The sequence below is a fragment of the Mus musculus genome, chromosome 3 (assembly GCF_000001635.26).
Source record: "Mus musculus strain C57BL/6J chromosome 3, GRCm38.p6 C57BL/6J".
NCBI lineage: Eukaryota > Metazoa > Chordata > Mammalia > Rodentia > Muridae > Mus > Mus musculus.
In genome coordinates, this window is record NC_000069.6 from 145544806 (window position 1) to 145616693 (window position 71888).

General features: G+C 43.1%; 2 protein-coding genes across 11 annotated transcripts in view; both read left to right on the plus strand.

The window, feature by feature from the left end:
• The window catches only part of Col24a1 (collagen, type XXIV, alpha 1), a 259542-nt gene extending 252334 nt beyond the window's left edge, over nucleotides 1-7208 (plus strand). For 3 of the 5 annotated variants that reach the window (XM_011240232.3, XM_006502097.4, XM_006502098.4), the window contains exons 60-61: nucleotides 282-497; nucleotides 5755-7208. In XM_011240232.3, the coding sequence (XP_011238534.1) occupies nucleotides 282-497; nucleotides 5755-5901 (363 nt within the window). In that variant the 3' untranslated portion in view covers nucleotides 5902-7208. The remainder of the gene's footprint in view (nucleotides 1-281; nucleotides 498-5754) is intronic. The other 2 variants (NM_027770.3, NM_001317733.1) reach the window with 1 other exon arrangement.
• Nucleotides 7209-31395: 24187 nt separating this feature from the next.
• On the plus strand, nucleotides 31396-60440 carry Znhit6 (zinc finger, HIT type 6). Of its 6 annotated transcripts, none has more exons than XM_006501439.2 (11): nucleotides 31396-31479; nucleotides 32046-32191; nucleotides 33297-33362; nucleotides 33447-33553; nucleotides 33640-33725; nucleotides 37724-37827; nucleotides 48011-48079; nucleotides 49795-49875; nucleotides 51319-51396; nucleotides 55653-55774; nucleotides 59130-59309. In XM_006501439.2, exons 2-11 carry the CDS (start codon nucleotides 32067-32069, stop codon nucleotides 59168-59170), a joined length of 879 nt encoding a protein of 292 aa, XP_006501502.1. In that variant the 5' UTR covers nucleotides 31396-31479; nucleotides 32046-32066; the 3' UTR covers nucleotides 59171-59309. The 6 variants fall into 6 exon arrangements, 5 of the variants coding, with proteins under 5 accessions (XP_006501502.1, NP_001074563.1, XP_006501499.1 ...); NM_001346521.1 differs by having other exon boundaries at nucleotides 31411-31488; nucleotides 59130-59990; XM_006501437.4 differs by having other exon boundaries at nucleotides 31419-31613; nucleotides 59130-59307.
• The last annotated feature ends 11448 nt before the right edge of the window (nucleotides 60441-71888 follow it).

Below are 71888 nucleotides of genomic sequence, written 5' to 3' on the forward strand. Positions count from 1 at the left end.
GTCACAGAGACTCACAAAAACCTTTTGTCAACGTCCTTTCCTGGTCCCTGCCCACTGGCACCACCTTGGTAGCCTGATGGCAGTGTTTCTGCCCTGATAATCAAAATCACAGGTCTTCACTCCCCCACCAGGAACCAGCAATTAAACCTTTGCCGGCCAGTACACCATCTATTGGCATGCAGATTCCAAATTTCTCAAGCGGCCCTTCCATAAGTTTCCCCTTATCATATGTTTCTAAATCACCGTATGTTATGACGTGACTCTTGTTTCTATGATACTAGTTGGAGTTTGGAGTCAGCAAAGTACAGATGAACTTTCTTCACTTGCTGAGCTCAGAAGCCACCCACACCATCACCATTCACTGTCTAAACACCCCAAGGTGGAGCAGCACATGGGCGGATGGTCCAGAGTTGCCTATTAGTTTCAAAGGATGGAATGGTCAGATTTTTGAAGAAAATACTCTACTTGAACCACAAGTCCTCTCAGATGACTGCAAGGTAAGAAAACAGCACTTTTAGAAATGTGGCTTAAAATGAGGCACAAAGAGCTTTCCTTACAGACTGAGTGCTGTTGTAAAGTCCCTGGCATACCTATGTTTCCCATAAGCAATCATCATATATGTATACATATGTATATACATATGTATGTGTGTATATGTACATATATATGTGTGTATATGTTTATATATATTTATATATACATATACATGTGTATATGTGTATACATATATACATATGTATATGTATCTATACATGTAGATACATATATATATCATATTATATCTGTATCATATATGTATCATATTTGTACCTGTATATACATATACAGATAGATATCTTATTCAAATTTTATTGTGTTAATAGACAATATCGGATTTTTGTTTCATTTTCTGAAGCCGGGTCTCTCTATGAAGTCCTAGATATCCTTGAGCTCATTATGTAACCCAGGTTGACCTTGAACTCACAGAGATCCACCTGCTCTGCCTCTGTCTCCCAAGTGTTACTATGCACAGCTTACTCTTGGATTTTTAATGTCTTTTTAAAGAATTGTTTTGTTTTTAAGGACTTTTTTTTATATGTATGAATGTTTTGCCTGTATGTATGTGTATGCACTGTATAATGTATGTGCCTGTATATATGTATGTGCACTGTATATATTATGTGCCTGTATATACATACGTATGTGCACCTTATGTACATTTGGTGCCTTCTGAAGTCAAAGTGAACACTGGATCACCTGAAGCTGCTGTTACAGATGGTTGTGAGCTACCATGTAAACACTAAGGACCAAACCAGCATCCTCTGCAAAAGACACAAGCTTTCTTGACTCCTGGGCAGCCTCACCAGCCCCTCATTTAACTATGTGTATGTGTGTATCTCTGTGTTTGTGTATGCCATGTGTGGGTGAGCACCCATGCAAGCTAAAAGAGAGTTTTAGATCCCCTGGAGCTGTCGTTCTAGGCAATCGTGATCTGAGGTGGGTGCTGAGAGCCAAGCTCTGCCAGAGCAAGCTGTGCTCCTTTTTATTATCAGTAATCATTCCATTTGTTTGCATCTCAAACGATATCCCATTCCCCGTTACCCCTCATCCCATCTCCCCCGCTCCTCCCTCCCCTTTTCCTCTCTGAGGTGCTCCTCCACCCACTCATCCACTCCCGCCTCACCGCTCTAGCATCCCCTACTCTGGGGCATCAAACCTCCACAGGACCAAGGGCCTCCCCTCCCATTGATGTCAGACAAGGCCGTCCTCTGCTACAGTTTAAGTATCTGAAGCCATGGATCCCTCCCTGCACACTCTTTGGTTGGTGGTCTAAGCCCTGGAAGCACTGAGTGGTCTGGCCAGCCGATGTTCTTCCTATAGGGTTGCTATCCCCCTCCAGTATGTGCTCTTAGCTGATGAATGATCTCTTCAACCCCTACTTAAGGATTTTTATATGTAAAATGTTAATGCATTGATTTTACTCCTTGGGTAAAATAATTGCATCTGAATAGATGAACAGATGGATTGGAGATCACCTGGTCAAGTGACTGATATTGCATGCACATAAATATATGTATTTCATGTTTTTGAGCTCTAGATCTCACTGATGGGTGGGAGGGAAGTCATAGAACTGTCACTTTATTTGATTTTGCTAATTCTTATACAAAGATTAAAGCAATTGTGGACTGACTGCCCCTCTTAATATTTGACTTTAGCTCACATTTTTTTCTGTTGAAATGAAGCAATAGATACTATGGCAAATGTAATGGTATACATAATTAATTGTTTCATCAATTATTTTAAGTAGCTTCATTTCCTGCCCTGGTGTATAATTAAGCCCATGATTTTGCATCTCTTGCCGTTTCTTGGAGACCATCTTTTTTCCTTTCACAGGTAAATGGTCAAAAGTAGATTTCTCAGATTCTCTTTCTTTGAAAAAAAGCATTGTCTTAGGGTTTTACTGCTGTGAACAGACACCATGACCAAGGCAACTCTTATAAGGACAACATTTAATTGGGGCTGGCTTACAGGTTCCGTCCATTATCATCAAGGCAGGAAACATGGCAGCATCCAGGCAGGCATGGTACAGGAGGAGCTGAGAGTTGTACATCTTCGTCTGAAGTCTGCTAGCAGAATACTGGTTTCCAGGCAGCCAGGATGAGGATCTTAAAGCCTACACCAACAGTGCCATGCCTACTCCAACAGAGCCACACCTCCTAATAGTGCCACTCCCTGGGCCGAGCATATACAAACCATCACAGTCAGTATCCCCAACAAATTCATGCAACCTTTACTCCTTCCCAGAGATGTTCAGTGGCTCGTTAGCACCTCTGAGACATAATCTAAGCATCAATGAGCTCAACACCAGTTAGGCAGGCCCCAACCTACTTTCTGGGTTGGACTTTCATTGGCTGCTATTGTATCCTATGGCCAAACTGATCTACTTATTACTTTACCAACCACAACAACTCCTACTAATTATTGAGTTCTATGTTGTAATTGGCCATTTAGTGCATAAATTATTTTATTAATCTTTACATTTGTAAAGAAAAATTAGTCCAAGACAGGCTTGGTTGTACACACTATAAACTTAGCAGTTACAATGTGGGGACAAAAGGATTAGGCATTCAAGGCCAGCCTTGGCTACCTGAGACATCTCTCAGACAAACAAATAAGATGTGAGGAAAGTCTAATTGCCTAAATTTCCACTGCCATCTTTCCAGGTGGTGTTCCCAGCCCTGTGCTAGGCCAACGTCACAACTGAATACTTCACCATCTGTACTTGGTCCAGGACATTTGCTGTGGTCGCCTTGACTTTCCATTGTTGTCATGTTTTCTCTGCAGGACAATTCTCAACTTCTCTCACCATCTGGAAGTTTCTGGCATTCTTTAAGACCCAGCTAAATTCTGAAGCTCATAAAACATTTCCTGACTTCTCTAGCAATAAAGAATTTAGTATGCACGTCTGTCTGCACCATGTATCTTGGCCTCACTGTACACACTCTCTGATTGTGTGCGATATCTTGCTCTTACTATACAGAGTCTCTGTCTGCACATTGTATTTTGCCCTTAATGTAGGCAGGCTCTCTCTGTGTACTGTGTCTTCTTACCCTTACGATACATGATCTTTTTTGAATTACTTATTTATGTCTCTGCTTCCCAGTCAGATTGCTAAGCTATTTACTTCAGATGTCAGAACTAATTTAGTCACCTTTGTGTTTCCCACCCATGGTAATAAAATCAGAAATGACAGCTCATTCAGTTATGCTTAAAGGGCAGCTGCACGTTCAGTGTCTGCTTGACAAATTAGTGAAAGCATCTCACAGTCTCTCCCAAGTTCTAGGTCTGGTTATCATGGCAACCTTAGGACAGCAGACAAATAACATACTGGTGAACTTCAATGGTCTTGGCTTGAACATGAAGATATTAGCTTAAACAGTCACTAAAGATCCTTCAGATTTTAAAATTCAGTCCATGACAAGACTCTGAGCAAGTAACTTGGCTTCTGACTAAAAAGCTTCAGCAATCGTGTGTCTCTGCTCTCTCGTGCTGAATATTTAACACGGAACATTTCATGACAGCTTCGGACCATACCATTTATCACAAAGAGCAGACGCTTCAGTAATGCAAGAAGCAGAAGGCTTAGGAAGAACAAAGAAGAAAGTCGTACAAATAGAAAACCCCAGAATTGGAGAGGGGGCGGGAACTCAAAATGACTCGATATGATTGTCCTTTAACTGCTTCTAACTGAGACAATCCTAGTTATCTGCTACTAATAGATAGAGACTGTGATAATCAGTCCTCTTTCACTCAAGAAAAATGACCACCCTGAAGAAAAACAAGGAGAGGGAACTAGCAAGATGGCCAGCAATTAAAGTCCTGCTGCCAAGCTTAACAATGAATTCTAATCACTGGGACCCATGTGGTAGAACAGAACTAACTCTCATTGGATTTCTGCTGACTTAACACAGACAGACAGACAGACAGACAGACAGACAGACAGACAGACAGACGGATGGACAGACAGACAGACAGATGCATGAAAAAGGAACAGAGCCTTATTGGGAATCCTGCAGACTTTTAACTCCTGTCTGCTACAGTGACCCACAGACATCACAGGCAGAGGTTGGCATTAGCCTCTGGCAGGAAAATTGGAAGACAGTGCTATTGCAGAGAAAGGAAGCCTGGTATCTTCACTTCTTTTCCTGATGCTGTAATAAAACGCTCTGGCACAAGCAACTTAAGAAAAGGTTTGTTACGGGTCAGAGCTGCTCACATGTATTCACAGTTCCAGGGAACGCACACATGCTGGTGCTCAGCTGGCTTTCTGTCTGTCATATGTAGTCCAGGATCCTCTGTCTAGGAAACACTGCCAACCCACCGTGGGCAGGTCTTCCCGAATCACTCAATATAAAACAGATAATGTCCTACTAATGTGATGGGAGGCCAGTCTCCCAGATGATTCCTGATTCTGTTGACAGTTAACATTACCACAATGGGTCTGGTGGTGCAGGTCTGCAGCATTAGCCACTCAGGAGACTGAGGCACAAGAACCACATGCTCAAAGCCAGCCTGGGCAGTTTGTTACCTTACCTTTAAGTATTATGTATGTATATATATATAAAAGGTGCTGTGTTAGCATGGAAGGTAGCTTATTAATCTAATCAGTATATAAAGGGTCTCAAGGTGTAGCCCAATGATTGAATACTTGCTAGCGAGTGGAAGAACTTAGGTTTAATCTCCAGTATGGTGTGGGGGTGGTGAGAAAAGAAAAGGGAAGAAGATACTGGAAAGGGAGAAAATAAGAAAAAGAAATATCCTAGACTTCCAGTTTTTGATTGGTAGTAATTACTATTTTATTTACCATTGTTCTAAATATTTTTTACTCTCTTTAAATCCCTTTCCCTCTCTCTCTCTCCCTCCCTTTCCCCCTCTTTCTCCTTCTCTCTCCCTCTCCCCCTCTCTCCCTTTCCCTCTCCCTCTCCTCCCCCTCATTCTCCCCCTCCCACTTCTCCCTTTCCCCCTCCCTCTCTTGAAATGGGTCTTTATACCCAAACTGGCCTCAGATTCATTAGTTAGTTCAAGCAGGTCTCAAATTTGTGGTTCCTTCCGCAGCTGCTGAGATTCCCATCATGCACTCCGAGAGCTGGCAACACTGTGTCCTATATCTGAAAGGATTCCCCATTATCTATGAAGGGTGTTGTTTGTGGAGCTCTGCCTTGGACTCCTTGGGAAGGCAGTTACATATGAAAGCATTTTGGTCTTGTTTTACAGATTCAGGATGGTAGCTGGCACAAGGCGAAATTCCTTTTTCACACCCAGAATCCTAATCAGCTTCCTGTGACTGAAGTCCAAAACCTTCCTCACCTTGGAACTGAGCAAAAGCGCTACATTGAAAGCAATTCCGTGTGCTTTCTCTAAGGCCCCCTCTAAGGTCAGCGGGGAAGCCATGCTGTTGGTCAGGTAATTGCAGAGGAAAATGTAAACAGAAAGGTATGTCGTTATGAAATGTAGGGGAAAGAAAAGGACAGGGGCTAAATCTTAAGAAATCTCAGGAAGAAACAATTTCCTCCCAAGGAGAAATGGCGGCATTTTTAAAGGACTATGATAATGTATTTAATTCTCTTAAATTTTTTTAATCGATCTGAGCTTTCATAAGGAACTCCCTAGAACTGAAATTGTATAGACTTGGAATTCTTGAGGGTTTCTTGTGCTTTCGTCCCATGAGACAGCTGGAGCTGCAGGGCCCCACGGAGCAGTACTGGATAGTGCTCCAAACGGTGGGATGTGTCTGTCTGAAACTTGCAAGCCACAGTCTGCAGCACCTTCATGTCCCAAACACTAAGCTGTGTTCAGGTCCCCCATGGGCATATAAAATCTTAGTGGTGCACACTACCTCTTTTGTGTTTCCTTTTGGTGTTGCTTGGTGCTGTCTCCCAAAACAGGGTGCTGTGGCTGTCATAAGACTATTTTATTTCTTCATCTTCGTTATCAAGAGTGTATGTACTGGTTACATCAAAAATATGTCTTAATTGTTAATACTTATTTCCATTTGTTTGGTCTCATGCTTAATAACAAGTAAAGTTATTTATGCAAGGTCCTTATTTTATTTTAAAATTATCTTTGTGCACACGGAATCAAAGCCAGCATGCTGTAACTCATGTGTATACACAAGAGACCGGGGGCTTTTCTTCTGTTGTTTTTCTTCTTTAAATTGCTGTAAAAAGTACTTCAGGCCACCTAAATCCAGTGGTAGGTTTGGATTAGAAACTGGTGTTTGTGATATACTGTTTTAAAACTCCAAGATCATCTGGAATGATATTCTGTATATATATATAAATATTGTGTAAAGTTTTAATCCAGCCAACCCTTTGGAAATTTTGCTGCTGTTTTAAATTATAAAGTGTTATATTTATGCTTTTAGAAAATATTTGCTTTGTAGTACTCAATGGTTTTTCTTTCACTGTTCTGAAATAAAATTTTATTGCTTAAAAGAATTTCATAGTCTTTGAAGCAACATCGTACATAAGGAACTCTTTTCCCACTAAAACTAAGCTCAGCCCATTCAGTCTTTCCTTGTTGTCAGAGAAAAATGTTAGTTCAATAGTAAAGAAGATGACTCTTGCTGTATGAACGAGCCTGTTGTTCATCTGTTACAAGCATACTGTTAACCTCAGCGAACCACATTTACCTGTCTATAATAAAGAGGTGCTTTAAATCATTTTGAATGATTCTTGTCTGTCTCCATTTATTACCATAATCATGTATTACACATAGCAATACAATACACATTGCCTCTGCAATTCCATACTACGTGTATTTTCAGCATTAGAAAATACATGATATGATTACTGAAGGGGCCTAGGGCTCTGTTTCCCATACATCTTGAAGACACAGTACAGAAACAGCAACAGTCTAAGAGATGTTCTCACCAAAGGGGCTGGGAAAACTGAATGGCCACCTGCCAGGACAGAGGGTACAGAGTTTCTTTCTTTGGTGGTACAAAACAGCTCACCTGGGATCAGAGCTAAAATGCGCTCTTGGGGGAAGTGAAGAAAACCTTCGCAGCATCTGATTTGATAATAATTTTGGAAATAATACCAAAAGCACAGTTAAGAGAAGATCTTAGATAAGTTGGACTACATTTAAAGGAAACTTGAATATAAATGACACTATCAAAAGTGCAAAGAAGCAGCCAGGCGTGGTGGCGCACACCTTTAATCCCAGCACTTGGGAGGCAGAGGCAGGTGGATTTCTGAGTTCGAGGCTAGCCTGGTCCAGGACAGCCAGGGCTACACAGAGAAACCCTGTCTCGAAAAACAAACAACAACAACAACAACAACAACAACAACAAAAAAGTTCAAAGAAGCAGCCCACAGGATGGTACAAAATGCTGGTATTCATATTTAATAGAGGGTTGGTATATAAAAAGTGGCTAATGCTATATATAACTCAACAACATTAATACAACCTAATCTTGAAAGAGAGGAAAGTGACTCAAAAATGACAATTTCCCAAAGAAGATGTGCCAAGGGCCGGCCGGTCAGTGAAAAGATGTTCATGGTTGGTCATCACTCGGGAAATATGACTCAAAACCACAATACAATTCTACTTTTATAGCTTTGACATTTGTCCCCAGTTTGTGTCGTGGGACTCTAAAACTCTCTAGATTATGGGGCATTACGTGAAAAAAGAAGGTCTTGTTATTTGCAGTGAGATACTTAAATTAACAGGTAATAAATTGAGTTTATGCCGATGAAATGATTTAGGTCAGGAATTTTAAAAATGTCTAGGGCAGGATCCTGCTCTATAGCCCAGGCTAGCCTAGAAAGCCTATAGTCCAAAGAGGTTGTAAACACACAGGAGCCCTAGAACTCTTATAGTCTATGGAGATTTTGAACACATAGAAGTCCTCTTGCCTCAGCCTCCCCTCCCAATTGCTGGGATTACGACTGCCTGTCACCAAGCCCAGGTGGTGGTGGTGGTGGTGGTGGTAGTAGTGGGGAACCTGAACTAGCCTCAGGATGTAGCTGATTAAAAACAAAGGGGTAGGGGGGCTGATAGTGTAGTGTAAAATGAATAAATAAAAGACAAAGACAAAGGGTTGGAGCTGGACCTTCCAGCACCACCTACATCACTCAGGAATAAAGGGCAGGCCTCAGCCATTAAGCCTCTATAAAAAATTAAATAATAAGCTTTCTCATTGGTAAATATATCCACGTTCTCAGAAGGTTGCATGCCCGGGGAGGGCACAGAAGCCCACATCATATTTTATCCCTGCCTGTGCATCTTTTTCGAATCCTTTAACAATAAACAGAGATGGAAGCCAAGAGTTACCTTAAGTTCTGGGAACCATTTACCAAACCTGAGAAAGGAGATGTGATGATTGCACAATTGTCATTGGTTGATTGAAAGTCCATGTGACCTAGAACTTACCGTTGGCATCTGGAGTGAAGGGGCAGAGTAAGGGTCTGAACCCACAAACCTGTGGAATGTGATGCTAAACCCAGGTAGTGTGAAACTTAATCATTAGACACCCAGATTGGTGTCTGGAGACTTTTTGTCAGTCCTAAAAAACACCCTAGAACTTACAAGAGTAGGTGTCGTTGAGAATATGAAATAAACAGAAATAAAAGCAGCAAGCATTCGTTAGAACTCAGAGGAACGGAAATGATCGTGCATAACTAGTGGAGATATAAAAATGCTGGGGCCACTGTGGAAAAATTTTTTGTGGTTCATCAAAAAGTCCTGAAATTGTCATGTCATCTGGTTTCTATCCAAAGCAAGAAGCAAGCAGATGTCTATACGTTAGCACTCAGAGAAGCATTATCCACAAGAGCCCAAAGCTGCCAACAACTAAATTGTTAACTAGTTGATGTGCAAAATATGGTACCTGCTGCCTTAAGATGCATGAAATGCTGATATATGCTACAACAGGGGTGAACCCTGAAGTGAGGTTAAGCCAGGTATAAAACAACAGTTATGGCAGGATTCCAGTTATACGGGGGATCAAGAGCTGACCAAGTCATCAGACGCATAGAAATCATAAGATATTAGCAATCGGATGGGAAATATCTTAAATATCTAAAGAGAGATACATTAAGAATTTGGTGGCACACGCCTTTAGTCCCAGCCCTTGGGAGGCAGTGGCAGGAGGATTTCTGAGTTTGAGGCCAGCCTGATCTACAAAGTTAGTTCCAGGACAGCCAGGGCTACACAGAGAAACCCTGTCTCGAAAACCCAAAAAAAAAAAAAAAAAAAAAAAAAAAAAAAAAAATTCTCTCTAGGGTGATGACAAAGTCCTGAAGAGACTAGTGCTGCTTTTACCATTTAAATATGCCAACACCCCTAAATTGTGTACTTACTGATTCAAATAACAGTTTGTTATGTGTGTTTCATATGTGACTTTAAAAGGGACCATAGCAAAGATGTCTGACTTGATGTTTGAAGAAAATAAAAAATGTTTTCAGAGGTTGGGTCTAATAAGAAAACCATATCCAGTAATTGAGTTTGACTCTGCAGGCTATGCCAGTTCTGGACATAACTACTTATTTCAGAACCACAAATGATAAGTGACATTTCTAGGAAGCATTTAGAAATACATAAGAACACACAGAGACTGATCAAGAAAGATGGGGAGAGGAGAGAGGGAGGAAGGGAAGGGAGGGAGGGAGGCAGGGAGGGAAACGGGTGAGAGAATGCCTGCAGAAGTAACATGCATTATGGTTCATATGGTCCATTTGATTTATTTGGTTTTGTTTTCTGTTTTGGGTTTCAAGCAGGAGCTCATGATAGTCCATACTAACCTCAAACTCATTATGTAGCCAAAGCTGGCCTTGGGCTATCCTCCTGCATTTTATGTACCAAATGCTAAGAACACAGATGTGCACCACCAAAGGTTTTAAGTTGTATTACTGAAACATTCAATTCAAGACAGATCACCCTAAGTACAATCGATATGTGTGGAAAAATAGTTAATCGCATGGTGAAGGCCAGCTGTGTGATTCAATATACTTCTGTGTTCATGTCTCCATTTTTCCATTGTTAAAGTGAAGATAATAAAAGTACTGCTCTCATGTAGTTGATGAATGGATTCAATAACTTGGCGTAACTGTTAGTGCAGAGCTTGATACAAAATAACATACGATATCCACTGCTGCTGCTGTCCACATCATCATTAAAAACCCAGCCAGTCTGCGGTTATAACTGTAGAGAGTACTGAATCCTTTCATGAAAATCTGTGTAAAAGGAAAGAAAGAGACGATCCCCTCTTGTGAGTACTTACTCATTTGCATGGTGGAAATACCTCTATCGTGGTACATTTCAGCTAGGAATCTGGTGTTGCTGAACATAAATGAAGTCAGGCTACCCATAAAATTTTCTTTGTAACTGTAAATATATTTTATGTGTGTTCAATCCTTTTAAAATGGGACATGCCTGTTTTTATCAATAATTAAGAAGTTGCTTTCTGACTCATTCTTAGCCTTTTAATTCTTTAAATATCTGATTTATGTGCACATGTATGTGCCTGGGCGTATGTCTGTACATCATGTATCTGCAGGAGCCTGGGGAGATCAGAGGCGGCTTTGGATTCCCTGAAATTGGAGATATAGATGGTTGTGAGCCACCCGGATGTGGGTGCTGGGAACTGAACCCAGGTCCTCTGCAAGAGCAGTAAGTGCATTTAGCTACTGAGCCATCTAAATTGTAAGATATCACAGATTTTTACTGTGATATAAAACTGGAGAAATGAAGCCTCATTCAGTCCAGACCTGTGCACTCCTTGTTCGGGGTATTTGGAAAGTCACTTTGTTTCCGCTACTGAAAGGCTGCCATCTGCCCCTCCAGTCAGTGTTGGGAGGGAGGGAGGGTACAAAAGTCTTCAGCTCTGCCTACACGTTTACCTCTGCCCGGTCTATGGCTTTCATTTTGGTGCTGTGTGTATAGTAGTTAGTCTCATTCACCGAATCTGGTTTCCTGTTGGTAATCGACATTGCCAACATTTGCTGTTTGTGTTACCCAAATATTGCTATCCTGGTTGAGTTCACGCTATGGATTAATATGACTACGCATGTGACATGTGACAGCCATGCCAAGCCAGTTCCAACACAGTGCCTGTGCCCTTCGGTTTCACAGTTTAACTGGGCACGCCCCTTTTATCGCTGCAGTCCCGCGGTACTTGCCCGGATAGAGTTTGTTTTGTTTGTTTTCTTTGTTGCTGGTGCTCCAGATTTCTGATCCTTGCCAGAGAAAAATCATGGGTACATGGATAGACTTCTGTCCTTTGTTTAATCTTAAGTGCTTTGCATCCTTTCATTTAGATGTCTTTTGTGGGCAACATATAGGTTTTTTCTCATTGTTTATTCTCCCTATTCCTTCCCCTTCCCCCTGCCTCTGTGAGGGTGCTCCCCCACCTACCCACCCACTCCTGCTTTATCGCCCTAGCCCCACCCTGGATCATCAAGCCTCTACAGGACAGAAGGATTCCCCTCCCAGTGATGCCTGATAGGGCCATCCTCTGCTACATATCCAGCTGGAGCCATGGGTCCCCCACACACACCTCGCCCCCCATGTGTACTCTTTGGTTGGTGGTTTAGTCCCTGGGACTGATCAGTTGATATTGTTGTTCTTCCTATGGAGTTGCAAACCCCTTCAGCTCCTTCAGTCCTCTTCCTTTGGGGTCCCCGAGCTCAGTTTGATGGTTGGCTGTGTGCATCCACATCTGTATTGGTAAGGCTCTGGCAGAGCCTCTCAGGGGACAGCTATCCCAGGCTCTTGTCAGCAAGTGCTTCTTGGCATCAGCAATAGTGTCTGGGTTTGGTGTCTGCAGATGGGATGGATCCCTAGGTGGGGCAGTCTCTGGATGGCCTTTCCTTCAGTCTCTGTTCCACGCTTTGTCCCTGCATTTCCTTTTGACAAAAGGAATTCTGGATTAATATTTTTGAGGTGGGTATACACTGGATATAGTCTCTACAGGTTCTATATTGCCTTTGTTGGGTATTTCAGCTAATGCCCTTCCTGTTGGGTCCTGGAACCCCTTGGGTCCCTGGCATCTGGAACTTTTTAGTGGCTACCCCCTGTTCCCCCTACCCCCTGCTACACACCTCCGTTCAATTTCCTGACCCTCTGTACTTCTCCCCCTCCTCTTCCCATATCTGAACTGCTCCCCCTATCTCTCCCCCTCCTCTCTCCCTCCCAGATCCCTCTCTCCCTCTACTTCACAAGATTATTTTCCTCCCCCTACTGTGTAGGACTATAGCATCCACACTTTGTGCTACAATCTGATAATTTTAGGCTCTAGTCAGTAATTTAATACACTGTTATATTCATATTTGCACCCGCTCTCTCCACATTGTTTTATTGCTTCTTACCTTTAACTTGTTTTTTTTCCTTCCCTTTCTTGCTTTCCTTTTTATTGGTAAAACATTTTTATCACTCCAGTTAATCTTTTGCAGACAATGGTGAGCCACCATGTGGGTTCTGGGAATTGAACCTAGCTCCTCTTGAAGAACAGCCAGTTCTCTTCAACATTGAGCCAGTTCTCCAGCTCAACTTTTTCTTAAATCTACTTACATCATCTTCTTAGATTTCAAGACCTTGGGGAAATCCTCTGTTTCTATCACTGGGCTTATTCATCAAAACTGTTTGAAAGTCCGTAACTGGCTATCGCAGATGATACCTGCATATCTTAATGATCTCTCTCTCTCTCCCTCTCTCTCTCTCTCTCTCTCTCTCTCTCTCTCTCTCTCTCTCCATATACATCCCCCCCTTTGGTCTCCTGGCATGGCTAACAATCCCTTGATAAATAATCAGATTCTACATGTAAACCACAGCAGAATCCGTAAATGATAATCCATCACCCCTCAAAGAGAAAGTCAGATTACTTCTGACAATTGGTCATCGTCAGTGACAGGTCCTTCTGAGAGCTGATTCTTTCTCCAGTTTTTGTTGCTTGTAGTTTTTAATTCCCTGTTTTTGATTCCCTTCACACCTCAATGGAAAGCTAAAGGTGGTTCCCGGGACTCTACATCAACCTTGAACTCCAGCTTCCATCCCTTGGCTTCCTGCTCCCTCCTCTCCAGCTGCCAGCAGCTCCGGGATGCCTTCTGCTCGGCAGTTTCCCCCAGGGAAGAAGGGATGGAGTCCAGCTCCCTTCGGTTATTCCCTCCTCTACTAGTCCTTTACCCTGGCGACTTGGAACCATCACTCAATCTGCCAAACACCTCATTTTTTTTTATATCTGTACAAGTTTTATAGTTGTTCTCAACAGTAGGTTTGGTCTCATATAGGCAATTTCATAATAATTAGAAGCAGATGTTTCTTTATCTGTAATATAAATAAATAAATAAATAAATAAATAAATAAATAAATAAATAGTGGCCTCAGGTCCATGTTCTAGTAGGGATGGCAGTATCAAGCTATAAATTATCACAACTTTCGGTGAATATTGACTATCTCCAGGTAAAATAGTGAGTCGAACCTCGAGTACTCCAATCACACCCTGATACTTAACATACTTTAACAGGACACATGCCAGCCTTCCTGCTTACTGCTGTCATATGTGATACATATATGATACATCTGTGTATTTCATAAATCTAATGAAAGATTTCAACTTATTATAACTTTATGGTAATTTATTTGTAAAAGGTATTTTCTCTATTAAAAATTTGGTTTCAGGGTTTTTTTTTAAGACTTATTTTATTCCTATTTATGTATATGTATGTCTCTGTGAGAGTATATGCCACTTCTACCCAGGTGCCCATGGAGGCAGGGGGAGGGCGGTACTAGATCTGCTAAAGCTATAGTGATGGGCATTTGTAAGCTGTATGAGGATACCAAGAAAGAAAAAAAACAAAACAAAACAAACAAACAAACAAACAAAAAAACTGGTCCTCTGGAAGATCAGCTCCCAGCTGCCGAGCCATCTCTCCAGTCCTGTTTTGCTGTCATCATTTTTTTCCGAGTTTACTGATGTCCTTGGGTCTCCAATTCTGTAGTAAGAAGCCAGCCATTTCTCATGTCGTTGTTCCCCGCTCTAAGGCAGTACTTTCCTTGCAGTATGTTTTCATCTCCCTTTGGTTTGGGGGAATAAATCCATGTCACTGCTTTGTGGAAGTACTATCTGCAGTTTCATAAACTTGGGTCTAAAAAGCAGTCTGTATACATTTTTCATCTACAGTTCCTTATGCTTTATTTGTACTTACATAGAAACAGCATGAATATCCAAACCAAAATACTTATACACATAAACTCATAACCATTGGCCCAAAGTAAAATCTGTACATTTACAAAATATCCTATAAACACATCTTCCCAGGGACAGAGCAGTTTAGTCATACTAAACTACAGCCAGAATGACATGGCAAGGTAGTAATTTTTCCAATTTCCTTTATCTTTAATAACTTTTTGTTGTTACTAAGTATGTGTCATATTTGTGTGCTGCACTGGGTACACACACTCTACGATGCGTCTATGGTCAAACAACTTTCAGAAGTCAGGTTTCTCCTTCCTCTGTGGACTCCAGGCATTAACTCTGGTGATTAGGCTTCTGTAGCAAGAACTTTTACCCACTGAGCCACCCTGCCAGCTCTCAAATACGCTCTCTATCCAGGCCGAACTAGCACCAAGTCAATAAACCTTAGTTTGCTTCCATGCAGAAGATTCTATTTGAAGTCTTCGCCAAACCTACTTCACCTCAAATGAGACATAAATGTGGTTCTCTGTATACAAAACAAACAGGTTTGTGGTTGCTTGCTTGACAGCCTTAAAACAAAGGAAAGGCTGGTGGTGGCACAGAAAATCTCGAGCAGTTGGGTCATGGTGTTGCATCAGGCTCCTGTGAATCTTCACACTGTGTGCGAGTTCATCCCTTGCAGTCAGGCAGGCAATGTCTATAGTTTCAAAAGTCTGGACTAAGTTTTCAATGTACAGTGTGCAGCCCCATTAAAGTTTCAAATTTTCCTTATGACTTAGGTAATGATTGCCTACTAGAGGTAGGGATAATGGAGTTGTTTTCATCCCAGCCTGGGTACACGTTATGCAATGTGTGTGTTTTGGATTCAGAGCCTGGACTAGTTCAGAGCCAAGCTGGGAGCACAGTGCCTCTATAGAGAAGCGACAGAGGGGACGTCTGAATGATCATCTCAACTGTACCAAGGAGTAGGATTTTTATGACTACATATAACCACAAAAAAACATTAGTAACCACACATTAAAAGATAATTTTATTTTATTAAGTATCTGGCTCAGGAAAAATTTACAGTTCAAAGGCAAGGAAATTTCTCACTTCCTGCAGCAAGCACTGGAAAGCCAGTTTTATAAAATGGGTACTTTTGACAGAGGGGTGGTGCCCTACCTCAACTAGTACGAGGTGAAAAACTTTATTTGAACTTTATTATGTTCTATCCAAGTTCTTTGCTTGAATATTTTCAACTTACAGAAGTTAGGCCATTTTGTAACACAGATGTCAAAATACTACGTTTTTAAAATTCACAGTTAAGAGCCATGGAGATGGCTTAGTCAAGATGCCTGCCATGTAGGCACAAGGACCTGGGTTCAGCTCCCAACGCATAAATAAAAAGTTAGCTATGGTGGTGTGCACCTGTAATCTAAGCCCCTGTGGGCAGAGCGAGGAGTATCCTGGGGTTCACTGGTCAGCCAGTCTAGCTCATCAGCGTGCTTAGGTTTCAGAAAGAGACTACATCTCAAAAGTAAAGTGAGATCCATAGAGGGAGACACACGATGGTGACCTCTGACCTTTGCACTCATGATGAAGGGGAGAACCACACAGGAAGACACACGATGTTGACCTTTGACCTTTGCACTCGTGCGCCTATGTACATAAAAGTAATCAGTGATAACAAAATCCATTAGCTAAAGTGTTTTTAGTATTCCCAAATAATTTACTACATAATTCCATGCAGAAAAACATAAAGTAGAAAATATATATTTCTTTTAGGTCTTCCTACAATAAGAGTACACAAGGAAAAAACTTAATGAGTAGATACAAGTTTTTAGTTTAATAGTTATCAGTTAAAAAGTAAAAAGGACTGGTTTTATGGTTGTCGTTGTTTTGTTTCATCTGAGACCAGGTCTTATTATATAGCTCAGGCTGCCCTTGAACTCATAGAGATCCACCCCACTCTGTCTCCTGAGTGCTGGGATTAAAGGAGTACACACCCTGCCAACATTCCACATACATGGGGGAAAGGCTCATAGGACACTCAGTTCCCTTTATGCAGGAGCTTATGGTCAGTTGTCCATGCTTTGCTGCTCAGTAAGAGGTGTGAGGTGTGTGTGTGTGTGTGTGTGTGTGTGTGTGTGTGTGTGTGTGTGTGCATGTTTCACAGCCTCAGGACAATCTCAGTGTGATCTTTCTACCTCCAGCTTGTGGCTCAGGATGTGAGCCCTCAGCTTCCTGCTTCTACTCGCGTGCCTGCTGCTTCCTGCCATGTCTCTGCCATGACAGACTCTTACCTTCCAAAACCATAAGCCCAAATAAACCCTTTCTCCTCTAAGATGCCTTGGTCATGGTGCTTTATTACAGCAACAGAAAAGTAACTTAATCCACCCATGGTAGCAAATACTTCAGAAAGTAGAGATGAAACTGGAAAAAACACAGGGGCCATGATATGGGGGCATTTGCGGGGTTATTATAAAGCTCCAATTCATTATCCTAAGAGCAAGAATTAGACACTGAAGGATTTGAAAGAGGCCACTGAAATTATCATACTATGATCCAAAGTGAGGCCAACCTTTTCTCTGGAGAATGAATTGAAAAAAAGCCAAATATTTACTTATTAGGTTAAAAAATTAATAGATGAACTAACAAGTTTAGATAACTCTTATGTATCAATTTCATGTTAACTGTGTATAATTAAATTTGAATTTTAACAGCAAATCTCAATGTATCACCTTCTTTTTTTTAAAGATTTATTTATTATATCAGACACTCCAGAAGAAGGAGTCAGATCTCATTACAGATGGTTGTGAGCTACCATATGGTTACTGGGATTTGAACTCTGGACCTTCAGAAGAGCAGTCAGGTGCTCTTACCCACTGAGCCATCTCTCCAGCCCAATGTATCACCTTCTAATTGAAATATAATACCTATATGCTTTCAAATTCTCTAATAGCTTCATTTAAATAAGCAAAGAGAAGCAGGTAAAATTAATTTCAATAATATATTATCTATTATATCCAAAATAATTTCAATAAGTAATCAACATAAATGGTTTTGGTAGGGAGGAGAGGTTAGGTTTTTTGGTTTTGTTCTATTGGTTTTTCAAATTCTGTGTATCCTTGTCTATCTAGAACTCATTCTGTCAAACAGACTAGCCTCAAACTCAGAGGTTTGCCTACCTCTGCCACTCAGGTGCTGAAATTAAATGTGAGCACCACCAGTGCCCAGCACAAAATATTATTAACTAGATAATTTATATTACCTTTTGCATTAAAATGTGTATTTTATGCTGAGAACCTGTATCAATTCAGATAAGTCATATTTCATGCACTCAGTGGTCACTAGGGAGGTGACTTAGTGAAATGTGTAGTTACAGCAATTTCACCAAACGGTTCTCAAATACAAGCAGTACCATTTTAATTCAAAGTCATGAAGGTCACAAAACCCTTAATGGTCCTGGGAACGTTTGAACCGTAGCACTGGCATTCATCTGTGTCTGCTTCACGGTGGGAGACACATGCAGCCAGCAGCCTGCAGCTGCCATGACTTCTCTGACATGGCAGACAAACTGTACACCCTCAAACTGTGAGCCAAAAGAAAGCCTTTCTTCCTGAAGCTGTTTTTGTCAGGAGGAGTGACTGATATAACCTCCATGACCATGGCAACCCTGATAAGGAAAGCATTTAAGTGTGGCTTGTGTATGGCTTCATAGGTTTAATCCATTGTTATCATGATAGGCAACATGGCAACACACAGGCAGACATGGTGATGAAAAAGCTGAGAGATCTACATCTGCATCCACAGAGAGCAGACAGAGAGACCGTCCCTGGCTTGGGCTTCTGAAACCCTAAAGCCCACACCCAGTGACACACTTCCTCCAACAAGGCCACAACCACTCCAACAAGGACACGCCTCTTAATCCTTTCAAATAGTACTACTCCTTGCTTACCAAGCATTCAAAGGGGACATTCAATGTTGACAATGGGAACATTCTTATTCAAGCTACCACAATCATCTAATGACAGGAAGGCAGAGAACCTGGTAGTTATTCAGTCAATGAAGCTGGATATCTCTGTGGTTTTTCAATCTGGTGTTAGAGTCCTGGAGGATTGCCCTAAAACTACTGATCTTGAGTCTATATTAGAAGGTTGAAGACATTTGTTCTAATACCAGCGAAGGTATGATACTTTGGATCATATTCAAAATATGATCCAGCCAGAATGCTGATACGACCTAGATTACAGTACAATCTGGCTGAAATACAGACATGCCCTTAGTACACACTTTTAATACTTGAAATGTATTAAAATACATTTAATGAAGATAAGGTTAGTTTGTAGAAGGAAGTGGCCCTATGTGAAAGTGACATCTAATTGAGGGGCAGACAAAGTGATGAGTCATAGAAAGATTTGACAGAAAGAGTCAGAGATAGGATACATCCAACTCACATGAGAACAGCAGAAAGAGAGAGGCTACTTAGGAGTAGTGAGAGAGAGGAAAAAGTGTGGTTGTGATGTATGGTGGGTGGTGTGTGTGTGTGTGTGTGTGTGTGTATAACAGTTTTATAGAGACAGGCTACAGAGAGAACAAGCTAGAAACAGGTGAGGATAGAACTAGCCAGAGAATGAGAAGGAGCCAGAATATTAGAACATATTGTCAAGGTTAGTATGAAAACAGGCAGAGAAATTCAGTCAGAAGCTGAGAAAAGCTGGATTGAACAAGTCAGCTTATATGGAGGCTAGAAGCTTACAGCCCTAGGCCTAGACGATAGTTAGAACAGAGAAGGAAAGTCTCTAGGCTCAGCCCAAGCCATACATTTGCACACCTTGGGTATGCCTCTCTCTATCTCACTTTATCTCAGGAAATACAAGTGACATTAACATTTACAGGGAAGCAGACACAGAAGGATCTTTGTAAGTTCAAGGCTAGCCTGGTCTACAAAGTGAATCCAGAAAAGCTAGGTTCTGTTGTACAGAAAAGCCCAGGGAAATACTCTCTCAAAAAAGAAAGAGAGAGTGAGAGAAAGAGAGGGAGGAAGAGAGAGAGAGAGAGAGAGAGAGAGAGAGAGAGAGAGAGAGAGATTGAGAAAGGAAGGAAGGAAGGAAGGAAGGAAGGAAGGAAGGAAGGAAGGAAGGAAGGAAGGAAACTATAAGAAAATTCCTTTCAGGAGTATCCGGAACCTTGGGGGTGTTTTTTGGTCCATTTTGGACATTGGACAGTTTTATTCTCATTTTAAGTGTATTAGTGTTTGTTTGTGTATATACAACATGTGCTTGCCTGGTGTCCTCAGAGGACAGAAGAGGGCATTGGGTCCCCTTGAACTGGAGTTATAAGTAGTTATTCAGTCTGTGAAACTAGGAACTCCATGTGGCTGGGAACTGAGCTCTGGTCTCCTGAAAAAGCCACAAGCACTCTTAACCACTGAGCCATCTCTCCAGCCCCAACTTGGGTTTCAGTTGGTCTGAGATACAAACAAGTTGACAACCAAGATTAACCACAACAGTTGCAAAAACAAATGGCTCATGACCACCAACCCAGCACTTCAGAGGGTACCAGAAGGAATTATACCCATAGAAGAGGAAGAAACATTTCACAAACCATTAGAGCTCAGAAAAATATAAATATCTTGAGAAACAACAAATGAACAACAGAGAACCAAGAAAAAAACCTAACATGTTCACCTTAGTGATCCAAAGAGCTCCTAAGGTCAACAGGAGAACAAGAAAAAATAACATTTAAACAAAACAAAAACGATGAACAAAATTATAGGAATCCATAAATACCAACCAACAATAAATTGGATTATAAATGGTTTCAACAGATATATACATATAGAGAGAGCGTGTATGTGTATATATGTATATATAGTGTATCTATGTATATACACTATATATGTGTGTGTAGGATGAAGAAGTGTACACTGAGCAAGAAGGTATAAGGAACAAGCAGGAAAGGCCACTCTTATCTGACAAATACAATGCAAACCACTCTCAAAAAAAGATAAAGTTTACTACACATAAGCAAGGGAAAATACGGTAAGAAGATAGAAGGACGTTAATTGTTTCCTCACCAAATGCCAGCATACCCAATTTCATAAACTAAACACTGCTGGGCATAGAAAGATAGGCACCAATACATCCAATTCACCACTCTCCATTATACATAGATCATGCAAGCAAAACAGCAAAAAAGGAACTTCAGAATTAAGCAGCACCTCAGATAAGATGGACTTGGTAAATGCCTATGAAGTATCATACCCAACAATTGCTACAGATTGTACATTCTTCTTAGTAACCCAAGGAATTTCTTCCAGAACAGATTAGGTCCTGGCCATAAAGCAACTCTTAACAAATATCCAAAAAGTAAAAATTAAAATAATTTATTTGATAATATCAAATCATAATAGAATAAACTTTGGTGTCAATAACAAAATAAGCTACATGAACATATGAAGATTAGACATTTTTGAACTCACCACTGACCTTAGACCTGTTCCTACCCCCAGTGACACACTTCCTCTAGCAAGGACACACCTGCTCCTTCAAGGCCATCCCTCCTGATCTTTCCCTAAACAGTCCACCAACTAGGAACAAGAAATTCAAATCCATGAACTTATGGGGCCATTCTTATTCAAATGACCACATGCACATGCTACTAAGCCTAGTGATAGCCTAAGTTCAATCCCCATATGGTAGAAGAAGAGAACTGAACACTAATTGTTCTCTGATCTCCACATATGCACTGTGGCTGTGGTGTTCTCTCTCTCTCTCTCTCTCTCTCTCCCTCCCTCTCTTCCTCTTCCCCTCCCCCTCTCCCTCTCCCTCTCCCTCTCTCCCCCTTCCCCCTCCCCACTCTCTCAATAGATAAATAAATAAAAATACTGGGAAAAAAGAATTCAAAAAATATCACACAAAGACTCAACAAGGAAATAGAATATCAGACCAATTTCTCTATGAATATTGATGCAAAAATACTTGCAAACTAAATCCAGGAAAACACACACACACACGCAGACACACACAAAATCTTCCACCATGATTAAGTAGGCTTCATCCTAGGGGCGTAGGGATGGTTAGATATACAAAATCCATCAATGTAATCCACCATATAAACAAACTAAAAGAAAAAAATCACATGATCTGATCATCTCATTAGATGAAAAAAAAAAAACTTTAAAAAAAATCCAACACCCCCTCATGTTAAATAAAAGTCTTAGAGAGACCAGGGATACAAGGAATATATCTAAACATAATAAAAGCAATATACAGCAAGCCAGTAGCCAACATCTAATTAAATGGAGAGAAATTTAGAGCAATTTCATTAAAATCAGACAAGAAAAAGTGGCCCTCCCTCTCCTTATCTATTCAATATAGTACTTATTGCTCGAGATAGAGCAATAAGACAACTAAAGAAGATCAAGAGTGTCTGTGTGATAAGGAGTCTCGCCGGCGAGGACACACACACAGGACACACTCGGATCCTTCTGCAGCAAAGCTTTAATGCATCTCGAGAGAAAGATGATCAGCTTCTGGGGAGGAGACCCAGAACACAGGAAACTCGGTCCTTAAATAGAACACAAGAGCGGTTGGAGATGTATTTCACCCTGACTGGTTGCTCACCATCAGCCCAGATGACGCCACGGGACAGGCAGGGCACAAGGAATGGAAAAATACCCCAGCACATGCGCAGGCTACTTGTTTACCAGTTAGAATACCGGATATCAGCGCCATCTTGTAATGGCGATTGCAAGGGCAGCTCCTCACACAAGAGGATATAAATTGGAAAGGAAGAAGTCAAAGTATCACTATTTGTGAATAATATGATAGTATACATAAGTTGAAAGAACCTAGTGGGGAAATCCCCACTCAACTCCCGATTCGGCGTGCACCCAAGAATTATGAACAAACAGACCATCTTGATGTAAAAACATGAGGTAGTTTAATGGCGGAGCTCCAGGTCGAAATGTATCTCATGCAGGAGACAGTGGTTTTGACTGTAGAAAAGGAGCTCAGGCTGGGGGAGGAATTGGCACGGTTTCACATGATTGGTCCATTTAAACATCAGCAGCCTGTTTAACATTCAACTTAGGTCAGAAGGGTGGGAGATAGGGAGGCACCAGGCCAGTCTGGCATGTCATTCTCTTTATCTTTATGGCCAAGCAGCCTCATAAATGTCTTAATGACGGGCCTGCCTGGGCATGTCCTGGCCTGTTCTGCTATGTTCTCAGCCCCAGGTTTCAAACCTCACAAACAACTCTTTGGGCTATTTGACATAAATTACATGAATCACAGGTCTCAAGTTTTATTTTCTTTCAAAGTGACCTCAAAAATTTTACCAGAGAACTACTACAGCTGATAAACACCTTCAGCAAAGTGGCTGGATATAAAATTAACTCAAAAAATTAGTAGCCCTTCTTTATACAAATGATCAATGAGCCAAGGAAAAAATTAGGGAAACAATACCCTTTATAATAGCCACAAATATTATAAAATATCTTGGTGTAACTCTAACCAAACAAGTAAAGATCTATATAACAAAACTACAGGTCACTGAAGAAAGAAATTAAGGACAATATCAGAAGATGGAAAGATCGCCCATGCTCGTGGGTCAGCAGGATTAGCACAGTGAAAAAATGGCCCTCTTGGATAGGGGGTGGAGTGGGTGAGTGGGAGAGCACCCTCAGAGAAACGAGGGGGGGGGGACTGGGAAAGGGGATAACATTTGAAATGTAAATATATGAAATATCCAATAAAAAGTCAATTTGCAGATTCGATGCAATTCCCATCAAACTTCCAACACAATTATTTACAGACCTTGACAGAGCAATTCTTATGAAGAAACAGAAAACCCAGGATAGCTAAAACAATCCAGAACAATAAAAAATAAATAAATAAATAAAAAAGGGGGAAGTATCACCATCCCTGACCTTAAACTATACTACAGAACAAGAGTAATGCATGGTATGGTATAGGAACAGACAGGTTGGTCAATGGAATGGAATCAAAGACCCTGAAATAAACCCACAGACTTACGGACACTTAATAAATGGGGCCTCGTAAAACTGAAAAGCGTCTGTAAGGCAAAGGACACTGTTGGTGAAACAAAACAGAGCTGACAGATTGGGAAAGGATCCTCATCAACCCTACATCTGACAAACAACTAATATCCAAAGTTTATAAAGAACCCAAGAAATTAGACACTGTGATGGTTTGTATATGCTCAGCCCAGGAAGTGGCACTATTAGAAAGTATGGCCATGTTGAAGGAGTTATGTCACTGTGGGTGTGGGCTTTAAGATCCTCATCCTAGCTGCCTGAAAACCAGTATTCTGCTAGCAGTCTTCAGATGAAGATGTGAAACTCTCAGCTCCTCCTGCACCATGCCTGCCTGGATGCCGCCACGTTCCTGCCTTGATGATAATGGATTGAACCTCTGAACCTGTAAGCCAGCCCCAATTAAATGTTGTCCTTATAAGAGTTGCCTTGGTCATGATATCTGTTCATAGCAGTAAAACCCTAACTAATACAAAAGTTGGTACCAGGGACTGGGGTATTGCTGTGATAGGCCTGACCATGCATTTTTTTGGAGGAATGTAGATTTGGGGACTTTGGAAAGCAGTGGAATGCCTTAAGTTGGGCTTAATGGGCCATCCTAGTAGGAATATGGAAGACTTCATTGCTGAGTATGATGTGAAATGTGCAGACCTGGTCCAAGAGGTTTCAGTGGAGAAGAATTTCAGAATGTGACTGTTTTTGTGATATTTTGGTGAAGAATATGGCTGCTTTTTGCCCTTTTCTGAAGAGTCTACCTGACGAGGTAAAGAGATTTATATTAATTGCATTGACAAAGGAAGTCTCAAAAAAGCCCAGCAGAGACCTTGTTCTCTGGTTAAGTCTCATGAAGGACGTTTTGAACAAGCATAGCAAGCTTAGAAAGGAAAACTATAAACTGTATGGTTCAGGTATTAAAGGAGAACCACGACATGAAATGGAACTGAATTCTGTGTTCTAGGAGATGACAGATTAAGGGATTTGTGAGCAAGATCCTACCTAGCTAAATTTAGATCCAGGTATGGTGGTACACACCTTTAATTCCAGGAGACAAAGCCAAACAGATCTCTGAGTTCAAGGGCAGCCTGAGTCAGAGCAGGTTCTAAGTGAAGAAAAGCTTAAATCCAGGCATGGTGATACATACCTTTAATCCCAGCATTACAGGAGACAGAGCCAAGCAGATCTCTGAGTTTACGGTCAATCCACAGAGCAAGTTTCAGGAAATGCCAAGCTTAGGCAGAAAGGGAGTTGAAAAACAGAAAGCTGGTAATAAAATAAGGACGGCCATGTTCCAACTCCAGCAATCAGCAGAACACGGCAGCTTCAACCATATAGCTCTGGCTTTAGAGTGAAAACTAGAAGGGACTACTGGAACAATTGATGCTGGTTAGCTGGAGCTAGGAAATTAGCAGTGATTAAGAGGAGACCAGCATCACTGAAGCAAAATCTTCTGGGAATTATTTTTTTGAGAGCACAAAAAAGCTATGTTCCAGAGAGAGCCAAGGTTGGACCTCGTGCTACAGTTGTACTTGGAAATGTGTAAGAGTTACCCAGGTGGTACTGATTTTGAAGGCATGAAGGGGTCATGAAGAGCAGCTGAGGCTCGGCACTGTGAGAGGCCATGGAAGGCCATTGGTGAATGTGCAGCCTCAGTTGTAGTCGGCAGCCCAGGACTGAAAGGTTTATGCAAAGGATTTGATGCTTGGCACCATGAAGAGAACCTATGACAGGCTATTGGTGAAGTCCAGTTGCAACAGAAGACCCCAGTATATTGGAGATGCCAGTAGCATTGGATGATCACCAAGAACAGCAGTGGCAGTGGAATGGATCAACCTGAACAAGGGCAGAGCTGGAGAAGTGACCCAAGCCCTTTGAAGGAGCACAGAAGATCATGTGTAGATTCCAGACACTGAAACAAAAAGCTGTAACACTGAAGTTGCCTTGGAGGCCACAAGATGTTTTGAGATTCCAGAGACATAGGATATCTCCTGAGGACTGCTGCTAACAGAGTGGAATCAGCCCAGGAAAAAGAACTTTGTTCCAGTCAACAAAGATTTTAAAAAAAAAAAAAAAAGGAATTGGGCCAGGCGGTGGTGGTGCATGCCTTTAATCCCAGCACTTGGGAGGCAGAAGCAGGGGGATCTCTGAGTTCGAGGCCAGCCTGGTCTACAGAGTGAGTTCCAGGACAACCAGGGTTGAAAGAAAAAAAGAAAGAAAGAAAGAAAGAAAGAAAGAAAGAAAGAAAGAAAGAAAGAAAGAAAGAAAGAAAGCCATCTCGAAAAACAAAACAAAACAAAAGAAAACAAAAAAGGAGTTGGAGATCTGAAAACTGCTTTGACATCAGCCATGGAGATGCAGAATTTGGATGCAACTGATTTTCTGTTTTACTTTGGGGATTACAGTTAAGTGATTGAATGGATCTCAGAAGAGACTTTGAACTTTGGACTTTTAAAATTGTTGATACTGCTATAGACTATGGAGGTTTTGTAAGTTGGATTAAATGAACGTTTTTATTATGCTATGGCTAGATGTGGCCCCCCTAGACTCATGTGTTTGAAGAAAGCTATGGATGGGGCTAGGGAAGGGAATGTGATGGTTTGCACATGATTGGCCCAAGGAGTGGCACTATTAGGAGGTATGGCCCTGTTGGAGTATGTGTGTCACTGTGGGTGTGGGCTTTAAGACCCTCATCCTAGCTGCCTGAAAGCCAGTATTCTGCTAGCAGCCTTCAGATGAAGATAGAGAATTCTCAGTTCCTCCTGCACTATGCCTACCTGGACGCTGCCATGCTCCCACCTTGATGATAATGGATTGAACTCTAAACCTGTAAGCCAACCACAATTAAATGTCGTCTTTATAAGAGTTGCCTCAGCAATGGTATCTGTTCACAGCAGTAAAACTCTAACTAATACAGACACCAGCAACCCAATAACCCAATTAAAAATGGGGTACAGAGGTAAACAAAGAACTCTCAACAAAGGAGTGGCCAAGAAACACTTAAAGACATGTTCAACGTTCTTAGTAATCATGAAAATGCAAATCAAAACAACTTTTGAGATTCCAGCTCACACCAATCAGAATGGCTAAGATCAAAAATCAAGTGACAGCACAAGCTGACGAGGATGGAGCAATGGGAACGCTCCTCCATTGCTGGCAAGGATGGAGCAATGGGAACTCCTCCATTGCTGGTGAGGATGGAGCAATGGGAACACTCCTCCATTGCTGGTGGGAGTGCAAACTGGCACAACCACTCTAGAAATCAATTTAGCGGTTTCTCAGAAAACTGGGAATAGTCCTACTTCAAGACCCAAAAGATACTCAAAAGATGCCCCACCATCCCGCAAAGACACTTGCTCAGCTATGTTCATTGCAGCTTCATTCATAATAGCCAGAAACTGGAAACAGCCGAGATGTCCCTCAACTGAAGAAAGGACCAAGAAAATGTGGTACCTCTACTCAATGGAATAGTATTCAGCTAATAAACAAAGACATCATGAATTTTGCAGGGAAATAGATATAAGTGAGAATATCATCCTGAGTGAGGTAGCCAGGTCCAAAAGGACATGCATGGTAGGTACTCACTTATAAATGCATATTAGCCATAAAATACAAGATATCCACACTACACTCCACAAACCTGAAGAAGCTAAACAAGAATGAAGGTCCAAGTGAGGATGCTTGAATCTCACCTAGGGGGAGTAAAATAGTCATAGGAAGCAAATGGAAATAAGGAACTGGGTGGAGAGTGGAGAGAGATGGGGATGGGGGTATCAGGAACAGGTGTGGAAGAGACAGGGGACAAAGACAGATGGCCACAAGAAGGAATGGAAATCTGCAGCTGACATGGGTGGAGATGGCACATCCTTGAGATGTCACCCATCCCTATGGATAGGGGGGCTCCCAAGAATCAATGGGGGTGACATTAGCTGAGACTCACAGCAGTGGGGATATGGAACCTGAAGAGGCCACCTCCTGTAGCAAAACAAGAACCCCAGTGGAGCCATAGGGACATCCAGCAGCTGACTCAGACAGATGCAGAGACCCACAGCAAACATTGGATGGAGCGTGGGAGCTCTTAAGGAAGACTTTGGGGAAAAATTGAGGACCTGACTGGGATAGGAAGCCACAGGAAGTCCAACAGAATCAACTAACCTAGACCCTTGGGAGCTCTGAGACGGAGCCACCAATCACAGTGCATAAAGGGGTTCGACCTAGGCCTCCCCCCCCCCCCCCGCATATGTAGCAGATGTACAGTTTGGTCTTCATGTAAGATCTCAAAGAACTGTATTTGGGGCTATCCCTAGACCTGTTGCTTGTCTGTGTAATCTGTTTCCCTAACTTGGCTATCTTGTTTAGCCTCAGGGAGAGAAAAAGCCCCGTGGAGACAATGTTCCAGGGTTGGGGGAATACTTGGATACCAGGGTGTGGGGGTGTTCCACTCTCTCAGAGGAGAAGGGGAAGGCTATGGGGGAGGGACTGTAGGAGAGGGACCAGGAAGGGAGAAGTGATCGGGATGTAAAGTCAACAACAACAACAATAACAACAAATCCAATCAAGAAAGTCAAATAAATTGAGCAAACAATTCTCAAGAGCACAATGTCCAACACATTAGCCAGAAAAATGGCTCACTAGGTAAAGGCTCTTGCCAAGCATCCTGGCCAATCTAAATTCAATCCCACCCCATGCCCAAAGCCACATACAGGCACATATGAGAGAACTGATTCCACAATGTTATCCTCTGACATGTACACTGTAACATGCGTGTGCTCACATACACATATCATATACACATACAATAGTAAATGAACAAAATTTAAATGGCAAAAATTATGAAAAAACAATTTGACATCCTTAGCCATCAGGAGATTTCAAATCAAAGTACATTAAGATTCTATCTTACCCCCTCGCCCCCCCCCCCATTGGAATGGCTGCCATCCGGAAATCAAACAACAAAAGAACAAAAGCTGGCAAGGACACTGAGGAAAAAGACCTTTATCCAATCAATGGGTATTTGATATATTGGTGTAATGGCTATTTCCAACTCGACTATATCTGGAATGAACCACAATCCAGAATTGGAGGGCTCAACTGAGATCCAGATCTTGAGGCTGGAAGACACAAGTTTCTGACGTGGATCTTGGCATGGAGATCTTGAGGCATAGTAGCTATAAAAAACTTAGGCCCAGGCAAGGTAGTACATGCCTTTAATCCCAGGAGAGTAAGGCAAGGGATCCCTAGGGCAAAACAAGTCCCAGATCCAAGCGTGATAGTTCATACCTTTAATCTGGGCCAGAGCTTATACTGGAGATCTACATAAGACATTGAAGAAGGAAGATCCCCTCTTCTTCGCCGCTTGCATTTACTTGCCAGCACATCTGTTGGAATCTACTTCTACAGAAGACCAGCTGAAACAACTGGCCTCATGGGCCTGAGCAACTAACTACTAGATCCTTGGACTTCCCATTCACAGCTGCCCATTGTTGGGGAGTTGGGGAACAGACTCAAAGTCATCATAACAAATTCCCTCAATACAGAAGGACATTCCATATTCTGTGACTCTAAAGACCCCTGACTAATACAGTTGGTACGAACATAAATAGCACAGCCATTATAGGGCTCAATATAGAGGTTCCTTAGAAAACTAAAATTAAAGGTACCATCTTCTCCAGCAGTTGTAATCTTCCTAAGCTACAGGAACCTAAATCATCATACTGCTCAGTAATCTGTTTCTACTGGGTGTGGTGGCACAGGCAGAGGCAGGCAAGTCTCTGAGTTCAAGGCCAGCCTGGTCAACAGAGTGAGTTCCATGTGGGCTAGAGCTACACAGAGAAACCCTGTCTCAAAAAAACTAATAATAATAATAATAATAATAATAATAATAATAAATTTATAGAGTATTATTATTAAAAACTGGCCATGGTGACACATGCCTTTAATCCCTGCACATTAGAGCATGTGGATCTCTGTGAGAACAAGGCCAGCCTGGTCTACAAAGCTGATGAGGACACTCATCAGGACAGCCACAGCTATGCAAAGAGACTCTGTCTCAAAGAAAGAAAGGAAAGAAGGGAGGGAGGGAGGGAGGGAAAGAGGGACAGAGGAAGGAAGGAAAACGAAACCTGCCCATTCATGCTGATTAAGCACTATTCACAACAGCCAAGATATGGTATCAGCCTATGTATCTATCAATAGATTAACAAATGAAGAAAGCATGGTATATATAGACAGTATTTTTCCGCTATTAATTAGAACACAAATGTTATTGGTAGAAGTACGAATGACACTTCTGTAAATAACCTCAATACAATCACCAGCTCACCAAGTTGGACTTGAGTGGAATCCTTTGGTCTGTTGTCAGTTCCTTCCTGGGGTGAATAGACATTTTTTTTTGTTTTCTCAAATTTCAAGAAGCTATAGAAAAAGTCAAAGGTCAGAGATTCTGCCTTTTTAGGCTTCCCTGGTTGGCAAACCGATGACTTCTCACATTTCAGTACCCTTCTCTACGTGCATCCATCCCACTTATATGCAAATTCCCTCTTATTAAACACACCAGTCAGAGCTGGGCGTGGTGGCGCGTGCCTTTAATCCCAGCACTCGGGAGGCAGAGGCAGGTGGATTTCTGAGTTCGAGGCCAGTCTGGTCTACAAAGTGAGTTCCAGGATAGCCAGGGCTATACAGAGAAACCCTGTCTCGAAAAACAAAAAAAAAAAAAACAAAAAAAAAAAAAAAACAAAAAACAAAAAAACAAAAACAAAAAACCACCAGTCAGATTGGGCTAGGGCCCAGCCAAAGGCCTTATTTTAAGTGTTATGCCCTTAAAAGCCTTGTCTTCGAATATAGTCAAAATTCTGAGGTATTGGGGTATAGTGCTTCACTATACGGATATTAGGGGCTACAATTACCCTGTGACAGCCAGCGTTTCAGTTGCCGGCTGTAGATCTTTTTGTAGTTGGTTCCCATGCATAGTTTCATGTAATCTTTGTGGGAGCAGATGAGAGTGTCTCTCCTCCCCTTCCTCTTTTTCCTTCTCCTATTTGTTTTGTTTTTGAAACAGCCCTGACCCTAGGAACTTACTATGTAGACCAGGCTAGCCTTGAAGGTTACAGAGATCCTCCTGCCTCTGGCTTCTAAATGCTAGGATTAAAGGCGTTTTTGGATGTCCTGGTCCCTAGTATACAGTGAAGAAACCTTAGACCAACGGTTCTCAACCTGTGGGTCGCGACCTCTTTGCTAAACCTCTGCTCCCCCTCTCCACCCACCCCCCAGGAGTATTTATAGTACGATTCATAACAGTAGCAAAATTATAGTTATGAAGTAGACACAAAAATAACTTTATGGTTGGAGGTCACCACAACATGAGGAACATAAAGATCCACACCACTGGTAAGGTTACGAACCACCGCTTTATACAGTCTAAACTTTGGAGGAACATGGGAGTCTGTATCTATTGCCATGCATTATTAGAATTAATCCTTAATACTGATTAAAGTGGGTCACTTATTTGAGACAATAATTCCAGTTCCCAAGACAGCAGTTTCAGCGCCTGAGAAAGGATGTGGCAAGATCCCCGCCCCTGGGTGGGAGTCCTGGTGGGCGTGGTCTCACCTGGCTTTAAGGAGTGGGGCCGGAAAGCCGCCGTGCCGTAAAGAACGCTACACGTCGTGAAGAGTCGTGGCCGGAACAGCTGCTTTACGGCTAGCTCGGCTTCCCGCAGGCGTGCAGAGCTTGCCGCGGCTGCTTTGCTGCACGTGTGGCGCTGTCGGCGGTTCGTTTGGTAATCTCTCTTATTGGCTTGGTGGTGCCACCGTGAAGAACGGAGTGGCAGCTTCGGCCTAGGCTCGTGAGCTCATGGAATCTGCAGCTGAGAAGGAAGGGACTCCGGGAGGAGGTTCCCAGAGGGTAGCGGAGGGGGCGCGGCCGAGGCCTGCGGCTGGTGGGGAGGGAGCCAGGGACTTAGACGGGAGCCCAGAAGCTGGCGATGGAGAGGAGAGGAACGGACTGGCAGGAACTAAGACCACGGAGGATGCGGAGGAGATAAAGATGGACTTAGCTGTGGTGAAGCAGGAAGTAGTAGACTGGTCGGATTTAGACAGTGGTGTTGCGGACAGCCAGTGGGTGAAGCAGGAGGTGGAGGGCGGGCCCGAGGTGAAGGATGAGAAAGGCGTGTTGGAAGTGAAGCAGGAGGCGGATAGTAGCCTGGTGGTGAAAGAAGAGGAGGTGGATGAGCCAGAAGTGAAGGAAGAGAAGGTGAAGGTGAAGGAGGAGGTGACGGACTGGGAAGAAGTGAAGGAGGAGGACTTGACCATAAAACAGGAGTTGTTTGTTGGTCAGAACGTAAAGGAAGAGCAAGTGATGGATGCAGCGCCTATAAAAGAAGAGGGTTCCCTCAAGAGCGAAGCGATGGAAGACGCGAAGGTGAAGGAAGAGCCCCAGATGAACCCCCGAGTGGGCAGCAAGAGGAAATTGGCTCTGTCAAGGTAGGGCGGGGAGAAAACCCAGATGGGAAATAGACTACTGGGTGGACGAGTCCTTAACAGCAGAAAGTGAGGTAAGTTAAACCAGGCGTGACGTGGGTCCCTGAAGTCTGAGTGGTGAAGTTCAGGTTGGGCGTGACGCTTTCGAGGACACAGTGTGATGTGACTGTGTCCAGAAGGGTATGGCCAGGTTAGGGAGTGAAAATTCTGGGCATCAGAAGGCCTTTGTGGAGCCAGAGCTTGTTAAATAAGAAACGCTTTCGCAGTCTTTCTTTTAGAGAGAATAGGATTAGAGGCGCCATCCAATATAAACCAAAAACCAGCAAGTGGGTAGACTAATAGACACATGTCAACTTACTCTTGAATTTATTCCGGGCTCCTATGAATGTTCGTTTCTTGGATGTAGTCTCTTTAATGTGCTCATGTGACAGTACAGAAGATCAGATTGTGGTCAGATTCAGTCTCAAACTCCTTGAGCTGATAGAACTGACTGGTACCAGGTACACTTTGGTTCTCAGTATCACCAGACCCTAGAAGACCGAGGACAGATGAATCATACCATTATTTGGGTGTTCATTCTGAATTCGCTGTGGAACTGGGGAAAGGGCACACATTGCTGCCAGTCTGGGATTCATCCTTCCTTGTTTCTCCGGTGTATATGTTTTTAAAATACTCATATGTAGCTCATGGATTATACTTCTAGACACACACAAAGTCTCCATGAATCACAATTTCAAAAATCGCTGGGCGTGGTAGCGCATGCCTTTAATCCCAGTGCTCAGGAGGCAGAGGCAGGCGGATTTCTGAGTTTGAGGCCAGCCTAGCCTGGTCTACAAAAATCAGCAATTCATATTATTCTCTTAAGTCCTGTAGAAAAAAATGGGCGGGCCAGTGACTTCTTTCATACAGTTTTCTTGAATTGCACGTCATTGTAAATGTCATTTTTAAACATTTTCATGATTTCCAATAGCAGCTATCATATACTTTATCAGAGTTGCTTTGACTACCTGCCTGTAAACTGTGAAATGCCCTTGAGTCCAAATTCTAAGACCGGAAGGACATACATAGAGTTGATTTTGCGTGTTAAGTCTCAGGTGCACTCTTACAGGTGTGAGACTTGTGGGACAGAAGAAGCGAAGTACAGATGTCCACGCTGCATGCGCTTTTCCTGCAGGTAGATATGTAGCTTCCTACCTCACTCCCTGCCTGTGTGCACTCTGACTTCAGGTACAGAGCTGCCTCCTGTTTGTTTCTTCAGTTTGCCCTGTGTAAAGAAACACAAAGCTGACCTGACGTGCAGTGGAGTCCGGGATAAGACCGCTTATGTGTCGCTGCAGCAGTTTACTGAGATGAATCTCCTGAGTGGTAAGTCACTTTGTGCACCACCCAGGGATGCCTTCTGGCCACTGGCACCGTGTCACTCGTTAACTTGTCCATTCTGAAATTACAAGACTATAGATTTTTGGAAGACGTGGCAAGAACGGCAGACAAGGTTTCAAGAGATACTTTCTTGAAAAGACCAAAGCGCAAAAAATATGTAAGTATTTCTTCTAATCTTTTCAAGTTCAGATCTCTTCCACCCAGTTTATTCATTTCTCAGTTGTATCAAGTGGTCACTGCGCTGTGGGGCTATTCTGGTTATTTGAGATGGATCCAAGTACTTACCCTCAGGCATTTGTACTGTAGAGGGGAGGTAGTTGAGTGGGGGAGTTGGGAGGTATAGAGCAGCAGATAGAATTTCTTACAGATGTAAGTGCATGAGGAAGTTAAGATGGTTCAAGAGAGTAAAGAGAACAGGGTGCTTGAGGGGCATGGACTACGCAGAGTGTGATTATCAGCACAGTGGTAGAGATGAGCTTTCCTGAGACGGGACAGATAGGCAGTGGACCTAATGGTATGAAGTGGACAGTTGGAGACATTTAGAGGGAAACTCTGAGTGGAAACATAGGCAGAAGCGGCACAGACTCGGCATTCAGGAGGAATGTATAGCAAGACTGACTCAGAAGTGCAAAGACGCAGGCTGGGAACAGGACGCCTGTGCTCCGGGGATTAGCAGGGCAGGGTAACCGAAGCACGGTGAGTAAGGAGGGATGAGGGAAACCTGTAAGAGTTTCCAAGCATTCTGAGTAAACATGAGACTAAGGGAGGTGGGGCGTAATGGCGCCTTTAATCTAGCACTTGGGATGGAGGCAGGTGAGTCTCTGAGTTCCGGGCCAGGCAAGGCTACATTTGACCTGTTCTCAGAAAAGAAAACACAAAATGCCTAGAGCCTGGAGAGGCGGCCCAGCAGTTGAGAGCACTCGGTCTTACAGGGAACCATGGGCTACACAGAGATGTACAACCCCTGAGATTCTGGTTCTAGATGCTCCAACGCCCTCTTCTGGCCTCCAGCAGAACCAGGCACACACAGGATGCACATTCATGTGGGCAGACACATAAAGTAAAAATACATTTTAATAAAAGGCTGGCTTTCACTTGGTGTCGGGGAGCAACAGTGGGGGTTGGAAGCATGAAGGACAGCTGCAGAGGGTGGAGGTCATGGCAGCAATGCTGTTAGAAATCATTGGAAAGTGGTTCACAATTTTCACAAAGTAGTTAAACACAAGAAAGAAATTGATGAGTGAAAAATTCATTAATAGTGTGATTGAATCAAAGACCGTTTTAGTAGAGAAGTTAGGATTTTCAGTAACTTTGACACAACTATGTTATTGGTATAGAGATGCTGTTACACATGCAGAAAGTTACCAGGTAGCAGTTCTTAATGAACATCCCTAAATTCTATTATATTATAAAATACAGTGTACATTAAAACACTCATAAAACGGAACTATAGCGTAATGCTATAACTTGCATTGGGCCTGGGAGGGGACCACTCTGGCTTCCCTGGAGATCCTTGCTACCCTCTGGTGTGCTGACCTGGTGACCTTTCCAAAGGGTTGTCTTTCATCCATACCATTGCTTATCCTAGTGTTTATAAACTTTGAATTTTCAGTAATTAACAAAAAACAAAAAAGCTGTTTTTGAAACATTATTATTGGGAATCTTTTTGGTTTTGAATTATGGTTTGTCTATGCACTTGTTTTTCTAGGATTTATACCTAAACATGAAGTTGTTTTGTTGTGATATGACCATGTCATTAGTGTGACTAGATGTTAGTAGAACTTATTTAGTTAGTTTTCATTCTGACCAATTATGTCTAAATGTGGTCCCGCTAAGATTGCTCTCGGATTGATTGTAGACATTCGATTTCCTCTTTGTGAGCGAGTGCTTAAGCATTTTGTTCTTTTTGTTGGTCAGCTTTGTTACCTCTGTAACAGTAACAGTAACAGTGTGGGCAGGCACATGCCATGGCACATGTATGTGGAGGGCAGAGGACAACCTCTGCCGCTTCCTTCTTTTGCTTGTTAGAGACAGGATCTCTTCTCCTGTCTCTAGCTCCCTCCCCTCCACAGGCGACTGCGAGAGCAGACTCTGCTAACACGGAGCTTTCTGTGTCTGTGATATCCAACTCAGCTCTTCCTTCCAGCTCTTCTTACCCGCTGAGGGTCGTCAGCCCTGGCGAGCCGTCCTTGTCTTTACCAGTTTATAAGAAAGAGCTCTTTGTGTTTTTTAGATATTGGTCAATACTTGATAGAATGTTATAAGACTATTTCATATGCTTTATCTTTTCATTCTTTTGGTGAACAAACTATTTTAGTGTACGATTTCTTTTGCTTGTCTCCGTTATAGTTAGTAGTTTGTATGTTTATAAGGAGATTCTTTGCTGTATGTGATGGTCAGCAGCACTGCCGTTTGGCTGTCCCTTTGAACTGAACATTTTCTATGTTGAAGTTACAGAGGTAATTGTTTTCTGGAAGCTTTATGGGATTACATCTCACAGTTTTGCCTTTTTCTGGAATTAATTGTCAGTATCATTGAAACTGAAACTCATTTGATTTTCCACATAGATACTCCACTTCCTAGCACCATTTCCTGGAAAGGTCATCTTGCTGCTTCCTCTCAAGGTCACCTTTATCATAAGCCAGGCAGTCATAGAACAAACGCTTTGGTCAGGTTGTAGCCTGTCTGCGCCATCTTATTAGTCTACTTATCAGTCTTGTATCTCTGCTACACTCTGACTTATTGTAGTGTGTTTCACTCAACATGTGGCATATTTGCTTGGGAGAGACAGAGAGTCATTTGAGGTATTTGGCCTTGTCACGTATTCACCCAGCCATAGATCGATGTGTTTGGGGTAAAAATTAAATCCATAGTGAGCAGCCACAAACCTTTTTCTTACCGTTATTACTCCCTGCATTACCTCTTGACTGCTGTCCTCAGAGCGTCGGGCATAAAGATTATGTCACTGAGGCAGGCAGAATGTGTGGATGTCGTATGCAGATGTCACACCATTTATGCATGGACTTGAGCTTCTGCAAAGCCTGGTATGCATCAGTGCTTCTAGGGGACAAGAAGAGGCTCTCAAAGGCAGGGTTGTTGCGTGTGTTATTTATTATTTCTGGCTTTCCTTGCTTACAGTATTCCTAGTGGGTAGAAGCAAAATTACTTTTTGGCCCCTATGGCATGGTTAATTTCTGCTTCGTTACTTTAAAGCTAAATTACTAAGTGCATCAGGAATTAGTTCTTCTTTGACTTTATGAGGTCACCTTTTCTTCTAAGCCAGTGGTTCTTGGCCTGTGGGTCACTACCCCTTTAAGACCATTGGAAAAAGCAGATATTTACATTACAGTTTGTATCAGTAGGAAAATTACAGTTATGAAGTAGCAACAAAAATAATTTTATGGTAGAGTATCGCCCGCTATAACATGGGGAGCTATGTTAAAGGGTTAGAGTTAGGAAGGCTGAGAAGCACTGCTCTCAGCTTCTGTCTGCTTTGCCCAGTAGTAATTAATGCTGCAGGGCTTTGCACTGTGCTTGTGGAGGTTCTAGTTCTACTGCTCATGTTTCGATAAATCTCTGTGTCACAGTTGTGTTCTCTCTTGAGCAAGTGTGGTAACTTGGGAGCTTTTGCCAGCTCATAAATGGTTTTAAGGCAATTTTTAAATATTCTTATCCTTATATATGTATTTCTCCCATTGCTTGGCTATGTTTTCATGGAAAAATTCATCTTTATAACTACTGCCGTTACTAAAACCAAAGTCTGATGACTTACAAAATTACATTCCATTATTTTTGTAATTTTCTTACTTAGCTGGTGATTGCTAACCCTTTTCCGTGGACTTATGACTTGACTTTCCAACTTGGCATTACAACTCTTAGATTCCTATCCGCTTAACTAGAAAACTTGATCCCCCACCCACCCACCCCCCCATCCTCTGGGTGATCTTGTGTCTTCTTTAACTCAGTAGAAGGCTTGGTTGAGCTACTTTGAGATTGTCCAGTTACCTCCTTGAGCTTAATTACTAACTCAGAGGGAGTAACATATGTTAGAAACAGGTGTCAGTATATCCCATTTTGTACCTTCTTTGTATACTATTATCTGAATATGAATTGTAAAGCATTCTGAAATTAACTTTTATTTGGTTTTGTTGTTAGCTGTTCTTTATGAAGAATCGTGCCCGAAAGCAAGGCATTTACTTGAGGCTTCTACCCAATGGATTTAGCAAGAGAAAAGAGAATTCAACAGTTTTTGACCATAGGTAGGTGTCTCACTTTTACTGTATGTATAGCTGTCATAATTTGATAAGGGACAACCTATAAGGTTTGGTTTGCTTTAGAACATTGTAAACAAACGTCAGATCTGTAAACTGTTCCTGGATGACAACAGAAACTGATAATTGCATGTCCTGTGACTGGTGTGAATGTCCAAGAACTTGTATGTTGTCCTTGGAGAAGCTTCTCAAATGTTAATGTACATAACAAACCAGTAAATATCCTTGTGATTTCATCTCAGTGAGTTGGAATGTGATAACATGTATTTCTGACAGTGCCTCAACAATATTTGTGGCTGGGCTGGAATTTGATAGTGTGCATTTCTAATGGTGCCCAGAAACGTTCATGGCTGAGAATCCTACTTGGAGGAATCCTACTTTTTGAGTGTCGTGAAGTTTTCTTTGAGACCTAGAACATCATGGAAGTATTTGGGGAGCTTAACTTCAGATCTCGGAAGGGTGGTAAAAGCTAGTTTCCTTGGACTAACTCGTTCCTCCTCCTCCTCACTCAGCACTTTGTACCTTGGTGCAAGGTTAACACCCCTATAGACTTACTGCCTCTGTTTTGTAGGCAGGTCTCACTGTACTGTCCAGACTGGTCTCAGAGTTCTGACTCAGGCACCTCCCACCTCTGACCTCCGCAGGCCTCACTGCAGTGTCTGTGGCCTCTTATGGACTTTGGTCAGTTGTTTTAGAGGGACCTTGTTCTCCCGTTGTTCTCCATCTCTTTTCTTCTTTCTCTCCTTCTCCTGACTCCTCTTCTGCAGTGTTCCCTGAGCAGAGGGATTTGATGCACATACCTTGCTTAGAGAGGTTCCAAGCATGCATGCTCAGGCTTTCTCTCAGGCACTCACCTACCCTCCCTCCCTTCTTCCCTTCCTTCCCTCCCTCTCTGTGTTTTGTCTGGCTGTGAATCTCTGTATCTGACCCCATCTGCTGCAGAAAGAAGCCTCTCTGACTATAGCTGACTAAGACACCAGTACTCAGTACTCAGTACTCAGCCTGTGTGATTAGCTCTACTCTCAACCTGTATTCTTGTATGGCCTAAGGACCAGTTCCCCAGAAGGGCCCAGGCTTCACCTTCCTCTGCCCCACCCAGTTCTAGACAACCCCTAAGCCCTGTACTTATGGTCAGTAAGTACTTATTGTTCTTGTACCTCCTACTTAGAACTGTGAGTCCTAAACTTCTTAATCCATCTTTTGGACTTGGGGTTTGGTTTGGTTTGGTTTTTTGCTTTCTACAGATGTATATATCATCTTTATAGAACTTATAGATCATAGAGACATGCCCGTTGTCAAAATGTGAATTAGTATTTAAGTGTTCCGGTTCTGTTTTAGAAGTTAGCCACTAGGTGTCCCTCTTGTAAAGACTTAACAAACATTTTACAAATTTAAAAACATTTTATTCCTTAGATACAATTATAGCTTTCTTGTTATATCGTGTAACATGCCCATCTACTTGTTGGTTAACATAATTGCAATGATTTCCTTAAATAGTTGTGGCAATGCATTTCTTTAAACACAGGATTGTTTTTAACATGGTATCTATGTAAGTGTAGGTTTGTACATTCCTATAGCTTCGCTTTAGAAAGGAGCAAGGATAAGTGAAACGGTGAGTCTTGCAGTTGTGGAGAACAGGTGGGCTTTACAGTGAGATTCAGAGGGCAATATACTACAGACTCAAAGTTGTGCTGAAATGTTGAATTCTGCTATTCCTTTTCCATGTGGCTTTTAGATGTTACAGAGGAATTTCAGAGTGACTGTGGGGCCTTCTAAAAACACTGGGAAGAAGTAGAAGCCTGATTGTTCCCCTGCCCGGCCTCTCCTGACTGTGTCCATGACAGCAGGCAAGGGAGCTCTGTGACACTGCTTCCTAGGGCATACATTCCCGCAGTGCTGCTCAAAGACTGTCTCTGGAAAACCTAACACTGGTCATGTTCAGTCGTCATGCTTTACCATGATGGCCACCTACTCAGAATATTACAGCTTCTTGCCCACTGTGGTCAGGGCCTCGGGTGGTTACTTTGGCTGTTGGCAGGATTGCTGGTAGTTTAAATCTGTAATCTCATCACCTAGCCTGTGTCTGAAAGTCTGAAATGTTTTGTTCTTCCGTGGCTAGAAGTTAACATCTGCTTTTTTTTTTTCCAATTTTTTATTAGGTATTTTCTTCATTTACATTTCAAATGCTGTCCCTGAAGTCCCCTATACCCTGCCTGCCCCCTGCTCCCCTACCCACTCACTCCCACTTCTTGGCCCTGGCGTTCCCCTGTACTGGGGCATATAAAGTTTGCAAGTCCAAAGGGCCTCTCTTTCCAGTGATGGCCGACTAGGCCATCTTTTGATACATATGCAGCTAAAGTCAAGAGCTCCGGGGTACTGGTTAGTTCATAATGTTGTTCCACCTATAGGGTTGCAGATCCCTTTAGCTCCTTGGGTGCTTTCTCTAGCTCCTCCATTGGGAGCCTTGTGATCCATTCAATAGCTGACTGTGAGCATCCACTTCTGTGTTTGCTAGGCCCCGGCATAGTCTCACAAGAGAGAGCTATATCTGGGTCCTTCCAGCAAAATCTTGCTTGTGTATGCAATGATGTTAGCGTTTGAAGGCTGATTATGGGATGGATTCCTGGGTATGGCAGTCTCTAGATGGTTCATCCTTTTGTCTCAGCTCCAAACTTTGTCTCTGTAACTCCTTCCATGGGTGTTTTGTTCCCAATTCTAAGAAGGGGCAAAGTGTCCACACTTTGGTCTTCGTTCTTCTTCAGTTTCATGTGTTTTGCAAATTGTATCTTGAGTATTCTAGGTTTCTGGGCTAATACCCACTTACCAGTGAGTACATATCATGTGAGTTCTTTTGTGACTGGGTTACCTCACTCAGGATGATACCCTCCAGATCCGTCCATTTGCCTAGGAATTTCATAAATTCATTCTTTTTAATAGCTGACCAGTACTGCATTGTGTAAATGAACCACATTTTCTGTATCCATTCCTCTGTTGAGGGACATCTGGGTTCTTTCCAGCTTTCAATCACTCTGCAACCTGAATTGCTACCTTTTTAAGCAGAGCAGAGACTATGTCAGGTATTTCTCATGAATAATGGGAGATGCCTTGTGTGTTTGCTAGTTAAAGAAGATCACTACATAGGTCATAGATACTCTTTGCTTGTTTCATGCTCACCATGGTAAGGCCTGATGTTGAGGGAGGGGAGTTTTCTTGGCAGGCCACTTCTCTATGCCTGCTGCCTGGGTATCAAGGAGGATCTATATAGTGATGGGACTGTTTGCCATGTTTAGGGGATTCAGCTCAGAGCACCTTCCAGAACTAACTGTGGGCGGTTCTGAAGCTCAGAATTAGGCTTGATGAACAGAGCTGTTACTTCATGGACCTTAGGGTATCCTTATTTTTAAAAAGCACCAGATGAGTTTGAAATCTGCCTCTGGTTGAAAACTACTGGCCTATGTACCTACTAGCTCCTGCCCAACTTCTCAGCAGCCTCTGCACAGTTGAGTACTACTGATTGGAGTGGTGACATACAGGGCGCAGTAGATGCACAAGTCTCACTGCCTGGGAGCACAGAAGAAAACCAAGAAGAGCAGTGTGCATCATGACCACATCCCTGACAAGGGGCAGGTGAGGGATCTATGGCACAGCTCATCTCATCAGGTAGATCAGATAGAGAAAGACAGGGGCCTAGAAGTGGGGCCAGACTGTAATGCTCAAGGCTGGTAACCCCAGCATCCCGTTCTTCCAGCTGTACCCACCTCTTAAGGTGCCATAGCCTCCCCAGGCTGGACCACCGGCTAGAGAGCATCTTATTTATTTCATATTCTGACCTCATCAAGGTCCAAGACTCATTTAAAAGGAAGGGGAACAGGTTTGTACTCTGCTGGTATGATAGCAGCTCCAAAGGCCTAGGGACTTTAAGACAGTGGAGGTAGTTTGTGTGTCTAGAGGGCAGGGTAGTGAGTCCTGGTGGGCTGCGGACAAGCCTGCCGTGCTACACCAGGGATGAGTCATGGTGGGCTGCGGACAAGCCTGCCATGCTACACCGGGGAGTTTATTGAGGTAAACCCCTTGGACAGGCGATCTGTAGTCTGCCCCTCCTGATTTCCTGCTGATTCCTAGGGTGTCTCCCTCTTTGGCGTCCCCTCACTATCTGTGCACATGTACACACAGCTCATCTGCTCTCCATCCTGTCTCTCGTGCCTGAGTTCCTGTAGTACTCATTTTCTCCACAGTTAACATGAAACAGATGTCGGCATTTAATACCACTTTTTGGTATGCATATATCTGCTCATCTTCCTGTCTGTCATGGTGTCCCCATAGGGGCGTGTGAGTATTTTGAAAGGTATATTTGGTGTGTGTGGAACCTTTGATACTTTTTAGAAAAACTTGTATTCCTGAACCTTCCGTAGTAAGGAAGTATGTATGTGCACTCTTGGAGGCCAAAGGAAAGCCCTTTGGAACTGGAGTTTTAGGTAGTTGTGAGCTGTCTGATGTGGGTGCTGGGAACTAAGGCTGGGTCCTCTGGGAGAGCAGCAAGTACCACTGCGCCTTCTTTCCAGGCCCAGAGACTACGAAGTCGTAAGAGAAGCAAGAAGGCTTCACTGGTGATCACATGGGGAGACAGAACACGCCAGCCAGAGAGGAGCACACGTCCATAATCCACTAACGTGTGCATGGCAGAGGCCGGTGCTCAGCTGTGTCTCAGAAGCTCAGCTCAGCACTGGTGCTGAGGAAACGGGAGCCCAGCACAGGACTGTCTGGGGAGCCATTTGTATCTAACACTCAAGTTAAGGTTCAGGCTGACATCATGTCAGTGTGGTACTCAAATACTCAGAAATACTTCTCAAAAGCACAAACAAAGCTAGACGTGGCAGCACAAGCTTTAATCCCAGCATTTGGGAGGAAGAGCCAGGTGGATCTCTGCATTTGAGGCCAGCCTGGTCTGTCTACAAATTGATTTCCTGGACAGCCAGAACTACACAGTGAAACCCTGTCTTGAAATCATGGGGGTGGGGGGAGCAGAAGAACGTACAAGGACCAGTGAAATGGCTCGGTGAGGAAAGGCGCCAAGTCTTAGGCATCTAGTTTAATACCTAGGGCCAACATAGTAAGAGGAGGGAACCGGCTCCACAGGTTGTCCTCTTGACCTCCAGCTGTGTGCAATAGACAATACTGCTATACTCAAAAAATAGCAATAAATGTAAGCAAAGAAATGACAATTAAGTCTCTGTTGCCTCCCACATTGAGGGACTATAAGCGTGTGCCTTGCTATTTATAACATATTTCTAAGCAAAATACCTTTGAGGCTATCAAAATAATTACATACATAATCCAGGCCTCATTGGGCCTATCTGTGTGTCTATGGGTGTCCAGGCCAGGGGTCAGTCAGTGCTCCTCAGTCACTTGCCATGTTTGTTTGGGGGGGGGGGGGGTGTTTGTTTTGTTTTTTGAGAAAGTATCTCACTTATGTGCCACCCACTGAGTGGGCTAGGCTAGGCCATGAGCCCCAGGGGTCTGAACCCAGCAGACACATCATTTGCCAACTGAACCATCTACCCCAGCCCCCCAAGTAATAATCTGTAAGGAGACGACAAGTTCAAGTGAATTTCTTTTTTCCCATTTATTTATTTATTTATTTATTTATTTGATATTTTCTTTATATACATTTCAAATGCTATCCCGAAAGTTTCCTATACCCTCCCTCCGCCCTGCTCCCCTACCCACCCACTCCCACTTCTTGGCCCTGGCATTCCCCTGTACTGGGGCATATAAAGTTTGCAATACCAAGAGGCCTCTCTTCCCAGTGATGGCCAACTAGGCCATCTTCTGCTACATATGCAGCTAGAGACACGAGCTCTGGGGGTACTGGCTAGTTCATATTGTTGTTCTACCTATAGGGTTGCAGACCCCTTCAGCTCCTTGGGTGCTTTCTCTAGCTCCTCCATTGGGGGTCCTGTGTTCCATCTTATAGATGACTGTGAACATCCACTTCTGTATTTGCCAGGCACTGGCATAGCCTCATACGAGACAGCTATAACAGGATCCCTTCAGCAAAATCTTTCTGGCATATGCAATAGTGTCTGGGTTTGGTGGCAATCCCTGGGTGGGGTAGTCTCTGGATAGTCCATCCTTTCGTCTTAGCTCCAAACTTTGTCTCTGTAACTCCTTTCATGGGTATTTTGTTCCCTATTCTAAGGAGGAATGAAGTATCCACCCTCTTCCTGATTTTCATGTGTTTTGCAAAATTGTATCTTGGGTGTTCTATGTTTCTGGCTAATATCCACTTATCAGTGAGTGCATATCTAATGACTTCTTTTGTGATTGGGTTACCTCACTAAGGGTGATATCCTCCAGATCCATCCATTTGTCCAAGAATTTCATAAATTCGTTGTTTTTAAAAGCTGAGTAGTACTCCATTGTGTAAATGTACCACATTTTCTGTATCCATTCTTCTGTTGAGGGACATCTGGGTTCTTTCCTGCTTCTGGCTATTATAAATAAGGCTGCTATGAACATAGTGGACCATGTGTTCTTATTACCAGTTGGAACTTCTGGGTATATGCCCAGGAGAGGTATTGCTGGATCTTTTGGTAGTATTATGTCCAATTTTCTGAGGAACCTCCAGACTGACTTCCAGAGTGGTTGTACAAGCTTGCAATCCCACCAGCAATGGAGGAGTGTTCCTCTTTCTCCACCTCCTCAACAGCATCTGCTATCACATGAATTTTTGATCCTAGCCATTCTGACTGGTGTGAGGTGGAATCTCAGGGTTGCTTTGATTTGCATTTCCCTGATGATTAAGGATGTTGAACATTTTTTCAGGTGCTTCTCAGCCATTCGGTATTCCTCAGTTGAGAATTCTTTGTTTAGCTCTGAACCCCATTTTTAATGGGGTTATTTGAATTTCTGGAGTCCAGCTTCTTGAGCTCTTTGTATACATTGGATATTAGTCCCCTATCAGATTTAGGATTGGTAAAAATTCAGGTGAATTTCTAATAGAGAAGTATTTTAGTTTTTAAAAAAATGTAAGGATTACTTCCAGTGTTTATCTCACTATTATATGGTTCTTCTCATTAAAAATATCTTTGGTTTTAGTCTTGGAAAATAACAAATCAAATGTGAAAGATTTATTTAATGCAGACCTATTCTTAAATAGGAATGAAGGTATTTCATGTCATACTCTGAGACTTGGACGTACTTTCCTGCCTCACTGCAGAGCCCTGCCCGTGCCCTAGGACTAGTTAGCATTCACTGTCTTAATGTTTCCTGACGATGGAGGTTGTTTCCACTGGCCCTACTGTAGCAGCGGTGCAGTGAACGGTTACCCATATCTTACTCCTTGCCCGGTCCTTCCTCAGTATAAATTCATAGGACTGAAACAGATGGGCAAAAACCAATACAGTTTTAAATGATAAATTTGTACTTATAGCTTTTTGTGAAATTGTGCTGCCAGAGGCTTTTATCTATGTGTATTCTGGCCAGCAATGGACAGTGTATTTTTCTCCATATTCCTGGTGCTACTAATTTTCAGAGTATATCTGTAAGCCTGATAACCACCACGTTTCTTTCTGTGTGCATTCTTTGCATTGCATTTGAACAGCCCTGCAGCATGAGCAGTTTACCATTTATCAGGAGCTGGTGGCTTTGGATTTGTGGATTCCTTAGGATTCTGAGAGAGCTTCAGGTTAAAATGCAGTGTTTAAGAATAAAGTCAAGAATAATTGAGTGCATGATCATAGAGCCCTCTGCCAGTGTCCTCATCTACATATTTTATTGAAACTTGGAAAGGAAAGGATTATCCCTCAGAGTTCCAAGTAAGTGAGGGTTGATAAATATGTATAGCTCCTGGGTATAAATATTGCATAATATTTATATTCCCTATTTCATACATGTTTTTCCATCAATTTTTATATTTTTTCTATCCTCCCCCTTCTCCCCGGGGAGCCTTTCAGACACTCATTGCCCCTGTGGAGGCTCTTGCAGTAAGGTTTTGTTGACTATCCAAAAAACATTGGGACAGTACTGGCTCTATTGCATGCATGGTGTGTGTGTCTGTGTGTGAGTGTGTGTGTGTATGAGAGAGTGTGGGTGTGGGTGGGTGTGGGTGTTTACTTGTCAGTATTTGGGGAAAGATAAACTGCCACCACACCCTTGCTGACTGTTCCTCTGACACCTTTGGCTTCATGGAACTCCAAGAGCTGATTGTGAGTGAGTTGCCCAGAAAGGGATGGCACTGTTAGTAATTGTGCCCACCGCTTCACTGAGCTAGCTAGTCAGCTGTGAACAACTGTCTCGGGTTGTTTACGTTATGTAGAATGTTCACCCTTGAGAAAGTGGATTTGCCAAGGGTGCTGTGGTCACACTGTGCATCTGAGTGAATCTGGGGAACAGTGAGTTGAAGCTAAGCCTCTGTCCCGATACTCTGTTATGGCCGTGTTTTCCTGCTGGGGATGCCGGGGAGCATGGTCAGTTATTGTCAGACCTGGAAGCCTGAGTTCTCAAGACATCTGGTGGGTCAGGCTGGGGCTCTGATAAATGTTCTCCAGTGGGTGTATGGAGCAGTGAAGCGGCAGCTCTAAAATATCGGCCCTGCCACGATTGAGAAGCACTGAACTAGCCTGATGGTGAGAGGGTTTCTTGGAATGTGGCTTTAGGAGATACCAGGTAGCATTCTGGCTTTAGTATATGTTCATGTTTTAAGCAATTTGTGTATCACCATATGTAATTATGAACATAGAAAACAATTCTTTGGAGTCTCCAGAGCAGATTTGATTGTCTGTGTGTATCTGCTTCTTGTTGGTTATTACTTAAGTTATGCCTACATGAATTTCAGTTAAAAAGTCTTTAGGGAAGAGCCAGTGAGATGGCTCAGCGGGTACATGCTGTTCCCTCAATTGCTTGCTTAAAACTAATAACTGCTGCATCTGAATTCAGGTCTTTGTGTCTGAGACACTAGACATCAGACTTCTATATTAGTAATGTGTGCTTATTGATGTTGTTCTATCAAAAAAAATAAACTAAGCCAAACTCAGTTGTTTCTTGTATAATAATGGCACTGTAAACACAAACATAATCTCCACACTCTTTTCTTCAGCTTTTCCAAAACCTGCTGTATTCAAATGTGTGGTGACTTACCTTAACAGACAGGCTTTTCATTGGCATACAGCCGTTGCCTTCAGATAAAAAGAAAAATCCTCACTAAATCGTATAAATGGAGATGTACTGCTAAAGTTGTGTTTTTTAAAAAATGTTATAGATTTGGGGTTGTGCTATTTATTGCTACTGATCATTGCCTAGAAGAGATATAGCAAGCGGGTGGCCAAAGTTTTCTTCTAAGACAAGCAAATACATGTAGGCCAGGTCAGAGGCAGGCTGACCTGACCTCAAGTACAAACTGGCCTACATAGCAAGGCTTCTAAGCTAGCCAGGGCTGCAGAGTCAGACCCTGAAACCCTGTTTCAAAACAACAACAACAAAAACAAACAGGAGAGCTGTATAAAGCCATCACTTCAAGTGAAGAGATTTAAATTTCTGTAGTGGTGCTTCAAACAGTAGTTAGGTTTTTTAAGTTTCATTTTGTTTGATTTAGGTCTGATGAGTATGTGGTCATTTTTGTAAAAGCAAAAGTTTAGTGAGTTACCGTTTAGTTCCCACACAGACCAAAGTCTAGATGGAAAGCAGAGGCACTCTGTGTGTTTTGCTTAGCAACCAGCCTGTTGTGTCCTGTTTTGCTACTGAATGCACACAGTCATCCTCACAAGTGTGCAGACAACCAGCTGGACACAACTGGACAGGACTTCCTTCACCTGCTTTCTAGATGAGTCTGGAGGACAGCAGCTCACAGTGCTTAATCATGAGGAAATGTGCTCGGAAACTCGGGACGCAGGCTCACCCACCTCACACGCCCCAGCTGCGAGAACCACCCCCTAAGTCAGGAAGACAAACGTCCCTCAGGTTCAGAACTTCTGTTCTTTCCGCTTACCAACCTTACCAACAAGTCCGTGACTCCAGGACGTCGTTCCCACGGCTTTAGAAAGTGGCAAGCGGCCCTGAATAAAAGCAGTAGTCAAGGTTTGGGAGCCACTCTAGAAAATCCTACAGTGGGAACGGATCTGATCTGTGGGCTTTGATCCTTCTCTCCCTAATCCGCTCATAATTGTTCTCCTAGGAAGCAGCAGTTTTGTTGGCATGTCAAGCTCCAGTTTCCTCAGAGTCAAGCAGAGTACATAGAAAAAAGGTACGTATGAGGCTATGCCGGTGCCTGGCAAATACAGAAGTGGATGCTCACAGTCATCTATAGGATGGAACACAGGGCCCCCAGTGGAGGAGCTAGAGAAAGCACCCAAGGAGCTGAAAGGGTCTGCAACACTATAGGTGGAACAACATTATGAACTAACCAGTACCCACAGAGCTCATATCTCTAGCTGCATATGTAGCAGAACATGGCCTAGTCGACCATCATTGGGAAGAGAGGCCCCTTGGTCTTGCAAACTTTAGATGCCCCAGTACAGGGGAATGCCAGGGCCAAGAAGTGGGAGTGGGTGGGTAGGAGAGTGGGGCGGGGGGTGGGGGGGGGCGTGGTATGGGGGATTTTCGGGATAGCATTTGAAATGTAAATAAAGAAAATATCTAATAAAAAATTAAAATAAAAGGGAAAAATAAGATAAAAGAAAAAAGGTACAGTACTACCACTGTCTGCTACAGATGTCTTACTTTAAGGCTCTGGAATTACACAGGCTGAATGAATAACCGAAGCTGTGCGAGTCACAGTGCAGTCCTCATTGGCCGTGACTAAGGGTCCTGCAGCTGAGCCCAGCAGCATGTGGATCAAATCAGCTACCATGCTGACAAGGTTCTGTCTGAGAGTATAGAAAACTCCAGAAATTTTAACCATTTCAGGAATATCTACAAAGTGGGTCAGACTTGAAGGGAAAAGTTAACCTTGACTGTGGCAGTGATTATTTGAGCAGGGAGTGTGATTTAAGGAGAGGGACGTGATCCAAATCAGGAGGTCTGAAACTGAGTGACTCCACGGGACATGAGAGATAACCAAGAATTCTGCTATAGGAAAACTCCTCTATAGTGATAGAATCCACAGAAAATATTATAGGTGTATGTATGAAACCTGTGTGTATACATCATAATCTCTCCTACATATGCATGCATAAGTACATCATCACTTAATGTTATCAAGGCTTGTTAAGGTTGTTTAAGAATATATCCACGTATCGCTCAGGTTTTATTTACCATGCTGTGTGGCTCTAAGTGGATGTTAGGTGGTGTCCTCAGCATCTGTCCCCACTGTGCATCGTCTTTGGAATCGTCACGGAGAGTTAGCAAAGAATTTTGTTTCAAAGCAGAAGGCAGGATTGGTCTTAATACAGAGGCGAGTGACGCAGAGGTTCAGTGAGTTAACTTGCTAAGATACATTACTGTTTCGAGGGAGTCTTAATTTTGTTATGCAGCTTATATAGAAATGTAAAGCTGTGTGCATATACAGGAAGGTTTGCAAACCTAACATGCTTCACTGCAGGAAAATTGGGATCAGCTTTAAAGCCTGACTGTGGCTCTGGCTGAGTGAACAGAACACTGGCTGGCTTGCGGCCTCCTGAGTGTTCCTCTGGTGTATTTCTCTGAGGTTCATGCATGTTTCAGTTTTAAGTTGTTAAAGTTTGAACACAGGTGTACATTAAAAGCAGCTTCATATTTTTATAAGTGACTTGTAAGGAGGTTTTCTAGATTTTTAAAGACTTTAATCACATGTTCCTAGAAAGTCTGTCTGTGCTTTTCTTCTGCAAAAACTTACCATGAAAAAAAAATTCTATGCTATATTTTGCCAAGAGTAAAATAAAGGGTCCTTGCCAGTATTTATACAAAATTTAGTGGTTTTAAGATAACACTTAGTAGCAATTATTAATAATAACGTAACTACTTTTCTTCTCTGTTGGAAAGAGTACCAGATGATAAAACTATTAATGAAATTCTAAAGCCTTACATCGATCCTGAAGAGTCTGACCCTGTGATCCGTCAGAGGTAGGTTTCAAACGTCTCGTAGCTTTCTGACAAGATTTAAACTGTTGACTTAAATGTTGTGTGAGTGTGCATGTGTGCACACGCGTGCTGCAGAACACACACAGAGTATAGAAACTGTGGAGAACGGGCTCTCCTTCCACCATGTGCCTCTCAGAGTTGGAACTTAGACCACCAGGCTTCACAGGCATCTTTACCTGCTGTTCATCTTGCTGGATGCAAAGGTTAACGTATTTTTGAGTGTGTATTTATTATAGGAAATTGTGGCTGTATTTAAGTATGTTGTTGGACTTTGCTGAGGTTCAGTCACTGTAAAACTAGTGCCATTTTTTTCTACCACAGATGCTCCTCAAGTAGGCAGGAATGGTGTCAATTCATTTAACTGTTGCAGCAGCTCACACCCATTTTACAGGTGGAGACACTGAGGCTTAAGTAGGTTCAATAACCTCCTGTGACCAATAAGCAAGGAAGCTGAGATTCAGGCCCCTACAGGACTGAAGTCTACAGTCTCAGCCTTAGACCAGACTGCCTTCACATTGAACTAAAAATTCTAAAACTTAAAGCTTTTCTAGTAACTGTGAAAGACAGGAAATTATTTTTCAGTCAAGTCCTCAAAGAACTAAACAAGGTTACACTTTGCCTCTAGAAGTACAGCATGGTCAAAAGTGGGTAGCACAGCTTAATGGAAAGTCTCTCCTGGATATGTGAGTTAAGTAGCTACCTGCCTGCCTCTGAACCGTGTGATCAGAGCCAACTGCTTCACACCATGCTTTAAGTTCCCCATGAGTTATACTAGAATAATGCTAGATTAAAAAGTCAGGAAGCATGAAAGAGAGAAGTATAAAGTCTCAGGGCCTGGTGTGCTCACGGCAGCGCGCTGGCAGGAAGCTTGGTGGTGGGTAGTTTCCAGGCTGTGCTCCCCGGCAGGAAACGAGAGGTGGGGGCCTCTTTTTGAGATGGGAGTGCTTGTTTGATTCCTAGAGGGTTGGAGTTTATACCTGGTGGATCCTGTTGTCTCTCACTATTGAAGAAAACAGTGCCAGGCAGACTCCTGCAAGCCATGCAGGAGCTGGGCCTTGTCTTTGGGACAACTCTGACAGTTAAAGCTTGACTAATTGATAATCTGGTTATTATCGTTGCTCAGATAGTTGGCATTGATGAAGAGCGTTTGCTACTAAATTGAAGGCAGTATGGTGGTAAGCAGCTGACTGTTTGCTGATACAAGTATGTTTTTTAGCATATGTACTGACAAAACAAGACTTGAATTTCAGATGTGTAACCAGCTCTGGTTCGGTATTGCTTTCACATCTTGCTTAGAAACCATCTTTTTCTCTCTCTCCTCGTGGATAGCTGAATTATGAACATTGGCTGCTCATAGATGCTCAGACTATCTGGAAATAGATTAAAAATAACTTTTTCTTCCTCTACTGCATTGTTTTCTTCCAGATTGAAAGCTTACGCACAGTCACAGACTGGGGTCCAAATTTTAATGAGGGTCGAAAATATGCAGCAAAATATGATAAGGTAAAATTGCTTCCGTCATTTTCTCTGTGTTTAATTAACTGGCTTGATTAGGTGACGTAGCTAACTATTATATTAATTGTTTTGCTGTGAACAAAAAAATCTCGAAATCTAAACTTACCACTTTCAAGTTAAAATACTAAAATAGTCGCACACATATTTATTATGTATGAGTACACTGTAGCTGTCTTCAGACACCCCAGAAGAGGGCATCAGATCTCATTATGGGTGGTTGTGAGCCACCATATGGTTGCTGGGATTTGAACTCAGGACCTTCAGAAAAGCAGTCAGTGCTCTTAACTGAGCCATTTCTCCGGTCCCACACAAGTTTTTTTTGTTTTTGTTTTTGTTTTATTTTTATTAGGTATTTTCCTCGTTTACATTTTCAATGCTATCCCAAAAGTCCACCATACCCACCCCCCCAATCCACTACCCACCCACTCCCCCGTTTTGGCCCTGGGGTTCCCCTGTACTGGGGCATATACAGTTTGCAAGTCCAGTGGGCCTCTCTTTGCAGTGATGGCCGACTAGGCTATCTTTTGATACATATGCAGCTAGAGTCAAGAGCTCCAGGGTACTGGTTAGTTCATAATGTTGTTCCACCTATAGGGTTGCAGTTCCCTTTAGCTCCTTGAGTAATTTCTCTAGCTCCTCCATTGGGGGCCGTGTGACCCATCCAATAGCTGACTGTGATCATCCACTTCTGTGTTTGCTAGGCCCCGGCATAGTCTCACAAGAGAGAGCTATATCTGGGTCCTTTCAGCAAAATCTTGCTAGTGTATGCAATGGTGTCAGCGTTTGGGAGCTGATTATGGGATGGATCCCTGCATATGGCAATCACTAGATGGTCCATCCTTTCGTCACAGCTCCAAATTTTGTCTCTGTAACTCCTTCAATGGGTGTTTTGTTCCCATTTCTAAGAAGGGGCAAAGTGTCCACACTTTGGTCTTCGTTCTTCTTGAATTTCATGTGTTTAGCAAATTGTATCTTATATCTTGGGTATCCTAAGTTTCTGGGCTAATATCCACTTATCAGTGAGTACATATTGTGCGAGTTCCTTTGTGATTGGGTTACCTCACTCAGGATGATGCCCTCCAGGTCCATCCATTTGCCTAGGAATTTCATAAATTCATTTTTTTTAATAGCTGAGTAGTACTCCATTGTGTAGATGTACCACATTTTCTGTATTCGTTCCTCTGTTGAGGGACATCTGGGTTCTTTCCAGCTTCTGGCTATTATAAACAAGGCTGCTATGAACATAGTGGAGCATGTGTCCTTCTTACTGGTTGGGGCATCTTCTGGATATATGCCCAGGAGAGGTATTGCTGGATCCTCCGGTAGTACTATGTCCAATTTTCTGAGGAACCGCCAGACTGATTTCCAGAATGTACATAAGAACTCACAGCAGTTGTGACAGTGTCCACAACACCACTACAAGCCCAAGACAGACAGAATCCCAGCATGAGGAGAGGAAGCAGACACTAAGTGCCACCACTCGCTGAGAGTATAGAGAGAGTTAATCTGTAAGGGCGCGACCCTGCTAGGTTGATCACACTCCAGTTAGTGGCCACACATCCTAAAGTATATGGACTGGATGGTTTCTTAGAGGAAGATAAAGAGGAGAAGCGTGATCTGGATGACATGTGGGAAGGGATGAATGTGATCAAAATTGTACACAATTCTTAATAACTAATAAAAGGGGATACTAATTAAAAACAGAAACCTTAAAACAATAAATTTTTAAGATATACAAACTAAAAATTTATTCCAGCATCTTACTGAATTCCATTATTCTAGAATAAGCCATGATTTAAAAAAAAAAATTAAGCCACCAGATAGCAGTGAGCTGACTTATACCCTATTAAGTCTTGGACTCTCCCCTCAACCCCCCAAAAAGTCAGAGGTTCAGTTCTGTACTTTAGAGTCAGTTGTTTTCACCTTTAACCCAAAGACCTAGGAGGAGACATATCTACCACCGTCCTAAAACATAGGTTATATTTGTGGCAGGTGTGCATCACAACTTGAAATTTTACAGCTGTGATTGCTTCCGTCAGTGACCTTATTTTTAGTGGAAAATTACCGTGTACTAGAGACGATTAAATTGTCACATCTGGGAAGAGTTGAGCTTTGCTATTTTATATTTTAGATAGTGGACGGGTAGAGATCCAGAGCATCACCACCTAGATGGGACGTAGCGTTGTTTGTGGCCCTCCTCTTTTTAAGTCTCTAGAATGTGAGGAATAGAAGCCTGCGCCCTAGCTTGCTGGGGCAGACAGAAGGAAGTTGGCTGATGTCTTTGAAAGATTGAGGATCAGGCTCCTAGTTACCATCAACCTTTGAGATGCCTGTTGAGCCTCCTGTGTGAGCCTGCTTGGGTTCTCAGTACCCATGTGGAGAGAAAAAACTGTAAAAATCTATGTAGTAAGTGTTTTTCATTATGCCTGCTTGGTTTGCTCAGTAAGACTGGCTTCTCACGGTAACCAGGCCTAACCCTAACAGTTCCAGGCATCTGATGTGTAACGTGCTGGTCAGTGGTATGTATCTCTGAACATTTCTTTGCTGGGAGCATGGTATTTTTTTTAAATAGCAGTAATATTGGGGTTTGAGTCCATGTAGCTTTTGGCAATCTAAAGCAACCAAGTGAACAGTGAATGCTATAAATGAGATAAAATACTGAAAAGTATTAGCTAAACACAGAAAATCATTTGCCAAAAAAAGCTAAAATCAATAGAAACATCCCTTTACTTGTGAAGTCCCTTAGGGGAAGCCTTGTGGTTAGGATTAAATGTGTAGAAGGTGAGCTATTTCAAGTATGCCCCCTGCGGCCTGAGAAGACCCCCTGGTAGTGTTTGCCCCTAGGAAAAGTTCAGTTGCATCATTGTATACTATACATTAATTTTCTGTTCCGTTATCTAATGTAATCGCCTGTCTTTCTTAGTGTAACTACAACTGGGGGTTATTTTAATTGATGCTTTTTTATTTATTTTTAATTGTATGCATGTGAATGCATGCTTTGCATGCATGTAGCGCACCACGTGTATGTAGTACTGGTGGAGGTCAGCAGAGGGCATCAGATCTCCGGGAAGGGTAGTAACAAACAGTTGTGAGGTGTCTTGTGGGCTCCAGGAATGGTACCCAGGTCCTCTGCAAGAGTACTGAGTACAACTGCTGTGCGGTTCTCCAGCCCCACGTTGTTTATTTTTAAGGGAATGATGTTTGAAAGATGTGAAGCATTTGATCCTTAAATCCTGGACCCACTTGTAAAATATTTTCTGCACACCTGTCTTCTGTTGCCCAGGGAGAGGCTGGAGTGTGACCACAGATGCTGCTGCAGAAACGAACGCACTTACTCTGCATTTCATGCTTCTTTTTAATGCTCTGTGATTCTGAAGTAAATGACTCCAGTTCTTGGTAGAGCAATTGTCAGAGAAGCTGCACACAGGTTCCTTCACACTCAGTCTCTCAAGTGTTTTCCTCTGAGGAAGTCCTGTTACCATGGTAGGCATGGCTTTGCCGTTTTAAAGCACATCTGTTTCCCCTGTTGCACAGGACAGCCTTGGAACAGAGAAATCGCTGTTACCAGAGTTCATAGCTCCATATACAAATAACTCGATATTAGTTAAGAGCCGCCGAGACTCACCAGTGATTTACCCTGAATACACCTGTAGAGTGTGGTGCTTCCAGGGACATCTCTGCTCTTGAGCCTTCATGCTCCAGTATGCTTTCTTCTTTAAAGATTGATTTTTCATTATTTTTATTATTTTCATCACGTGTGCTGTTTAGGCATGTGCATGTGAGTGCAGGTGCCTGGGGAGGCTAGAGGCTTGGGACTACTGGGGCTGGAGTCAGGGTTAGGAGCCACCCATATGGATGCTGGGAGCCAAACCCAGGTCCTCTGCAAGAACAGCAAATAGTTGGAAGAGCTGTGGGTTTGCCTTTGAGTGTCATATGTCATTGTTAGGGAAGGATGAAGCTGGAAACCCTCTTCTTGGTGTTTTCTTGTTCACCTGAAACGGCATTCAGATGCCAGCATGTTCCTGCACACACTGTTACCGCGCAAGCTGACACACCACCCCAGAGAGGAACTCGATGTGTATGTAGCCTAGGCTGCCCTCAAAGCCATGAGCCTCTTTCCTTGGCTGCTCATGTGTTTGGTTGTAGGCACTGGTACACCTGCCAATTCATTTCAATGTTAGTCTCTTTGCCTGGATTCTTAGAAGACATAAGTGAGGTGTTTGTATTGTTTTGTTCTTGTTAAGGTATCATGAACTGGATCCTTACAAAAGCCTTTCAGACAACTTGAAGGACAAAGTGATCATTGAGTACCCGACTTTGCACGTGGTGTTGAGAGGATCTAGTAATGACAAGCAGCTACTTCAAGGTAAGCAGTGTGGATGTTTTGTGCCGGTTCCGAGGCTGAGTGGAAATGGTGGGTTAGAGTGTCTTGCTGGAAAGGATGTTTTGGCTGATTGGAATTGTGAAGATGTCGTTTACTGTCTACTGAAAACTCAAGAGATTCCTGAAATGAGCAATGGCTGCTTCCTATCCTCCCTTCTCTAGTTACCTCTTTAAACTCACTGGTGTTATTTCCTGCCTCTTCTGATTCTTTGTCCATGTGAGGATATTAAAACTGTTAAAGCTGGGAGTGGTGTGTGAATGTTTGGTGGTGTATAAAAACCTTCCCTGCGTTCCAGCCACTGATGGAAGTAACCTAGCTGTGCTGCGGAACACAGAAGTCTCTGGCTGGGCTAAAGCTCAGCACTGACTGTTAGACTTAGATTACTCAGAACCCTGAGATAACATTCAGCTGAGAAATCAGCTAGGCTACAGATACAGGCCGGATACAGGTGGATACAGGCCGGCTGCAGTACCGCACACTGGAGACACTGTGTGAATCTGTACGTTTAGATAGTTTTATTCAACAAGTGTGATTTGTGTTTTGTTGCATAACAAAATGTTACCTGTTTTTAAGGTGTTCTCTCCACATGTATATATATGTCATTTTTTTCTTTCTTGTATAAAATTAGCAAAAAAGTTTTTGAAGATTCTTTCAGTGCTATATCTTGAAACTAGATTCTGATTAACAAATGTGAAGTTTTTTAAAAATAAATTAAGAATCTCTAAGCCTTATATTTATTCTTGTCTCTTTTTACCATTTGAGAATAGCCCCCCTTTTTTTTTAACATTAGAAATTTCAGTTTTAAAGTAATCATTTTTACTTCTTTAAACTTTTTGTAAAACATTTTTCTTCAACATGATTAACATAGCGCTGAGTCTTCTAAATGTTGGTTTCAGGGAAAGTTGTAGGGTGAGTTCCTCGCCAGGGCAAACACGGGCTGTGTAAACAAACGGCACACACAGCTTCTCTTTCACCTTGTTTAGGAATAACACTTGATTCAAGCGAGGCTTCCTGGGTTGCAGCGGTAAGAAAGGATAATTCATCCTGTACTGGAACCTCACTTAGAATCTGTTGCTTTATTTTGGACTTAATTACAGGCACACACAGGTGACTCCCTCTTCCTCTGTAAAGGCCTGTCTAGGGCTGCAGCTGCAAAGAGAATCTGACAGAGGTCAAGGGTCCTGCCCTGGCTGTCATGTCCTAAGTGCATCCCTTAGCAGGAAAGACAGGCCTGTGGACATGCATTTATTTGTCTTGGCCCATCAAGCTACAAGGTCCCCTGTGCAGTCCTGTACCGGGTCTGCGGATCTTCTGCAGCGTGGCTCATGGTGAGGGAGGCTCTGTCAGAACTGAACATTTTCTAGGGAAAGCATTGAAAATTTTGTTCTCTCCAATTGAATTTTTATCCTGAGAATAGAGTTCTCTTTTGGGGGAAGATGTGGCTTTTATAACATGACTGCTTCTACATTTTATCTGTATGCTTCCCCACTGTGTTTATAGATGTAAAAGAACTGACTGTGTACAGCAGCTGAGACTGAATTGTGTCATTTCCGCCCTGTGAGAAAGTGCCAGTTACGATGCTGAGTGGAAGGGTGGGTTAGAGTGTCTTGCTGGAAAATGCAGTTGATGGTTGTTACAGTGTTTGGTTGGAGATTGCCATAGTTAGGTCTGCCTGTATTCATCGCCAAGGGGTTTTGGTATTTGCTTGCTTGTCCTTCCTTCTCTTTTTAAGGAATGAAAAGGGTTAACTCTACCACTTAAGGGCTAGGCAGGAGAGGAAAGTGCCAGTTAACTCTGGCTGGTAGGGGTACACACACACACACACACACACACACACCTTTGAATCCTGTGGAGAGCACTGAGAAGAGTGTAAGATCCTGCCCAGGACCTCCTCTGCTGCCACTCCAGTAGCAGATGGGAGGGACTTGAAAAAGCAGCCTGTGCGGTCCTATGAGGAAAAGGACAGAACCCCAGGAAAAGTCAGCTGAGCAGCTTTATAGGCAAAGAAAAGGCACGCGTGCTGCCTTGCTGCGGAGCTTCACGAATGAGTCAGCAATGTGACCAGTCTCTCAGTGGGAAAATAAATCCTTCACTGACTCCCCTCCCCCATCCTTCCTCAGCCCTCTTTGCCTTTTGTACCTTTTACTGTGTCGGTGACGGGAGGCTCAGATATGAAAGGACAGCTAAGCTGTGTGTACAGTAGGCGCCATGATAAACCCCTGCAGAGAAAGCCAGAGGACAAAATGATTCACTCACAAGATCTTGGAGGAATCTAAAAGGAAGGTTCTAGAATTTATAAAACTCCCAAGATGGATGTTGCCTGAGGTGGCTACATTTTGCTGCCTTACCATCGGAAAGACTTGCCAGCTGTTGTTTCCAGTACAACTGTAGATCTAAATGAACCCCAGGGAAGCAGTCAGTTGGAATATGAGACAGAGCTCTGGGCAAGCTTGTCTTTCTAGCCTGTGTATATCTTCTGTCCGCTTCCTTCTGCTTCTCTGCCTCATGGAGATAAACGGTAGTAACTTTAAGCCAAATAATCTCTATAATTCCTTAAAGGCTTAGTTTTATTTAAATGTGTACATGTGTGTGTCTGTGTCTATGTGTGTGCGTGCACTCGCACTTACATACAATGCTCTAAAAGGCCAAAAGAAGATAATGGATCTCCTAGGGCTGAGTTAGAGGCAGCTGTGAATGTCTCTGCACCTGCCCCGTGTGAAAGAGCAGTGAGTCCCCTTAACCCTGAGCCATTGCTCCAGATCCTAATCATATTTTAATGTAAGGACAGAGTAACATACAAGTACAGGGCTCAGTATCCTGCACATTATGAGACAGATCCAGGGAGGAGAGATTAGATTTTGTCATGAAGGACTGGCTTCAGTGCCCAGCTGGGTGCCGCTCACCCTGGGCGTAAAAGCTTCAGAGATGCTCCATTTGTGGTCAGTCTTCTGCCAGCCTTCTTTCCTTCACCTATACTTGCCATTAAGTTAAATTTAAAATATACACATATGTAAAAATGTTTCCAGCGACATGTAGGCAGGCCACATGATAATAGTGGTCTATTTGGCGTCATCTGTGGGACAACTGAACTGAGAGGTCGGTCCCCAAGTCTTCAGTCAGGAAGGATATAACCTCACAGGATAGAATTGCCACTTTCACCCATCAGTTCTGTTTCCTATGTTCAGAATTCTGGATCCTGGCTGCTTGGGACATGACACGGTCTGTCCCTGTGTGCAGCGCTGTTGCTATGCCTCAGAAGGGAGGAGCGGTGAAGAGAAAACAAAACAGGCTGAGCAGTATAAACGTCTGACTCTGTGTTTACGTGGTTTTTTTCCAGTGAAAAGTGAGTCTGCCCAGAAGCTTGGCAATGGAAATTAAGCACTGAGAAAGAAGGTGGCCGTTCCCAGAGGGCTGAGAAGATTGTGTGTTACTGGACTGCTGGGTGACTGGGTCCGTCAGTGGGTAGTGTGTTGTTTATCCAAAAAGTAATTAAACAGCATAAGGTTTCTCACGGGGAGAAAGTGCATGTTACTGCCTTTTGAGCTAAGTGACTTATAAACCCTCTTCTTCCATAGGATGAGCTCCTGGTTCACCCGACTGCTGTAGTCCTTGCTAGGCATTCAGTGTGCTCATTTCTATAAGCTGAAAACCTGTTTTATTTGTTAAGTTGTCACGAGACCAAGCCCAAGGGTCACCTGTGTCAACCACAACGCTGGCGCTCTCTGTGGTCTCAGCTCTCTGAAGAGAATGCCTCACATCAAAGCATCTAGCTAGGGAGAAGCCGCTGTCCAGGAGTTGGCTGTCCTCTGGTTGGGCTTATGTGCTATACAAAGGGTTCATGTGGAGCCGTGTTGTTGCCAGGGCCACAGGGAAGACGGGAGGCTCCATCTCACGGGATGCAGATGGAGCCAAAGGTGGAGTCTGTGTCCCTGACACGGGCAGGAAGGAATTGAACTGAACTGTCTGGGGGTTTGGGGGAAGAGGGAGAAAGTACACAGAAGGACATGTGATCCAAGTGTGGGGAGTGAGGGCTCTCCTCACTGAAATCAGCACTTTCCTCTGAAGTTGAAGAAAAGTGTTGAGCTTTATAAAACTAAACAAAGAAAAAATTTATTCTGTGCTTTCCTCTGCTTCCCGGAGTTCACCTAAATATAACTGCCAGCTCATTTGGCTAATATGCATATTTATTCCCAATTTATAATGAACATGTGTTATGTGTTGTCTTAGTTAAGACTTTATGTTGTGAACAGACACCATGACCTAGGCAACTCTTCAAAAGAGCATTTCATTGGAGCTGGCTTACAGGTTCAGAGGTTCAGTCAATGATCACGAAGGTAGGATCATAGCAGTGTCCATATGTGGTACAGGAGATGCTGAGAGTTGTACGTCTTCATCTGAAGGCTGCTAGCAGAATGCTGACTTCTGGGCATTGGGGATGAGGGTCTCAATTGCGTTGGCATTGAACATCAGAAGCCCACATCCACAGTGCCACGCCTACTCCAACAGAGCCACACCGTCTAATAGTGCCTCCCCTGGGCTGAGCATGTGCAAACCATCACATGTGTCATAATGAATAATCGTGTTATACTTACAGGGGGTGAGGTTGGAATAGTTTGCTGAGAGCCCTGGAAGGCAGAGGTATTAAAGCTCACTCTTAGATTCGGACAAATTCTGGAGGACACAGGCTGAGACAGTGACAAGTTTGTCATCTGCAGTCTGTCCATGGATTACCTTCTAGGAGGGGAGAACCTGCATCTGGCCTCTTAGTTTTTAAACAGTGATTTCAGAGACAAAATGTGCTAGTTATCACATATAGGGTTAATATCATAATTTATAACATATAAAATTTGCAAGTTCAAGAACCTAAATTTGAACCTCAGAACCTACATTTACAGAAAAAGCAACAGCTGTCAGGCGTGTAATTCCAGGCCAGCCTGGCCTGGCTTACTGTGACTTCAAGGTCAGTGAGAAACGTCTCAATCAAGGTGGTGGGCACGGACAGCACACACAGTTCTCCTCTGGCTGCACACATGCACGCTGCATCCTTGAGCCCTTGCCAAGCCAGCAGTGTGAGCCTACTCTTTCCTGTTTCATATTCTTGGTGAGTAGTTGAAGGCTCCAGAGCTGCTTTTTCTCCCCATTCCTTACTGTGATCCTTTACTTAGGATCTTAGAGTCACTTAAATGCAGCGTCATCATGGAGGAGACTGAGGTCCAGCCAGACTAAGGCTTGTGCTCAAGACCACTTGGATTAAGTGAGCCAGCATTGCATTCAAGCCAGGGCAGTTGAGCTTCCTAGATTACATCTTTAACTGTTGGGCTACAGTCTCAGCTAGGCTCTGTATCAGAGACTATCTGGGATTCCTGCTGTCTCAAGTTACTGTGGCTAAACTTGCCACAGACATTTTGTTCTTCATACTTGTGACCAGTTATGAGTTCCTGTGTTTACCACCCTCCACTATGCAAAAAAACTTCTCTAATGAGCTCTGAGAGCTGCTCTCAATGATAAACTTGTGGGTTATTAATTTCTTTTCTTTTCTTTTTTTTTCTCTTCCTTTCCTTTCCTTTTTCCTTTCCTTTTTCCTTTCCTTTTTCCTTTCCTCTTTCCTTTCCTCTTTCCTTTCCTCTTTCCTTTCCTCTTTCCTTTCCTTTCCTTTCCTTTCCTTTCCTTTCCTTTCCTTTCTTTTCCTTTCCTTTCCTTTCCTTTCCAGGATCCCCTGTGTTCTGGACTAGCTTCAAGTTTACAAGTAGCCAAGAATGGCCTTGAGCACCCACCTGATCGTCTGCCTCCACCCCCCAGTTCTGGGATGGTAGATACCCAACCAACCACTTCTTTTTTTTATTTAAAGAAGGTTGTTCATAATTTGTTAGACCACTCTTCTCCATTTCTCCCAAAACGTTGGCATCTGGTCTTTTTCATTGTCTCCTGTGAATTAGCCACGGCTGAACTAAGTACCACTGAGAGCTATCGCAGCAGTCTTGTGACAGCATGGCTGTCCCACACTGCCTGGTCAGTGGGCCCACATGGAAAGGACACAAACATGCCCAAATAACTGGACGACTGTCGTGTTGGCATATTGAGCATCAGAAGCCTCCTGTGCTTGGCCTGCTGGTGAATCCAGCTATAACTACTGGGCCCTCAGACAGGACAGGCTCGAGGGGTAGAGTTTGTGGGCGCGATTGCAGCTATGGGAGGTAGGGCCTTTTGGAATCCCTAGGAAAGGCTTCAGGAACAGAAATCAAATGGTTGAAGGAAATCCATGAAGCTAGCAGGGCAGACACGGAAGGTCTTGGAGACCATATGAGTGTTCATTCCATAGACTAGAGACACGTGTTCATCTCTGACATAAGCACCAACTCGAGAAGGTTTTATTTTTAAAAGCAAGCTTCCTATCTCTCTTAGGAGAGGCAGAGACGTTTACACGGCGATTTCACATTTTTATTTCAGAAAACTCAAGTTTCTCCTGGGTTTCTGTTTAGCACTCTAGTTATTTTTGCTGTTAGAAGAAACTGTCACAATCTACCTCTTGGTATCTTGATTCTTTTGGCTCCTTGAACATCGGTTCTGGTTTAAGTCCATATGGTATAAATCTGTGGTGCAGAGACAGTCCCTAAAGCCCAGTAACTTTTTATTTTCCTAGAGCCCTGTGGTCCTCCATTTGACTGGTACTCTGTGTTCCTAAAGAAAAAAGAATTCAGTTTCTGTGTTTTGAAGTATGGGGGGCTGGCTAACCAGGCACTGGGATTCTCTGCTTTTAGAACTTTCACCACTGTGAGAGACGGTGGTGATCTTTCCATGTCCCTGACAGATTGGAAGGTGGTTTTCAAGTTCTCCACTTCAGATCTCTCCCTGGAAAGCTTGGTCAGTTGTTCAGCCAACATCCTTGGCCTCTGCAGCTGTTGCAGCTTAGAAGCCTGTAATAGTTTTCACAACATTTGGACCCTCACAGACAGAACTTCTAAGCACTGAGATGGAAAAGTGGAGGGGCAAAGAAAGTGGGTATCCAGTTTTCCAGGTAATAGACTCCATAAGGAAGCTACTGTGTGGCTTGACCCATGTGGACAGTCAAGGGGAAGGAATGACCCAGGTGTTTCTTCATTGCTTTCCTAGGTGGCAAGGAGGGCAGCTGTGACCTTTGAGTTGATTCTTTTTTTCCCTGACCAGCTTGTGTGTCCTTAGGAGTGAGAGAGGAAGCAAGTTAGATACCAAGTCCTGTCAAAAGTGTTTTTAGGGCCTGGAGAGATGGCTCAGCGGTTCAGAGCAATGACTGCTCTTCCAGAGGTCCTGAGTTTGATTCCCAGCAACCACATGGTGGCTCACAACTGTCTATTATGGGATCCAGTGCCCACACCAGAATGGTGTGTCTGAAGACAGCAACAGTGTCCTCACATATATAAAATGAATAAATCTTTTTTAAAAACTGTTTTATTTGAATTTCAATAACTTAGACAAAAAAACCACTTTATACTCTTCTATAATCTCCTATATTGCCTTTTAATACTTCTCCAAAGAGCAGTAGTCTATCTGAGTGGCTTGGACTTCTTAGTGGGCATGGTAAAGTCTGCTGTTTGCTGCTCAGCATGCTCCCCACTCCTACTGCGAATGCCTCTGAGAATGACTGGCTTCTCTGCACTTAGCCACTGAGTTTATACATCCCTGGCCAATCTTCTCCTGATGGGAGTCTTTGCTCTAAACTGTTCAGCCTCCGATTCCTCTTCTTAGGTCAAAACCATGCAAATGTGACCTAAGAATCAGGGAAAAGGTGGTGAGCCTGCTCAGGTACAGAGTTTGCTCTGTCAGAAAGCTAAAAATCCGTAACTATTTTACTGTAAGTGTAAAAATCGAGTTTTGCTGGTGACGAGGAAGAAGCTAGTTGTATCTGTGGTAAGCCATGCCATCCATCCCTTGAAGTGTTGTGAAACATTAGCCAACGTACTGCTTTTTTTTTCCTCTTGCAACTCTCCTAGAATGTAATAACCAGGAAATGAAGTGTACTAAATGGAGGCCATTGGACCATAGAATCTGCTAAATAAAATAGAAGAACCTTAATATTCAAGGCTACAAATAAACATAGTTATAACTATCACTGTAAAAACAGTTTCCGGGTGTTACAACATTTCTGCTTATATCTCACCTGCTGGTGTTTGCCAGGCAGATATAAAAGGAAGCCTGGCTTGTGGGGTGGGGCAGTTTCTCTGTGTAGTGCTGCCTGTCCTGGAACTCACTCTGTAGACAAGACTGGCCTCAAACTGAAGAGATCTACCTGCCTCTGCCTCCTGAGTGCTGGAATTAAAGGTATACCCAGCTGGTTTTCTTGATTTTTACTGAAAATCGTGAATAGTTTTACTAAGTCGGGGTATCAATAAGGTATTGAGATAACACAAGTAACAGTCTTTACCGTATTTGCTCGTTGGCAAATCACACTTTGTAATACAGTAAAATAGTTGGTTATTCTATTCCTAATGTAAATTGAGACCCTTGGTCCATATGCCTGCCAGGCTGTGGCATTAAGAGATTCGGACAGGAAGTAGATTGCTTGCTCAGTAGTTAAGAGTACTTGGTGCTCTTGCAGAAGTCCCACGCTTTATTGTCCCTCAGCACCTTTATTGTGGTTCACAGTCATCTGTAACTCCAGTTTCAGGATGTCCAATGTTCTCTTTGAGTTCTGTAGACACCAGACATATGTGCACATATATAAATGTAGACAAAACTCTCATTCATACAAATCTTTTAAAAAGAGTTAGACTTTGACAAAAAAGAATTCATGCTGAGCCAAACCCTACATAAATGACACAGATGATCTTCAGAATTACCCATACGGAGGAGCTACTGGGAGGGGATAGTTGCTGGGGTAGGGAGAATCATTCTTTACAGACAACGCTAACTAGGCTTAGAGGTTTATCAAAACAAAAATGTTGTGCGCGCCCAACTGGCCAGGAAGAACGACGCTACAACAGGATCCTTCTGCCCACGTTTATTCAGTCCTGTTTCTTCTTTCTCTATATCTCCCTTGTTTATATCTTCCTTGTTTATATCTCTCTCGAACCCTGGGCCTCTCACTCTTTTATACTCTCAGTTCCCATCCACGCACAGCAGGCCACGCCACCTCACCAGGCACGCAGCTTCAGCTAATCAGGGCAGCAGGGGCATATCTCCATCAAAATGGATTCACCGGTATCCTGGTACACCTGCGCAGCTCTCAAGATGTTTGTGGCTTGTATGAGGAAGTCAGGTGCAAGTCATACGACTTAGCTGCAGTCCCTGGCGCCTTCTTGGGATTGCCACCACATCTGCTCCTCACACAAAAACAAGACAAAAAACAAACAAACATGAAAATGGGAGAAGGGCATGATGGGAAAACTGAGTTGGAAGAGGAAGTAGTATATGTGATCATTGTGTAGATATATCAAGTTCTCAAATTATAAAAAAATCAATTTCAGGTTGTATATCATTGCTGACAAGTTAAAGGTGATTGTAAATCTTATAAGAGACCAATTTACTTTGAAATGAATGCCTTTCTCAGGGGAAGAGAGGAAGGAAATAGTTGTAATACAAGCATACTGCTGTGACCTCCAGCCCCAGGCAGCTGCAGCCCTGTGAAGGCAGATTCCTTCCTAAGACTAAGTCAGTTGGAAAGAAGAGAGACGGAAGCTCAGGGAAGTCTTGTGGAACCCTGAGACTCCTTTCCAGTCTTCACTTTCTAGTCTGGCAGGACTACCCATGCTCCTTGGAGAGGTGCAGCCCGGGTGGAAGTGTCCTGCAAATGGGTATGCCCTCCCTTCCCTGACAAGATCACTGCTTTGGCATTGCTGGGTGGAAGTGTCCTGCAAATGGGTATGCCCTCCCTTCCCTGACAAGATCACTGCTTTGGCATTGCTCCAACCAAGACCAGCATGGAAGCAGAAGCCAGTAATCTACTGCCACCTAAACCTGGATTCTAAAGACAAAACCAAGAGTCAACTAATCACTTCTACTGTGAGCCCATGAAACTGGAAAACAGAGTTCGTAAGCATGTGAATGGGAAAGACGAGATTCATGTATTGGAGTGACTCCCCGCTGTGGGATGTGACAAGTCCCAAGACTTTACAGGTTTGTTGGCAAGCTAGAGAGTCGTCAAAACCAATGTCCCAGTCAAAGGTCTTAGGAAAGAAGAATCCTCACTCGGCCACAACATTCTTTGCCCCATTGACACCAACAAGCACTGCTATACAGTCCTCTGAAGAGTTATAGAAATTATCAAGGACAATTCCCTTTGAGGAAGTGAATCCAAAATAACCCCAGACTTCACAGATCTCTGCCTTTTGTTTTTTTAAAGATTGTGGTGTGTATGAAGGAACAATGACCATGAGTTGTCTCATAGTCTCTTTGGAATTAGATTTTTTTATCATGGTTCTATTTTCCTTCTCTGTAACATGAAAACTGCATTTGTTTACCCACAAATCACTGAGCCAAAAGTCAGTTGATATGAGACCCCGTTGACGTGGAAGATTGCCTTTAAATCTAGCTCTAGTAGCACAATGGCAATTACTACCCTTTAGAGACACTGTGTGAGTGCTGTATTTTGGAAGTTGCAGGATCATATTAGCCAATGAGTTGATGCATGCAACAATGTTTCTTCTACCTGAATTTACACTCTCTACTTTGATTGGAAAGTGATTTCCCCTCAGTCTCAGCATTTAGTCGGGGTTGATATCTCCATCGAAACTGCTGTCTGGGCAGCAGTGACTGGGTTAGAAATGGGCATATCATCCATACCAAGGTAAAATGGCCTCTTACAATTTAACTACCTCTTCCCTGCTGGGCTTACCTCTGTAAGGATGTAAGTATTAGATCCCTTATAACCATTTGTGGTACCACAAAGGGGACTGAGGGAGTAACTCAGGGGCATTTTGCTTTCACTCTTGCCATTCTGCGCTGTGTTCCCTTCATTTCCAGCAATGGCAGTTAAGCTTTCTGAGTGATACAGAAAGTGTGGGGAGAGTCAAACAAGCAACTCCTCAGAGAGGGCTTGTCATCCTTTCCAGAGGGTTCCCTCCAAGGTACATGAGTCACACTGCAAATGACCAAAGCTTAGAACCTTTGGTCACTTGGTGGAGCTCAGCTAGACGTCCCACGTGCCTCAGGGTGAACAAGGTGATTTTGAGGTGCTTCTTAGACTTTTTTTTTTCTATTTTAGCAAATACCATCATAATGATTACCAGGAAAATAGGACTTTTTACATCAAACTTAACAATTTTATGGGTTTGGGTGCAATGCTTTAATTGGAAGAGAAAATAAAGGTTAGAAAAACAAATCTTACTTTTTTTAAGGGATTGCCCAGTTGCAAATGAAGGTTGAGAAGTATTAAATGTGAAATATAAAACTGTAAGGGACCCTGGAGATCCTACTCTTGACTCCCACCTTCCTCTGTCTTCAGCATCAGAGTTCTCCCCAGTGTGGGCCTCATAGGTGGCCATCTTGCTTCTGCTTGACCATGTCCAGGGTGCTATGCTACCACCACTTGAGGCACACATACCGTTTGCCAATTCTAACAGAAAGGCCTTCCTTGCTGAGCCAGATTCAGCACCCCCTTGAAATACCTTTCCATTTAACTCTGCTTCTGCTCAGTAAAGGCACCTTCAGTGTTCCAAAGCCATGACTTTGCACCTCCTGACACACTCCTAATTTTATCATAGCTGATGGCTTTTGATCATCATTTTCTTTCCTTTCTGTTGATTCAGTACTCAGTGGTCTCTATATTTGCTTTGAGTCTAAAATAACAATATACCTGCAGTACAGAATAAACCAGAACTATTCCAGCTTTTGTCCTGAACCTTAGGTTTCTGTGAAGGCAGCCTCCACTCATCATACCCCATGATTGAACATTGAATTACAGCATTAATCATTCTACTTTGCAACCCTCCCTCCTGTTCCCTGTGCCAGGGATGGGGATCAAACTGTGTCTCTTGTGTACTAGGCAAGCTCCTGCCACTGAGTCAGTCGCAACCCTTAGTCCTGCTTTCTGCTTGTTCGTTACCTGTGCCATTTATGCCATAGTCAGTTGACTGAGTGAACTTTCCGTTTATAATTCCTAACTTACTCATCCTGAGTCTATCAGCCAATTCATTAAACCCATAGGTAGGCCTTGAGAGTGTCCCTAGATACTTAATAAAAATAGGTTTTATTCAAGTATAATGAGTGAAGGACATTAAAAACCTGGGATCTAGTATGTATCCAGAGATTGATATAGATTGAAAGTATAAAGAATTCAGCGTGACCTAACGTTGTCAGTACCCCTAGTGGTGAGTGCACAGAATGCATGCCTCTCCAATTCAACGTGACATTCTTCCCCTGCTGCAAAGGCCAACTGTCTTTGTTCTAAAGGAGCTGATTTGGAAGTTAAATCGGATTGAGTTCAGTATTAAGCATTTAAAGCACTTAGATGATATTCTCTCAAAAGCATCCATAAGCCTCCACTAACCAGTCAAATAATATGATTCTATTTTCATGAGTTCTGCATAATAAAGATTTCAGCACATCAGTACTTACATACCCTGGGTGATAACGTGGCCCACAGTCTGTTAATACGTAGTCATTATAAAACTGAAAATAAAATCAGCCCACATGGGGTAGATCTGACCATCATAACTTGTGTGTTTGGGTTTGGACGGCTGCTACCCTGAAGCCCTTAACTGAGAATGCTTTAATTTGATGAATTTCCACAGCCCTGGGGCTTCCCAGGTGAGAGTGAACAGCGGTGATGAAGGGAGAGTGGAAACCAGCTGCCCATTTCTCTTTCACTACTGTTAGCTCAACAGCAATCTGGAAAGTACACAGATGCCTCTTGTATTAAAGGCCACTCTTCAGTGTCACCTAGGGAGGAAGCAGCATGCCGCTCCCCTCCCACACATAGCCCTGCAAAACTGCTGGGCAGGAAGGAAGAGACTGATGAGACAGGAAGTGGAAGAACTTTTCCAGTGTTCTCTTTCTGACCACTGACTTGCATCCCAACGGAATACTTTACTATTGGTATTGGTATTGGTATTGATTAGTATTAGCTCATTTACCTTACATCCCCATCACTGCCCCACGCACCCGGGATGCTTTTTATTAAGCATGAAGTTGCTGGCTGCATATGCCTGGGCAGACTTAAGTCTCCCCATTGTGCTTCCAAACTGACGGGGCTTGTCAGTCTTGGTATGGTCCCACCCGATCCGAGACTTATTGTTAGGCAAGAGGGCTTTAAAAAGTTAAATCCGGTGAAAGGCAGCAAAACCAGCTTCACACCCTGTAAAATATCTTCTGTTAGCAGCCCCATGGTTGCTTTGTTGTTAAGGTTTTTGAGGTGTATCACTTTTTTCCCCATCGATGGAAGAGCAGCCAGTACCTAGATATTCATCGCAGCCCAAACCATAAAGATGACTTCTGGGGTTAATACTTCTGGTGACCCCAGGGTTGGCACAGCTCTCCCACTCAATGCTTCTGTCAGCATTGGTACTGCCATGTTGAGAACGGAGTTCTGACAATTTATTCGCTTGCAGGACTTTTGACTAATTAGTCATTCATCACTAGATAATCAAAGGACTGTCTGTCTGTCTGTCTGTCCCCACTCGTCATTTCATCTGCCTCCCACTTCCTCGCTCAGATCACAGAGCCCTTCCTGAAGTATTACCAGTTTTCCATTTCTCTGTTCCCTCCTTTCTTTTAATAACTCTGGGAGACAGGGAGGCACCTTGTAAAGTTAATTTCCTCCAAAGCTTTCAAAGCAAAGGCATCGCTCAGGCCAGACACCACCACCCCTCTCCACCCCTCAGCGAGGTCGTACACCCCTCCTCGAAGCCTTAGTCACTGGGCTGTGCCCGCCACCTAGAATTTGCCAGGCCCCAGCTCGGTCTCAGGGGCACAGTGAGTTACCCTGTCCTTTGGTCATGGGGTGAGGTCCCTAGATGAGTCTCATTTATCTGTCTTGTCCCTTCCACATTCCACTTCCTAACGATGCCCCCTTCCCCTTCCCTGTCCTGTTACTTTCAGGACTCAGGGGCTGGCTGGCTGCCTGTACCTTGGATGGCATTTCCTCTTCAAAGGCCTGTGGCTTCAGCCACCCAGCTCCACTGAGCACACAAACCAATGGAATTGCTGCGGCTTTGTTGCCTGCCTCCTTGGAAAGCAAGGGTAGGTTTTTTATTTTTTTATTTTTTTTTAATACCCCTTTGGTTTCTTGGGGTGAAGCTTTTCTCGATCCGTTTTATTTATGCGAACACGACCTGTGGCTTTAGAGTGTTTGCTTTTGAATGTTTGTGTTAATGGACTAAGCTGAAAGCATTTCCTCTTACCGGAGAGGGCCTGCGCAGCTGGGGGCCAGGCTGCTCAGCTCTGGCAAAAGCTGTCCCAGGAGGAAGGAGTCGCCAGCCAGCCAAGGAAGTCTAGAGGCTCAGAGAGGAATTCACTGAGGCTCCGTGGGCAGAGACTCTGAGCCGCGAGCCTTAGCAACTCCTTTTATTAATAGGAAGGGCTGGACCAGGAGACACCTAGATTTTTGCAAATATGCTTTTTAAATTGTGCATATATTTACCAAAACTGTTTTTTAACAGCTGTGGTGTCTGGTCTTTTCCTCTATCCCCAGCCTTCTGAAGCATTCCTGACAATATTAACTCTTCCTGAACGTGGTCAGTCCCTAAGCCATTTGTCTGTTAGCTATCTAGATCAGCCTGTACATGTCTGTTTTCTCTTCTGTCTTCTCCCTCCCCAGTACGTAATGAAAACAGAAACACTCAAAAGTTATGGTTTTAGGCAAAGCACTGTAATTCGTGGCAGAGTGCTTGCCTAGCATCCACAAGGCCCTGGATTCAATTCCCAGGTCAGGGATAAATTAAGTCTCAGTTTAATCTTGTTCAGTAACTGGATAACCTAACCCTGGGGTAAGGAATGGAAGAAGAAGAGGCGGTGGTGAGGGGCCAGACAGGACTGTGCAATGAAAGTGAGGTCCTCAAGTATATCACTGGGGTCCAGAACGGAGTTTAAGGGAAACAGCTAGTCAGTTTTTTTGAGAGTGGATGCTATCCCATCATTATTACGGGAAATCCTGAGCCTTCCTGGGTCTACCAGCCATGGAAAGCTATAAGCAGTTGAACCAGTAGTGACAACTGACCTGGACAACTTGAGGATTTGAGCGTGCTGGGGACATACCTTCTTACAGACAGATGAGACTAACCAGAGCTAACTAGTTGGGAGTCTCTATGAGTTGGCCTAGAGGATGGACCTACCATGGATGTGGCCTCTGTTGTTAACCTCGAATAGACAGAGAGTTATTGTTAAAGACTGTATTAAGCAGCTGTGAGAGTTGATTCAGGCCGTAGAAAAGTTACAGAAGTTTTGATTTTTGGTTTTGGGTGGTGTCTGAGAGCTACTACAGTTTGGAAAACTATTCCATGGTTCTTCGTATGAACTGTGAGTTCAATGATGATGGCTCTGTTCATTCTCTATGCTTTTCTTGGGCAGGGTCTACCAACCATCGACCCTGCGACAAGTGTCGTTTCATGTTCATGCTCTCTCTCCTCAGTGTCAGAGTCAGACTTCTATCTAGCAACTTCCTCTGCCTAGGACAACACATGGTCTCAAAGTGATGCGGGCTCCCCTTTAACTCTTCCTTTGTTGTCCCCCTCCCAACACCAGGGAACGTATCTCCCTTCTCAACCAGCTCTGCCAAGAGAGAAACAAGGTCACCTTCTGTCTTTTCAATGGAATCTCATTAACCGCAGAAGCTAAGCTGATACACAGGGAGAGAGACTAAAGCCTGCTAACACCTGAGTAGACTTTTTATTTTTCTTAAAAGAATAGTTTACTTGATTATATTATTACATTTACTATAGTTTTTCTTTTTACAATTTAAATAATTCTTTTCATATACTATAGTTTAATCATTTTCCCCCTTCTCAGACTTTCCCTCTCATTCATTCTATTCTTTCTATTTCTGCCTCATTTAATATTCCAAACAGAACCATTCATAAACCATTGTCCATTCTGCATTCCTAAGGGACTTTGTTCTAGACTATCTGTTCTCCAGTCTTCATTACTGCTGGTTTTTTTTCCTTTAAGGCAGTCTCAGCATGTAGCCCAG

Coding starts and splice junctions, on each gene's coding strand:
- Znhit6 (NM_001081094.1), top strand. CDS start 31,563: ATGGAATCTGCAGCTGAGAAGGAAGGGACTCCGGGAGGAGGTTCCCAG. Junction 49,876..51,318: donor GACCCTGTGATCCGTCAGAG/GTAGGTTTCAAA, acceptor GTTTTCTTCCAG/ATTGAAAGCTTACGCACAGT. Junction 51,397..55,652: donor ATGCAGCAAAATATGATAAG/GTAAAATTGCTT, acceptor GTTCTTGTTAAG/GTATCATGAACTGGATCCTT.